Consider the following 72089-nt stretch of genomic DNA (forward strand, 5'->3'; position numbering starts at 1 on the left):
CAGAGTAAAACAAACAGAGCCACTGGGTATAATCCTTAATGATTCTATGTGACTCCTGATAATATTTATCGGGAGTGTTTATGGAAAGGCAACTGAAACTAAAAAGAGAAACACTGTAGCCTGGGGATCATTTCTCTTCTCTGATGTGTAGGGACTCTAGGGAAAACATGAGAAGCCTATTCTTGACTAGCATTATCATCCACTGAGGCAGCTTCCTCCAAGGACAGGGAAAGAAGAAGGCAACCTCTGGCCCTTCCTGCTACTCCATCCCAGAATGCTTTTCCTGAACTCATTTTCTTCATTCAAAATCATCAACATCAGGAAACATTTCACAGATTACCCGAATCTTAGAGTAACAAGGGGCCTCAGAGACCTTGAGTCCAACACGAAATGAAACTGAGTATGAAGAATCCCTTCAACGCTATGCAATCCCAGTGACCATTCAGTCTCCCTGCAGGGAGAGGGAGCTCACTACCTCTCAGGGCAGCTCATTGAACTTCAGGGGAGTTGTAATTGCTACAAAGTTTTTACTGACGTCAAGTCTAAATCTCTCTCTCTCTGCAAATCGATACCACCAGTAAGAATGAGAACAACAACTTTCACCCATTATTTCCAGTTCTGCCCTCTGGGGCCAAGCAGAACAAGTTTAATCCCTCCTCCATGTGACTGCCTCTTAAATATTTGAGCAGCTCTCTCTTCCCCTCCCCTCAGGTTTGCTCTTCTTAAAGCTAAACATCCCCAAAATAACTAAATGCTTCTTTTTAAAATTCAATTTTAGGGGCAGTTAGGTGGCACAGTGGATAAAGTACTGGCCCTGGAGTCAGGAGAACCTGAGTTCAAATTCAGCCTCAGATTTACTAGCTGTGTGACTCTGGGCAAGTCACTTAACCCCAATTGCCTCACCCCCCCAAAAAATTTAGTTTTTATTGTGAACTTTAAATTACCAGCAAATACAAACATTTAAATGTTAAAAAAAATACCCCAGGAAGTCATGAAAAACCTAAGCTTCTATTAGGGATAGTTTGTTTATAAAAAATATGTATGTGTGTGTGTGTGTGTGTGTGTGTAAATGAGTATATACACACATTATACTGTGTGTGTACACACATTTGAAGCATACAAACATATATATATATATAGTGAGTTCAAAAAGCTTTAATTACTTAAAAGTATATTTATAGGTTTGGAACACTCTGAAGTCAGTCAGTTAACAAACATTCATTAAACACATACTATGTGCCAGACACTGTGCTAAATGCTTGGGATACATGGAAAGGCAAAAACATGATCTGTGTCCCCCAGTGAGCTCAGTCTAATGGAGGAGCTCATAACTTGCATTTCTTGCATTTCAAGAAAAGACGGGGATACTCTGCATGTTTAACATTCATGACAATGGATTGGTGGAAAGAATGCTGAGCATACCATGAAGTAAAGGAAATTACTTTAAGAGCTTTAGAGAGGAGAAACACGCACATGATGCCAAGCTCTTTTGGAGACTGACTCCAGACATTTGAGGAAAGAAAAAGATAGAAAGTAAGAGACAGAGAGACAGAGAGAGAAAGGATGGGACTTTAGAAGCTGAAAGCATAGAAGGCAAGTGGGCTTCTGTCCCTGATTTCCAGATTGTCTCCTTTGCTGTTTAGGAGAATTTCCCCTTGGGTGAGATCCAGCCATTCTTTTGAGTTGAGCTGAAGGCCCCTTCTCCCTCCCATGTAAAGAGCTCATTCACTCATGTATTTCCCTAGCATATTCTGATCTACATAACTGCTTAGATCTGTCTGCTGTTTGTATGGATAAATGGATTTTCTTGTTATTTACTACTTTTGATGATCTTTTGTCGAACTAATATTTGGAGGTGGGGGAACATGTCAATCTGGGGAGAATAATGTAGAAATTGCTTCCCCCTTCTCCCCTTTCAAAACTTTAAGGGATAATGACCAGAGAAGCACCTTTTTCATTTGAAGCCACTACATCCCCAGACCAGTAGTACTTAGTGGGAAAGCTGCATCTAATTCTAGTCCAGTAGTGTGTTGGAGACAGGAAGAAATGGTAGCCAGCCTAGTGGTACACCTAGTGGCTTGACTGTCCCTTCTCACTCAACTATTCTCTATTCCTCACAGGAAGTCTAGAGTTCCCATGGGATCCATCTATGTCTCCCAGTGAGCTTTGGATAATCCATATGAACCTACATGTGTTACATGGGTGGGAACATGAACCTTACATATATGTGTATGTATGTATATATGTATATATATAAATCCAACAAAGTAGTAACAAGACCACTTTATTTATATCCCTTTTAACCTTTTTTCTTTTGTGTATTAAACTATATTTTAATGTTCTTTTAATAAATTTAAATATTAAAGGTCATATCATTAAAATATTGAAGGGAAAGCATATTTTTCACAGCTATGACTAGAGAGACAGCTCTGCCCAAAATAAGAAAGAGACATGGTCATAAAAGATAGAGTAGAACTTTTCAAAAACATTAATCAAAATAAATGAAGTTAGAATTAGAAGGGAAGCAAGTAATGGGGAAAAAAACCTTCACAGCAAATGCCTTCGATATCAGTTCAATTTCCAAGATAAGTAAGGTATTGATACAAATGTATAATAACAGAGCCATTCTCCAATAGATATGAGGTTAAAGAATATAACTAGGTATTTCTTTCTCAAAAGATCAAATGCAAATTAACAGCCATATAAAAATGCTTCAAGTCACTAATAAAAAGCGAAATGCAAATTAAAATTTCTCTGAGGTTCCAATTCAAACCCATCAGATTAGCAAAGAAACCCTAAAAGTTAAATGCCAATCACTGGGGGAAGTGAGGCAAAAATAAGTATAGAAGCTCTATTGATGGTGCTGTTAATTGGCCCAACCATTTTGGAGAAGGGTTTGGAGCTTTGCCCAAAGAGTCATTCAACTGGGCATGTGACCTAGAATCAGGGCTCTTAGGTATCTAGCCAGAGCAGATAAAAAATAGAGAGAAAGAATCCATTAGAATAAGGATTTTCATAGCAATCTTTTATCCTGTAACAAAGAATTGGAAACAAACAACAAAATAGCTGACCATCCCAAAGAATTCTTACTGAACTCTTCTATCCTCTCCACCCCTCCCCAAACTGGAATGTTTTCTTTTCTCCTCTCCTGGCTGCCAAGCCATACCTCTTCCCTACAAAGTCAAATTCAACATTTTTCCCTTCCGGTTTCCTTTCTCTGACCAACTCCATTCTATTTGGTCTGCTCAGTTTGAGCAGTGGCAAGAATCCTGGACTTGAAGACACAAGACTTGGGTTTGAATTCTGACTCTGCCATCTCTTGGCCCTTTGACCATTCAGCAAACGCCTCTCAGAGTTTCCTTGTCCACATGTAAAATGAAAATTTAAAACTCTCACCCAACCTCATTCACAAGTTGCTGGGAGATATGGACCAACTGAATATGTACAGAGTGCCGCTTTGTCACTGAAAATGACTTTTTTACAAAGTAAAAAGCTGTTATTGTCCTCTCAACCCATGTCCTGTTTGTCCTATGTCATCATGTATATATATGCATGTTTCTGTTTCCCCAAATCTCGTTTCATTTGTGTGTGTGTGTGTGTGTGTGTGGAGAGCATTGGATTGTAGACTCCTACATGTGAGAATGGGATCTTCTGTGTCTTTTCTTTGTCCCCATTCACTGGACATATGGCCAACATTACTACCAATACTCACATTATTATAGGGCCTCAGTGTTTATAAAGTGCATTTCTTACAACCCGGTGAGATAAGTGATTCATGAATGAATGTGTCCATTTTGTAGATGAGGACACTGAGGCCTGAAGAGGTGAGGTCCTCAAGGTTATAGATATGGTACTCAAACTTGGGTCATCTGAATTTCTTCTCCCTCTCCAAGATAAATCACAATGTTTTAGTTGACTGGGAACTGAAGAATTAGGGAATTTTTGATAGTGTGATTTTCAGATAGATAATCTTTTAGGGGAACTGGAATGAAAGAGCTCTGCTCAGTTATGGGGGAGAATCAGAAGAGAGGGAAGACAAAGTTTTGACATGCCCGTAAATTCTCCTTTGGTAATATGATAACCTATTTCTTCATATTTCTCTATTACTCCAAGGCTGCCAGAGCACATTACTCATAACACCCTGTGAAATAGGTAAAACCAGGATTACCTCCCTTGTACAAATGAGAAAATCAGGACTTATTAAGGGCAACTCACAGTCCTGGGATTCTAAGACCAGAAACCTACCTACCTTTCTTTCTTTCTTTCTTTCTTTCTTTCTTTCTTTCTTTCTTTCTTTCTTTCTTTCTTTCTTTCTTTCTTTCTTTCTTCCTTCCTTCCTTCCTTCCTTCCTTCCTTCCTTCCTTCCTTCCTTCCTTCCTTCCTTCCTTCCTTCCTTCCTTCCTTCCTTCCTTTCTTTCTTTCTTTCTCTCTCTCTCTCTCTCTCTCTCTCTCTCTCTCTCTCTCTCTCTTTCTTTCTTTCTTTCTTTCTTTCATTTTTTTGCAGGGCAATGGGGATTAAGTGATTTGCCCAGGGTCACACAGCTAGTAAGTGTCAAGTGTCTGAGGCCAGATTCGAACTCGGGTCTTCCTGAATCCAAGGCTGGGGCTTTATCCGCTGCACCACCTAGCTGCCCCTCCAGCAACCTTTCTGTTACATGATCAATCAAGAAGCAGTTTTTAAACACCTTCTGTGTCTCTGGCAATATGCTCATGAGAAAATAAACACTGCCTACCCTCAAGGAATGAACATTCGATCAGGAAAAGAGCATGTGTGTACATATACACATGATATACATAGATGCCACCCGCCCAGAGGCTGTTTTTAAATATTGCTTTCATCAAGGGACCTATATGTACAACAATATTTATAGCAGCTCTTTTTTTTCGTGGCAAAGAATTGAAAATTGAGGGGATGCCCATCAGGTGAGAAATGGCTAAACAAATCATGGTATATGATTATGGTGGAATACTTTTGTACTTTTAGAAATGATGGGAGCAGCTAGGTGGTGCAGGGGATAAAGCATCAGTCCTGGATTCAGGAGTACCTGAGTACCTGAGTTCGAATCTGGCCTCAGACACTTGACACTTACTAGGTGTGTGACCTTGGGCAAGTCACTTAACCTCCATTGCCCCACAAAACAAAACAAACAAAGAAATGATGAACATGGTGGTATCAGAAAAATCTGGCAAGACATATGAACTGGTGCGAAGTGAATTGAGCAGAACCAGAAGAACATTGTATACAGTAACAGGAATATTGCAATGATGATCACCTGTGAAAGACTTTGATACTCTGATCAAGACAATGATCCAAAGCAATTCTGAAGGACTAATGAAAAATGCCATCCACCTCCCAAGAGAGAACTGATAAATTCGGAGTACAGATTAAAGTATGATATTTTCACTTTTTTCGTTTTCTTGCTTTTGTTTACGACATGTCCAATACGGAATATATTTTACACAATTTCACATGCATAACAGATATCATATTGCTTAACTTCTCAAAGGGTGGCAGAGAGGTAAAAGGGAGGGAGAGAATGTGGAACTCAAATTTATTTTTAAATGTTAAAAATAAATACACGGGGGCAGCTAGGTGGCACAGTGGATAAAGCACCAGCCCTGAATTCAGGAGTACCTGAATCCGGCCTCAGATACTTGACACTTATTAGTCGTGTGACCCTGGGCAAGTCACTTAAGCCCCATTGCTCTGCAAAAATAAATGAATGAATGAATGAATGAATGAATGAATGAATGAATGAATACATACATACATACATACATACATACATACATACATACATGATGACTTTTTAAAAAGTAGAAAGAAACATCTACCCAAACCATGGCACAGTTTCCCCTAGTGCACACTAAGCTTCTTGGAGAGAGTAGGCTAATAGAATTGCGTTATTTGGGGTTGAGAGGGAAACCTGCCCCCTTACATTCCTTCATGTAGTCATCTAGGAGATATCAGGTTGGTTAGAGGAAAGGTTCTTTAGCAAGGTGGTGGTCCTCAGGATTATCCAATGGGTTAACTTGGTCCACTTCATTTGGAAGATGCCATTCACTCAGCATCAGGGTGGGGTTTGGGACTCGATTCAGATGTTAACAATATACACACATCTATGAAAGAGGATGCAGAACCACCTGCAAAACTTCCTGCTTGTTTTCAAGCTTACACAAAAGGGAATGAGAATGGCAAAAGGCACAAAAGATTTCCCACTGAAAGCACGTGGATGCAGGAGCCTGCAGAGTCTATGGGGTAGAGCTCATGAAGGGCTGAAGCTGGAGTGTCTATATGGGGACCATCTTTTCAAACTCTAAATGAGCTCAGTGTAAGGTCCTTTCGGGCAGGGCCTATTGTCTTTGGATCTCTGCATGCCAGTGCTTAGCATGGTATGCTTCATTTGTCAGGTGATTAAGAGATGGTTTACATGAACTATCCAGGGACATTACTTTTGCAAAAACTTTCTAGAGACTATATTTTCTTCTTGAATTTTCTTCTGAACAATCATTCAATCAGAGCAATAGCCACTGTTTTCACGGAGTTTATATTCTATGGGAAGTGACAAACAACAACGATATATTTAGGTAAATGTAAAATGGAGACAAGGTAATGTGAAGGGGGATCAAAGATTGGGGGACATCAGGAAGGGGTTCATGGAGAAAAGAGGTGCTTCAGCTAAGGTTAAAGGAAATTAGAGGTTTCCTCTAGACATAGATACATGTATCTGTGTGCATCTTTGTACCTTCTGTCAACTGGAGTGATCTAGATTAGAATCACGGACCTAGGGTGGGACTTCTGAATTCGTCCACACCAACCTCCTCATTTTGTGGATGAGTTAGCTGAGACATGTGCTGAGCAGACACGCCCCAAATCCCATAGTAAGTGTCAAAGGGAGGATTTAATCCTAAGCCTACTGCTCCCAGAACCCTTTCCACTGCACAATTTGGTGGAAGGAGGTCTATCATCATAAGGAAAGTGTTGCAGCTGCTGGAGGAAAGCTTCATGCAGGACTGTCTCTGTCATGGAATTGGGCTTTGTTGGGGTGAGGGAAAGTCTACTCCCTTGTCTGAGCTTAAGGTCCTGGAGTTTTGAGCACACAGGTAAGAATAGGGCTCATTTTCTATTCTGGTCACTAGATCCCCAGCATGTTCCCTTCTCAGACTGTAAGCACTTTGAGAGCAGGGTAAAGCCACCTAACTCATGTGGGCTTCTCCATAATATCTCCTGAGATGACCTACACATCGTGGGTGCAAGATATACAATGGAGCCTGACAAAGGGAGAGCATTGGTTTAATGCCTGCTAATACTGTCTGCCAAGTGGGCATCCAACCTCCTGTCCCCAAAGAGGACCACAGGAAGCACAAACATCACCCCAAGCAACCTCAATGCAGAATGGAAAGCATGGGACCTTGACATGAGGCTCTCCCTCCTAAGCACTTGGGGGCTTTGTAACTGAGTATGTGGAAGCTGTAAGACTTCAGGGAGCTCCTGGCTTCAGCTGCTCTTCCTGAAGGCTTTCTTGACTTGCTGGGTGTGCTCACATTTTCTCTGCTGTCTTTTTGCCAGTTGGAAATCGGCAAAGGAAATAGCTCCATCTGCAGCTTCCTCCCTGATTACAAGGAAAGTAAATTATGCCTGAGAGGAAGGTAGGTGGTAAAGAGGTGATTGGTTTTCCATTTGTGCACTTTTCCATTCGGTGGCAAGAATTCAAACTCTGGGCACCTCCAAGAGTGAGTGGAGTGGAAAGAATATTGAATCAGAAGTCAGAAGACCTGAGTTCTTGTCCAGTATTGGCTCTCTAGTATTAGCTTTGGGAAATCCAATGAGGAAGCTACCTAATCTCAATTAAATCAAATCCAATGAGGAAGCTACCTCACCTTAACTAAAGTCACCTCAATTTATTCCATTCCAATTCAATTAAACTCAATTTAACTCAATTAAATTAATTTCAACTCAACTTGGGTGATGAGGAAGTGAAATTTGTAAGAGGAGGCTACCCTTTCCAGAAATTGGAAGGAAGCTCATTATAGTGGAAAGAACTTTGGCCTTCGAGTCAGGAGAGTATTGGATAGTTCTGTGATCTCAGGCAAATCTCTTAACCTCTCTGAGTCTCATCTTCCTCATTTGCTAAATGAGGAAAAAAACGCTCATTTTAGCTGTCTCACTGGGATATGTAATGATTAAATGAGATTATGAGCATAAAGCATTTTAGAAATTTATGGTCTTATGCTCCCTATTAAAGTTGGCCATGAAAGGAAGGAAAGAAATGGGGATATCCCTTAAGGGGAGAGGAAAGTGAATGAATGAATGAAGCACTATTTGTGCACATTTCTGGGGAAATAGAAAAAAGTAAGACCATTCTGCTTAAGGAGCTCACAGTATAATGGAGGAAGCAATTACACACATGTATGTATATACACAAAAATGTATATTTCCACATATACATTCATATATACACTCACATACACATTTTTATTTTTTATTTTTATTTTTGCAAATATCATCTCAGTTGATGAAAGGATCACAAATTGAAAGTCGCAATTGACCTGAAAGGCCATTGAGTTTACCCTTCTCATTTTACAGACAAGGGAACTGAGGCACAAATAGATTAAGTGATTTCTACCATGGAAGAGCTTCATAAGATCCTAAAGTGCTTTTCCCATCATGGTCTCATAAGGTGGAAGACCATAACCTACTGCATAAGGATGGTCATTATCACTATTAATGACTCAATAATGAGAACAAGGTCAATAAAGGACAACAATCCCTTTAAAATATTGCTGCTTATATCCAACTTTTCCAGTCTATTCAGAAATATTTAATTTCCTTGGACATAAATGTATTAAGAATTGATTGTTCATTAGGTGCCAGGTAGTGTAACAAATTCTGGGCATACAAAGGAAAAAAGGTTGATATCCTTAGGAAGCTTACATTCTGATGTGAGAAGATAGTGTGTTCATAAATGGTTATATACAAGATATATGTGGAGATGAAATAATGTAACCTTCTAGGGAAAGACATTCATATTTGGTGTTGGGAGCACTAGGAAATGCTCTCTGGTAGTAGGTAGGATTTGAACTTAGTCTTGAATGAAGTTGGGGATTCTAAGAAGGATGAGTATAAGGAGGTCATTGTATGTGCCAGGAGTAGGCAGTGAAGAGGCACAAGAGAGAAGACAGGGCTTTGTATGAGAGGAGCAGAAAGCAGGTGAGGCTCAGTAGAATGGTGGTGGGGGTGGAGGATGGCAGGGGGTCAGTACTGTTGATGGCCTCTCACAATGCTGACTTACAGGAAAATCTGAGGGCCACTTCAGGGTCTAACAGTCCAATGGAACCTTGCCAAAACAAAATCTCATGTCATTGCAGTAGGATTTCAAAAGGGATCCAGAAGAGAGTTCAGATTCTGTGGCAGAGTGGAAAGGGTGCTAGATGTGGTGTGAAAAGACCTGGGTTCAAACACCTATTTTTGTTCTTTGTCCCCATGGAACCTTGGGCACTTCAGCTTGTGCTCCCTGTCAACTATAAAATCAAGGAGTTAGTCTAGATGGCTTCTAAACGTCCTTCCAGCTCTAAATAGATGTATCCACAATCCTACAGTCCTAGACCTAAAATGGAGAAGGACCTCAGAGGCCATGTAGTCCAACTCCCTCTTTTTACAGGTGAGGAAACTGAGGCTCATGGAGATAAAGAGACTCACAATAGGTCACAGCAAAGGTCCGAGATAACATTGGAGGCCAGATCTTCTGGTTTCAGTCAGTGCTCTTGTGGTCTGTCTCCTTCCACTTCTTCTCTGCCTCCTCTGATGGGGGCTTGAGTCTCAGAGGATTTGCCATTGTGGGATCTGTGGCTTTTTTCTCAGTAGCCCAGCTGTCACTGAGCAGCCACTCCTCCTGGACACAAAACATATCTCGGACATCTGGAGGCCACAGGAAATGGGCAACCCAGCCCCAGACACACTTTCTGCAGAGCTCCTGCTCTGCACCTGGGAGCTTGCAAGTGCTGGAACTGTATTTGCATTTCTCAGGCCCAATTGAACTTGACCTTGATCAAGCAGGGAGTTCATGGAGAGCCTGCATTTCATACTTTTTCCATCATCCAGACGGTGCAAGTGTCGGACACCTCTGCCTACTTAGTGGAGGTGGAAGAAATGTGTCTGGAAGCGAAGTCTAGAAGTAATTCAAAGGCAGGGGAGCCAATGGTGATAGGAGGCTGCTCCGTGGGACCCCTGCCAACTTTCTGTCTTGCAAGTTTCACCATTTCCTTGTTTCCGGCTTCTAGCTAAGCGGGGCAGCCTCCTTGCCAAGAATGGCCAGAACAAGTGGGTTGGGGTTTCCACTGGAGGTTAATTTAAATGTTTCACCTTCTATCAGCTTCTCGTTCCAATGACATCAACTTCCCTAGACAGTCAAAAGCTTTCCCAGACCTCTCCTTAGACTCATACTGCAGAATCACAGAGCTTTGGGACCAGGATCATCAGGAGATGAAGCTGTCCTCTGTCCTTCTGTCTGTTACTACAACGAGTGATACATCAACAAAGTGATGGTCATTTGAGACAAACCAAAATGGATTTTCAGAATGCTAGCCTCAACTCTAAAAATAATAATGAGCCCAGAATAGAAAGCAAGGAGGGATGGCCCAGGACTATTTCTCTGTCTCTCTCTTAGGTTCTAGTGGCCTCCTATCAGTTTATGTTTTCTTAAAAACAAAACAAAACAAAACAAAACAGTGCCCCTCCCAATAAAGTGTTCTTTAAGAGGTGAGCTGATAAGAAGACTAAGGTAGTTCCTGTGTCAGGGACAACCATCTAGTTTTGTTTGCTTTTTAAATCTTTCAATATCTTAACTGGAATGAGACCCAGGGTAGTGATTTCACAAATACCTATTGACTCGGTTTAGGATTACTCCTTGAAGTTACTTTCCCCTCTAGTCTCCTTTCATTCTACTCCAGGGGTGGGGGGGAAATAATGACTCATTGTTTTCTTTAAATGATACCATAAATGCCTTTCTTATAAGCACCTGTATTCTTTATCTCTAGAGAGAAATCAGGAAGAACAACTATTAAGGGAACTTTCTTTCTATTTGGCATATGAGATTGAATTTCTGAATTCACTTCAATTTAATTCAGCAAACATTTATTAATCACCTACTGGATATGAAACACTGTGCTCTGTAAACATCAGTGGGGGCTGGGTCATAGACCCATAGGGCGATGACAGAGCTGGAAGAGACATAGGGGTCATCTCAGCCATCTCAACTCAGGGCCAGAGAAGGGGAGGGGATTTGCTCCAGGACTCTTCAGCAATCAAAGGATTTGCATTCTCCACATTGTTGATGTTTGTTTCAGTAATGCAGATTATAACCTGTCTGTAACTGCCCATCCATGGCAATTCCTAAATAATTCCTATCACTTTGCCCCTGGAAACACCCAAACCAAAGGCCTCCTGCCTTCTACTCAAGGGAAGGGGCAACTGTTATACAGGTAAGTGAGGGAGAGGAACCCTGTCATGGGCAAAGAAACTCACTTTACCAAGTTATCAGGTTCCCCACCTTCTGTGCAAGATAGTTTTCAACTTGAGGAAAGGGGTAGGTGGCAGAGTAGGTAGAGATTCAGCCTTTGAGGCACAAAGATCTGGTTCATGTCCTGTCTCTGGAACAGAATGGCTTTGTTTCCCTGGACAAGTCACTTAGCCAATGAATGTCTCAGACAACAGAAATAAGGATAATAGAAAAACTGAGGGAAGACAGAGCATGTATTAGGGAGAATCGGGAAAGGTTTCATAGAGGAGTTGGCATCTGAGCTGCTCCTCAAAAGAAGACAAGACTTCTGAAGAGCAGAGGTGAGGAGGAAAAGCATCCCAACCATGGAAGCTGGCATATCCGGATAAACAGAGAGGGCAAATGGTGTACAATTAGGTTGGATGATAGCTTTTGGTCCAGTTTGCCTGGAAAGAGTTCGTGAATAGAACTAATGACAACCATCTTGGAAAAATTAGGGAAAGGCCTAGGCTCAGGGGTGTGTGTGTATGTGTGTTTAAATTTTTGTCCTAGAGTACTAGAGAGCCAAAGAAGATTTTTTTTTTTTTGAGTACAGAAGTGACATGGTCAAGACCTGAACTATAGGAAGGATGGGTTGGGTTTAGGGTTTAGGAAGGATGAATGGGGGGACACTGGAAAGAGGGACAACAATTAGGAGATAGTTGTGGTAGTTTAGGTTAAAGGTGATTGGGTCCTGAATTAAGGTAGTAGTTGTATGAGTGGAGCAAGCAGACAGATGAAAGAAAGGGTTGTGAATTTTAAATGAAGATTCGGAACTTACTGAGTATGGAAAGATGAAGGAATGGGGGCAATCCAAAGTCACTTTAACATTATGAAACTTGTTGACAGAGTAAATAGTAGTGTCCTCAACATACATAAGGAAACATCGGGTGAGGGGAATGTTTTGAGGGGAACATTTTCTCTCTCTAGGCTTCTCTGAAAATGACCGATTTTGTCTGTGGGTTGGACCCAAGGATGGGCTGGAAACAGTTAGTCCAGCTTTTGAGAGTCAGTTTTGTTCAATTTTCAGAGTGAGAATTTATTCCTTGATACATACTACAAATCAAGGCTCAGTTTATTGTTTTGTTGATTTTTCTAGACTCAAGAAAGTGATGGAGAAATGTTAATAATACTAATTAAGCTAAAAGTGTGTCCCATACACATTCTTTCTTCTTTTTTTGAAAGCGATTTGTTTTATCAGAAAACCCTGGTTTGGATCCAGGGGCCATAGCAAAGAGACAAATAGGACCAAGGTACTGCTGATCTCTGACAAAGCATGGCAGTTCCCTTCCATGTCCCATCCTACCTCCTTGGCCCTTGGACAACTGTAGCTACATTTCCTGAAGAGGCCACTGGGTGGCACTCCCAGAAGTTGAAAGAGCAGTCAGTCCTCAACTGTTAACCTTTAAACCTTTAAATCAGATCCAGGTGCCAACAGCAAAAAGTTGGTCACCGCAAATGACCTTTGAACCTTGAAGCACAAAGCAAAAGTCATCAGCAAAAAAGCAAGAGTTGAAACTCTATAATAGGCCAGCCAGTGAAACAGAAAGGGTGCGGAAACTGAGAGGTAGGGACCCGCTCCTGATCAAAGACCTCTTTGTTTCATGAAGGGGAGAGAGCAGGAAAGCCAGTGCTCATTTTCAGTGTTTGCAAGCGAAGTAAGATGGAAATCTTGCTGGCTTTCTCAGCATAAGACTCAGCTCTCAAGTGGTGCAGCCTCTGGGCCTAGGCAGAGCTCGGAGAAGGGGGAATATGGCCAGTGCTCTCTACTGAATGCCTCATGCCCTGGAATCCAGGGTGCAGAACTGTAACTCAGTAAGGCTTTCTGCTCCACCTGTGAGATCTATATTGTGATAGCCAGCTCACCTTTTGTCAGCTCCTTCCAAGGTCAACAAATAGAAACACCTAGTGTTCCAAACCAGCACTACCTCATAAGGAGAGTATCCCAGGCACCTCTGCTCAATGCCAAGATGCCAATCAGCATTTGTTTGGTGCCAACTGTAAGCAACCGGAGAAGTTTAGCATGCTACTGTTTCCTTTTTTTCCTTTCCTTTCTTCTTTTCTTTCCCCCCATTTCATTTCCCTTCTTTTTTTAAAAATTTTCTTCCCATTCCTTTCTTTCCCTTTCTTTTCTTTTCCTCTTATCTTCTCTTCTTTCCATAGACCAAGGTACAATGTCAATAAGATATATTAATTCAATAAACTAGCAGCATATCTGTTTCCACAAAGCAGATGAAGATGACAGCAGAGTTTGGGCCTGGAATTGGCCACGAATAACATGTCCAGTATCATTGTATCTATGTGGGAGTCAAAAGAGTCACATGCTGTGACACTCACCACAGTAGGTCTGTCTTCCTGAACTTCCATGGTAGACTTAGAGTCCTTTAAACAAAAAACTTTTTAAAAAACAAACAAAAAAACCCCAACACCCTCATGAGAAATCCAAAGCCCTCCTGGGTCAGAGGCTTTGTCACTGGCTTGACCCATAGCCAGCAACATTCACACCCTCCTACTCTGGGTCATCTTAACCTCCTTCTTTTACTCTGTGTTGGATAACTCCATTAAGGCAGCAGAAGAAGGATAACCATCTGCTTAAGAGGACGTTCCCTATCCTTCCCCACAACTGTAGCACATTATGAAAACTGAACAGAGGGAGGAGAGGCAGAGCATGTTAAGTGTCTCATTAGGACCTCTGTCTGGTTTTCATTATACCCACTGAGTGATTTTCATTAGGCCTGTGGCCTCAGTTTCTCATGAGCTGGGAGTATGTAGGCCAACACCAAGTGTCAGGCTTGACTGAAGATACATTGCATTTGTGACCAAAAGTAACATGACTTCTGAGAGTCCCTGGAAATTTCTTTCAGCACAGACTAAGAAGACATATTGATGTCATTTGCTCTTTCTTGAGCAACTCAAAGTTGGGAGGGAAGAAGAAACTTTTTCTAGCTTCACCAAAGCCCAACTTCCAATGATGTGGTAGAACTAGGAAACCCTGGGGAGCAAATGATGCCAGAAATATTGACCCAGTATACGCAGAAAGGAAAATGGGGTGGCCTATCCTGAGACTTCAAGGAGCCATTTATCCAAAAGACTGGTCACCTAACCCCTCCTGAGTTCTAAGTATAGAAACTGATGAAAGAAACCATTGATATACAACAGAGGTATCAAAATTTGGGCCCACTGGCCTTACAGCAAAACTCTTAGGTACTGCTGAACCAAATTGAAATATAGTTAGGAAATATTTAACAAAATCAATACAATACAAACATAGATAATGATAATTGTTTTTTTAAGTTAATATGCAGATCAGCTAGGTGGTGCAGTGAATAAAGCCCTGGCCCTGGATTCAGGAGGACCTGAGTTCAAATCCAGACTCAGACACTTGACACTTACTAGCTGTGTGACCCTGGGCAAGCCACTTAACCCCAATTGCCTCACCAAAAACCCAAACCCAAAACAAACAAAAAAAGCCCAATAAGTTCGGGGCAGCTAGGTGGCACAGTGGATAGAGCATGGGCCCTGGAGTCAGGAAAACCTGGGTTCAAATCTGGCCTCAGACACTTAACACTTACTAGCTGTGTGACCCTGGGCAAGTCACTTAATCCCAATTGCCTCACCAAAAAAACCCACAAAACAAAACCAATAAAGTCAATACGCAGGCCACTGGGGTCCATTTCTATTTGAGTTTAATGTATAGCAACCATGATATGGAAGGGCCTTCTTTGATAAATATTTGTCTTCTTAGCTGGTTCTCTCCCTTTCTTTCCTCATCCCACCATAAAAATGATCAATGACATCTTATTTGAATGTGAGTCTTTTCCCTTCTACTTCTACAGCATAAGGATTTAGCTTAGAGAAGACTGTCTTGATAGTTCTCTGTGTGTGTATGTGTGTGTGTGTGAGAGAGAGAGAGAGAGAGAGAGAGAGAGAGACAGAGAGAGACAGAGAGAGACAGAGACAGAGACACAAAGACTGAGAAAGAGAGAGAGAAGAGAATGCTGGGGGCAGGGGGGGGGTGTTCTGTTTGCTCCCAGAAGACAGAACTAAAAATTATGGATGGAAGTCTCAAAAAGACTAATTTAGTCTGATGTCAGGAAAGAAAACCAAACCAAAACAAAACTTCTCATGAAATTTAAGAAGACCCAACAAGGAATGGGCAGCCTTGAGGCTAGTGCCCTCTCCTTCTCTGGAGGGCTCCATGCCAAGGCTAGATGACCACTTTACCAGGGAAGACTTGTAGAGAGTTTTCTCCTTCAGTTGTAGATTTGACTGCACAATCACTGAGGTTCCCAACTATTGTTGGGAACTGTTTCCTCTTCAATTTTCTGTTCTCAGGGAGTTACCTTCTTGGAGGTGCTTCACATACATGAAGTGGAAAAATCCTAGGATCTTTACCACAAACTTGGTATGCAAAAGGAAATCATCTATCATTATGTTACAACTTTCTAAATTGGTCGGTTTCATGTGGATAGAAAAGAAAGGCAATGGTGACTCATGAGACTTGAGGGCAGCAAGGAGATGCATCTTGCTGAATTATCAACTTGCTAGTCAGTTAGTTCTTCGGAGGCATGATAAGAATGACCTTTCTTAGACATCTCTAGGCAGTAAAGTCTTAGGGAAGATATTTGGTCATGAAAGCAAAGGAAATGGTTTTTGATGCTGCTTACTCAATCTGTGTTTGATGTGGACCTGAGGAGGGAAGTCAGACAGCCCAAGAGAAACATTTGTTAGATGTCTATATGGGTTTAGAAATATGCTCTCCACCCACTGAGCCCAAAAGAAGAAAAGAAAGCTCTCCATATAAAGACATTCCCTAACCAGCAGAAAGCCCAGTTGGGATTCCCTAGGGGCAACAAGAGAATGCTGATTCACTAGGGAGACAGTGGGGTGTGGTCTCTGCCAGACAAGTCCCAGCTGCTGTTGGGGCTGAGAAAGACTGGGATCTTCTTTCTTGTTAGTGTCTGCACAAGGTTTCCAGAACTTGCTTTGGGATTTGGGGCTGTGATCTGGTTGTGACCCAAGCTTGGGAGAACACAAGTATTTCTCAGATTTCTTTGCGTACATGCCTTGCCATGCAAACTTGGGTTTGCCAGTCTTTGGGGGCTGTTTCTAGTTATGTTGGATCCCAGAGAGGCCCTCCTGGAAAGCCAGGGAAAGTGGCTTCTAAATCGATACCTTAGGGTAATGGACCCACAACTTGTGTCTCAAGTAGCAAGTCTGGGAGGAAGAGAAGAGTGGGGAACGAGGACACAGAAGACCCGAGTTCTAATCCCAGATCTGTCATTTCCTACCTGTGAGACCTTAGGTAACCCCCTCCAATTCTGGGGCTCAGATTCTTTGTCTTTAAATGAAGGGCTAGGATGAGACCATCACTAAGCTCCCTTCCAAGCTTATGTATATAATTAAGAGAAATACATTTTACCCATTTCTCTACAACATTTCCAGCCTCCTAAAAATGTCCTGGCTGCTTCCCTTCATGACGAGACAGCTTCATCCCTTCTCTTGGGTACATCCCCGAAAGCCTTCTGGGGAATATGTGTTCCACAATTCATTCTACAGAACTATAATGTCCATTCTCAGCTATGGCAAATATAATTCATGTATCTTCCCTTGTGTGAAGGGATTCTATCTGGAACTTGGGGCCTGGGACTTTGGCAGTGGAATGGGGAGTCATTGTTAATTAAGTCTAGGACAACAAGAGGACAAATTTGGCCCCCAAGCTTTGAGTGGCAAGCCCAACAGAGAAAGAAGATAGGACAATGTGCTGAAACTGATCTCGGCCTTTCCAGGACTTCATGGACTCCAAAGTTTCATTGTGAGAACCTGATCTCTCAGAAAGTATTCTGTTATTGCCAACCAGGCAGAATCGCTGACAAAACTAATTAAAGGATGTGAACCTTATCCAGGCTTTCATTATCTGACCCGCTAATGTGGGTGGGACCCAAACCAAGGGATTTGGGGGCCAAGGGGAGATAAAACGTGAAGAATCTTAAGACAGTAGCAGGTGACTGGCACAGCCCAACTCGCTTCCCTTGCCCAGCAGCATGGAATCCGCTCAGCGGCTTTGGTATCATCTCAATGGGAAAAATGCTTGGAAAAGGCATTGGGAGTAACCAAGCTTGACTTTTCTTCAAGTTATCCTGTTGAAGAAATATGCATTCAGCTCCTTCCATAGACAAGATTCTCTGCCAGGCCCTGGGGATACAAAATGGAAAAAGAACCAGTCCCTACCCTTGAGAAGTCTGTGTTATTGGAGTCTGACATACATTATCCTTTCTTAGGCTTCCTGGCCTGAGATCAGGTCAGGGAGATAGATCAGTCTCAGTCTGGCACCCTGTGAAGATGCCCCTAGAGATCAGCTATTTTCTTGCTGCAGAGGCCAGGTAAAGGTGGCCGTTGGAAGCATAGGATATATCTTCCTCCCTCCCTCCCCCTCTTTCCCTTGCCCTTGCTCTTTCCCTCCCCTCCCCTACACCCAAGGAATAGAAGAAAAGAATTAGGGTTCTAGACCAGAAGCTGAGCAGGAGCTCTGAAATCTTCTAGTCATCCCTTTCATTAAACAGATAAAGAAACTCGGGCTTAGAGAGGAAGCATGAGGATAGGGTCAAAGCCCCTTCCTCATTTTCCTGCACTGCAATGGCTTAGAGTTGGTACTTAGCTTTTTCTTACCTGATATTTTATTTCCCTACAGGAAATACTTGGTGTCTTATTTATTTTTCTTCATTAAAAAAAAAGTCGGGTGTAAGCATGTGTATTTTGGCATTTGTGGCCATGATTACAGCAGAATGGCATTCATTGACCCGGCTACCCTGGCTGATTGAAGGCTAGCTATGTGAGGGTTGTGTAATGATTTCTGAATGTTACACGATAATCCTCCCGAGTGGAAGTCTATTATTACAATCTACCTTAGTCATCCCAGGGCTTTGTCAATAGGAGCCTGTTTGGATCACAGCTGAGATTTGCCTGTGAACCGGTGTTTTCAGAAAGCATTACATAAGAGAGGCTGTCTTTAATCTAGGTCAGGGCAAGTCCTGCAAGAAGTGGGACTGACCTCTCAGAGGCCTCCATCTGGACCTCTCAGCCTCTTCCCGTGAGCTGTCCTGGAGGCGAGGTGTTTCTGGACGCATCTTTTCTCCCTTCTTTATCTGGGGGCTCCTTGTGGGCAGGGCTGAGGCAGCCTCATGTCCTGGGCCCAGCACTGAGCACAGAAGTCTGCCGGGCCATTGTAGGCTTGACAATCTACAAAAATCAACCCACCGGCAAGCATTTCTGAAGGACTCATTAAGGGCTGCTCAGTAGGTTCTTGGAAAGAGTTGGGTGATTTGAAGTTATTTGTCTGTGTCTCACCAGCAGCAGCAGCAGCAGCAGCAGCCATACTGCTAGGGAATTATCAGGCCCTTCATGAATGCTGTTGTAAATGTTCTTAGAGATGACTGAGAATACGGGAATGTTATGAGATGTGACTGAGAATGTGAACCTGTTATTTCTAACGATATGGAAACCTGGTGTCATGCTTGGAAAGCATCAGAAGCAGCTAGATGGATGCAGGAGTGAAAGGAGAAGAAGGGAAGGCAGAAGGTTTCGATTCCTGATTCTGTCACTTACCAGTTGTGTGACTTGGGCTCATGCTATAGAACCTCTCTGGGCCTCAGTTTCCTCATTTGTAAAGTGGGGATACCAATATCTTCACATCCTACTTTCCATGACTCTTCAGAGGAAACCACCATATAAACCTGGAAGCATTAGAGAAATATATCCAATACTTCGAGTATCCCCCAGGGACCCAGATGAGAATTTTTGGGACTGCTTTTGAACCTCCCCATCTCTGGTGACCTGGTTTAATATAGAATCACTTGCAAATGACAAACTATTTAACTTTCCAACTTTTAGAGAAAGATTTAGTGTTGGGAAAACATTGAGGCTGATTCAGTGATGAAATACAAGAAACATGTAAACAATGCAATTAAAAATTGCCTGGATTCCTCTTTCAGTGTATTTGACCAAAGAAGAAGATGCTGGGATTGGCTTTGAGAATGGACGAGTTTGGGTGATATTGGAAGCTAGGGGTTTCTGGCTGGCTATTTATGTTAAGAATATAACAATGGATTAGAATGTCAATCATGAGCTAACCACCTGCCTTCAGTTAAGAAGACCTTTACATAGGTCTACATGGTGCAGAATTAATTTCTTTTATAATATGATAAGTAGAGTTATTACTCACAGCCCTCTGGGTAACTCCCTTCTCAAAACAAAACAACAAAACAAAACAGATGCAGCAGAAAAGGTCAGGTAATTAGCATTTCTTAAATACTTACAGTGTGCTAGGCATTGTGCTAAGTACTGGGGATTCAAAGAAATGGAAAACACCTGCTCAGATCTCAAGGCACTCACATTCTAATGGGAGAGAGAGACAACGTGCAAGCACCAAGCTCACATAAGGAACAAAAGAGATAGATAGAAGGAAATCGCAGAGAGAAGTGGCCAAGAGTGGAGGGAAGAGAAGAGAGGAGGGTCTCTTGCCCAAGGCAGACTTTGGTCTGAGTCTGGGAGGAAGCTGGTTGATAAAGGTGAGAAGAGAGGTCTTCCAGCTACAGGAGATAGCCAGCTGAAAGACGACAGACACCAACAGGAAAACACACCATTGTCTCCAGAAGTGGAAAAATATGAAAATTTCCCTAAAGCCTAGAGTAAGGAAATGAATTAAACATGGCTCCCCATACCATTTTGGAATTCTGAGAATTGGCAGGTGCCTCCTGAAGCCACCTCTTTTAAATCCTACATAGCCAATCATCCTCTTATGACCCAAACAAGGGGTCAAATGATTTCTTGAAACATTCTAGAACTTCTTGGCTTTCTCCCAGACAAAAAGTCCATGAAGCAGAGTCTTCCCTTTAATTCAAGGAGCACTTTGATGCTGGCAGTGGAAACTACTAGATTTGAAATCAAAGGAAGTGGGTTCAAATCCCACCTCAAATTTTTGGGTAAGTCTTTTCATCACTATTAATCACAGTTTCTTCAACTATAAATAAGGGGGCTGGACTAAATGACAGTAAAAGTCTCTTTCATTTCTAAATGTCTGATTTTATGCATCCAAGGAAGGGAATTCATAATTCAATGTGGACACAGCTCTGTCAGTCCCTTATAGAAAGGGTTTCCAGATGTGTCTCCCCCGGAGAGACTTGCACTGCCACCCTCCTGAACTATTACAGGAGAATTAAAAAGGACCCCAGTGACCATCCAGTCCAGCCCAGACAGAAAAAGAATCCACCTTAATACAGCTAACTAGTGATTCTCTCATTTTCTAACAGTTCCTTCTACCTGTCCTCTCTTCAATCTATTCTTCATAGATCCATAGGGATCTCTTCTCTAGAAATCTCTTCTCTAGAAATCTGATTATGTCACCTTTCACAGTGCACCCATCTTCACCAGCTCTGTATTGCCTCTTGAATTAATTTTTTTTTTTTTTTTAGTGAGGCAATTGGGGTTAAGTGACTTGCCCAGGGTCACACAGCTAGTAAGTGTTAAGTGTCTGAGGCCGGATTTGAACTCAGGTACTCCTGACTCCAGGGCCGGTGCTCTATCCACTGTGCCACCTAGCTGCCCCTTGAATTAAATTTAAACCTGTTAGCTGGATAGTTAAAGGCATCTCTTTCTGCCTCCCCCCCCCCATTTTGTCTTTTTGCTAGTTGTTGTTCATCCTTTGTTTTTGAAGAGGCCCAGTGATCCGGCAGGGTGATGTCTTGCCTTGTGCTTGAATTGGATTTAAGTGAGGCAGAGTTGTTCAAAGTCCTCAGCCTTGCTGTCCCAGGGTCATTGAAATCCGATGGCAGGCTGACTGGGAGTGGCTTGGAATTCAGTGGATGACCTTGGTGTCCGCAGCATTGCTTTAGCTGCCTTCGTGGCTGGTGGAGCAAATTTTCCTCATCTGCCTATTCTGTTGTGTGTGTGGGGGGGGGAGAGGAGGGCACTCCACCTGCTTGGGGCAGACTTCCTCCTAACTAACAGGAGCATTTGAGGCTTTTCGGTTGCCCTCGCTTGGTTTAGCCCACCTGTCTAGATGGTTTGCTGGGGTGTGGCTGTTGCACATGCTCTAGACTTCTTGAATCCACAGGTGAAAGTTGGGAGGTGGATAAACAGCCCTGAAAAGGGCTGGGCAAGCCCTCATACCAGAGGCACTGGGCCTCCCTGAACACCCCATACATACTACTCTTAGCATCATTTGCTGCTATGTATTGGGGTCAAACTCACAATAATCCATCCTATCCATGAGTTGCTAAGGTCTTTGGATCATATCTTTAGTGTCAGGAAGGACTTGTAGGTCAGTGAATTCTATTTTGCATTGGAGAAACAGGCTCTGAGAGATTGTGAGTCTCCCAAGATCACATAGCCACTAAGTGCTAATGCCAGCAATTGAAATCAGCTCCTCTAACTTTGAACCCATAACTCTTTTTAAACTAGACGATAGTGTCATTTTCCCCAGTGTTATTAATATGTTGAATGATCTTTTAATTCTCTTGGAATCTTTCCCTTTTTGGCTTATATTGAAAAATGGCCCCAGGTGTATTCCACCCTGCTCCACCTTTAGCATAGATTTCCTCTGTCTGTATTTGCTCTGATCCTGTCATTCTTTATGACTTCACCTTCTTAAGAGCCATCACTACTTCTTTATATAACATATCCAGTAATGAGGTGACAGAGTCCAGATTTCATATTTCCATGATCTTGATAATGTAAACACATGGAGAAAAATCATTGCACATCTGTTTGTCTTTGTATCTATTTGTTGTGCTCTTTCCAACTTTAGCTGTGAATGCTCTCAGAATGATCTGGTTTAGCTGGGCCTCAAACCAACTTTTCTTCAGGCTCCTTTTTTTCACAATGCAATGGCATTTTGTTGTTTTCATGATACTGCTAACCATAATTACTTATCTTCCTCCTCCCATATACTTTTTCCAATGATCTTGTACTCCCAATAGATGTTGTCCTTGCTTGTCACATCTCTCTGTACTGCAAGGAGATAAAATTTTTGTAGGCTGAGGTGATTTCTTGGAGCATTGTGGCAAATGCTTTCCAAGGGTTAGACTTTCTCATTCTGATGTGTGATGGGGTAATTTTCTTTGGCAGTATCTTATCTGACTATAGAACCATAAGCTTACATGAAGGCAGAAATTTTGTATTATTTAAATTTTGTATCTCTTCAAATGTCTAGAAATGTTCTATATTCAATAGGTAATGAATGTGCTTAATAAATGCATGAATTGGTTAAATGATTGTGTTGATTAAATATGAACAAGTCTTTACCAATGAAACCATTGGTTATTCTGGATGATGGAATAACATTAAGCCCTAATTAGTACCAAGGAGGATCCCCCAATTAATATGAATGCTTGAATAGTATGTTCCAATGTTAGTAAATATGTTTTTTCTTAAATTTTATTTCTACACAGTTGACCTTACCAAGGCTCAAGTTAAATAGTCCATTAAAGTATTTATTGAGTGCCTTTCAGTATGCTGGTGCGCTTGAGAGAGACAAATGGGATAAATTGCAGAAATATGATAATTAGCATGAATTTTGGTACCCACACTAGGTGCTTAATAAATGTTAGAATGGATTAGATTGGGCCAAAGTGAGTCAGATATGGTTTGGATGAAATTGAGATAGGTGTGACAGGTCTCAGGAGGCTGCCCAGGGAGTACTCCATGTAATGAAAAGCCAAGAATTGTCAAAATATAGTAGAGTAGACACAAAGTATTTTGGAATCTGGGAAACTTAGAACATAGCCAGAAGATGGAAAAATGGGTCCCAGAAACCCAAGAAAAAATATCTTGATTGGGAGAGAGGTTTTTGGCTTGTAGGAGCCAAGCCAACTACTGTCTGGGCCCACTCGGCCAAGAGGATGTTTCAACTTGAATCCAAACAATATAATATTTAATTAACATGGTCACATATGATGTTCTTCAGGTGTGTCTGACTCTTTGTGACTGCATTTGGGGTTTTCTTGACAAAGATACTAGAGTGTTTGCTATTGCCTTCTCTAGCTCATTTTACATATTAGGAACTCAGGCAAACAGTGACTTGCTCAGTGTCACACAGCTAGTATCTGAGGCTGGATTTGAACTCAGGTCCTTTTGACTCCAGGACCAGTATTCTATTACATCACCTAGCTGCCCCACATATGATATCTCCAGGTAATGGGATATCTATGTACCAATCTCTCAAAGAGGTAAGATATAGACAGAGATGGGCACAGTAAGAAACAGAATAGTATAAGATACTAAGGAAGGAAATTATCTGGTTGATGGGAGATGAGTACACACACTTAGCTTTGATTGAGACAGGAGAATGCTCCAGAGTGCTCTGTTTGGGCTATATAGCAATAGGGAGCCAGTGGAGATGTATAAACACACATGTTCATAGTCTAATTACATTATCATATGTTTTTTAAGGTCCAGGGACATACTTTGGGCCCATTATGTAAATTATTTGAAAAATGAAACAGACTCAAGCTGTGTGTCAATTGTTGCAATTTAGGAGCCCTTGAACAAGGGGGCCAATGTGTTGTGTGTTGGGCACTGACCCAGAGTGATTCAAATGTGATCACATTTACTGGGGACTGAACTGAAACTGACCCATGGCTAATAATGTTGGGAAGTTAAGGAGAGAGAGAAAAAAACTTGTTAATTTGTGGGAGAAAAGAACCATCCTGGCAGGGGCGTGTGATGAAAAATCAACTGAATTTAAAGCTTTGAGTTTGGAGTTGGAATCCTGGCTCTGATACACACTACCTGTGTGACCTTAGACAAGTCACTAAATTTCTCTGGACCTGGGTTTCCAAGGGATTGGATTAGATGAGATAATGTCCAAGGTCCTTTCTAACACTAAATCTTCTGATCTTCTGATAAGTCCTAAATGGTTTAGATGTTCACTTGCCTAAAGGCAGGGGGCTGGATCAGATGACCTCTTGAGCTTCCTCCCATCTCCAGAATTGGACGATCTCATAAAAACACCAGCTGAACCCCTTTGAGGAGGAAGCAGCTGTTTTCTGTAAAATTCCCTCAGGAGGAGAGGAAGGAAGTCCAATAATCCAGATGTAATCTGGAATAAGGGAGGAGTAAGGGAAAGAAGGAGAGGCCAGCAAGCCAGGCCTGAGAGTGTGGCCACTGGATGGTCCTCAGCCTGGCCATTGTCCTGCTGCCTCCACTGCCCCTGGCTCAAGCTGAGGCAGAAGAGAGCAGGCTGAACAGGTGCAGGGGAAACTGAGGCAGACACTGACTATGGGGAGGAAGAACACTCTTTGTTACAAAGGTACAACTAAGTTATCTGTCCAAGGGGAAGCAGCAGCAGATTCATGCAGGACAAATAGAGGAGAGAAGAGGGGAGTGAAATCAAGAAACCTGCTTCTCTTTGGATAAGCTGCCTTATTGGTACAAGATGTCCCAAGTGTGAACACATGCATCTGGCTATACCACATTTTAAAATGTGCAAAGCACTTTGGAAACATCATCTGCCTCCCCACTTACTTTGGGTTTACTTTGTAGAGATTCTATAGCAGTTTATCTGCATGTGTCATGACATACACATGGATTATAAACAACCCTGTCATCACACTTTGATCTTTGTACCCTCTGCATTGGGCACATCATTTTGCACATAGTAGAACCTCAAAAATATCCACTGATTCAAATGAACCCTCACACAAAGCCTGTGGGCAGGTAATCTAGGCACTATTATCCCCACCTGCTAGAGGAGGAAAGAGCAGGAGAAAAGGGGGAGTGAGACTTGTGGCCTATTCGTGTTCACAAAGCTTGCAGGTGTTGGAGGCAGATCTGGAACTCAGACCACAGGATAGACCCACCCAGTGCCTACAGGTGAACACAGATGTTCTCCTATCCCAACCCAATGACCCAAAGGGCCCCAATTCCTCCCCCCTCCACTTCTTCCAAAGCTTCCTTCACCACCATCATCTCACTCTTAGTGTGCTTCTAACCACTGTCCTAAAGGGCTCAGGGGCTTCTTATCTTTGAACTTGGAACCACAGCCTTTTCCTCCAGACAGATTTGAACACATCCCATATGAACAGCCAGTTGGTTTTACTGTAAGATTGAATTACTTAGGGGTTAAGAGCAGTGGACAGGCTATGGATGGTAGTCCTCATTCTTTAAGGATCCCCTCTCTTCCTGCACACTCTCTCCTGGGCTTTCATGATATTGCTGTTTCTCAGGGCCCTTAATGATATTGTCCTCCCTGCTACATTTGTGACCACTCTTTACCAACCTTCTTTGGCAGATCATCCATACCTCCTTCTGGGTAGGGCTTCACCCCAAGGTCTATTCTGGGGCTCTTCCCTCCTTTAATCCTTCTCCTCACACCATCCTTTGGTGAGCTCATCAGTTCTGATGGGTCTAATTATCATCTCTATGCTGTTGACTCCCAAATTTTCATTTCTAGCCAGTCTTTCTCTGTTTCTTTCTCTGTCTTTCTCTTTTTTCCTAGAGTCCAGTCCAGTATCATCAATTGCCTATCAGAAATCTCCAATTAGGTGCATTTCAGACCTTAACATGAACAAATTAGAGCTCATTATTTCCCCCCTAAACCTCCCCTGCTTCCTAAAAATCACAATTTCTTCTGAAGGCAGCACCTTTTAGCCATCAAAGTCATCCTGGATTCTTCCCTGTATTCTCTCCCAGCCAATTAGTTTCTATATCTTGTCACATCTCTCTCCATAATATATCTGACATCTATCTCCTCTAGGCTCATGTCACCTCCTATGTGAAGTCTTTCTTGATCCCCTCAAATGCTAGTGTCACCTTACCAAAGGATCTAGATTTAATTTTTCTAAGCTTTGAATGTACTTACATATGTGTATATGATGCTTCCCTGATATAATTTCAGCTGATCCAAGGCAGAGATTGGTTTTTTGTCTTTGTATCTCCATCAGGTACCATAGTCCCTTGCACATGGTGCATATTTAATTGATGCTCATTGATTGATTGTTTCACTTCAGAAAACAACCACCTTACTTCAAGCCTGCATCACCTCTTAGATGGACTATTACAACAGTTTCCAAATCCATCTCTTTGGCTCAGATTCCAATTTTCTCTTCTTTTCAATTCATCCTCTCCCACATCTGTTAAGCCAATATTCTTAAATCCCAGTTCTGACCAGGCACTTCTCAGGAACTAGAGTGGCTCACTATTGCCTGTAGGATCTAATATAAAGGCCCCTGGAAGGCTTTGACAGCCTTTCACAGTATAATCCTTGCCCACCTTTCCAGTCTTCTTTGTTCCTCTGCATGCACTCAAGGATCTGGCCACACTAGCTTACTTTGCTGTTCCTTGAACACAACTACATCTCTCATCTCTGTTTTTGCAATAGCTGTCCTCTTTGTCTTGAATATTTTCCCTTTGTATCTCAACCTCCTGACTTTCTTTAAATACTCAGCTCATGGACCTCCAGGTCCACGACGAATAAGATGAAGGACTACACATTTTCTCTGGTCCCCATGACCTCTCACACCTACTTGAAACAGAAGCTGTGTGCCAAAGATAAGAGAACTTCAGCTAGCTCTATGATCTAGAACACCCAGAATCCAAAGAAGGTTTTAAAAAATCCAATCAAATGATGCTCCCTGATGCTGTGCTCACTCAGCACATATCCCTCACCTCCCACTGCTGCCAGCAATGAGGCTGCAACAAAAAGATTCAGGGACTGGACACATGGGCTTCTAACAAAACCCTAGACTCCAGGTTCTCCTCCTTCTTGTTAGTGCCACGGAGATCCCAGCTTTAGGCTGCAGAAGTTAAGCCTAGCTTCAACAGACAGCCAAAGTGGCCATCGTCCTGCAGGAGTAAAATCCTTCTAGGGCTTTAACCCCTCAGCACCAGGTTGCAAAGTTATGAACTGCTTTGTGGCACACAATCTTTTAAAAAATATATTATAATGTTATTATATATATTATAATATGATATGTATATAATATTATACACACACACACACATATATATAACCTATATCAGATTACCTGCTGTCTAGGGGAGGGGGGAGGGGGGAGGGAGAAAAATTTGAAATTAGAAATCTTATAAAAAAGATGTTGAAAACTATCTCTACATGTAACTGGAAAATAATAAAATACTTTTATTAAAATATATTATATCTCCCTAAATTACATGTAAAAATAATTTTTTAACATTTTAAAAAAAGTTTTGAGTTCCAAATTCTTTCCCTCCCTCCCTCCCTTCCCCATCCCCTCCCTGTGGTGGCAATCAGATATAGGTTATACATGTGCAATCATGGAAAACACTTCCATATTAGTCATTTTATATAAGTACACTAAGATAGGAGAAAAAAAATGAAAGAAAGTGAAAAATAGCCTGCCTCAGTCTGTATTTAAACAGTATCCATTTTTTTTTCTGGAGGCAGCTAGTATGCTTCCTCATTAGTCCTTTGGGATAGTTGGATCATTGGGAATAACTAACTCATTCACAATTCTTAATTGTACAATATTGCTGTTACTGTGTGTTCTCCTGGTTCTACTCACTTCACTTTTCATCAGTTCATGTAAGTCTTTCCAAGTTTTTCTGAAATCATCCTGCTTGTCCTTTCTTTTTCTTTTTCTTTTTCTTTTTGTGGGGCAATGAGGGTTAAGTGACTTGCCCACGGTCATACAGCTAGTAAGTGTCAAGTGTCTGAGGCTGAATTTGAACTCAGGTCCTCCTGAATCCAGGGCCAGTGCTTTATCCATGGTGCCACCTAGTTGCTCCCTGCTTGTCATTTCTTATAGCACAATAATTGTCCATCAAAAATCACATTCCACAGCTTGTTTAGGCATTTTCCAAATTTATGGACATCCCTTCAGTTTCTAATTCTTAGTCACCATGAAAAGAACTGCTATAAATATTTTTGTACAAATCAGTCTTTTTCCCATTTTTTATGTCTTTAGGATATATATAGCAGTGGTATTATTAGATCAAAGGGTATGCACAATTTTATAGCCTTTTGGACACAGTTCCAAATTGCTATTCAGAATGGTTGGTTCAGTTCACAACTCCATCAACAATGCATTAGTGTCCCAATTTTTCTATATCTCCTCCAACATTCATAATTTTCATTTTTTTGTCATATTAGTCAATCTGATAGAAGTGAGGCAGTACCTCAGAGTTGTTTTGATTTGCATTTCTCTACTCAATAATGATTTGGGGCATTTTTCATATAACTAAGGATAGCTTTTATTTCTTTGTCTGAAAACTGCCTGTTCATATCCTTTTACCATTTATCAATTGGGGGATGACTTGGATTTTTCATAATTTTACCTCAGTTCTCTATATATTTGAGAAATGAGACCTTTATCTGAGCTGAGATACTCGTCGCAAAAATTTTTTCCTTAGTTTTCTGTTTTCCTTCTAATCTTGTTTGTATTGGTTTTGTTTTTGCAAAAACCTTTAAATTTTATATAATCAAAATTATCTATTTTACATTTAGTAATGCTCTTTATGTTTTCTTTGGTCCTAAATTCTTTTCTTATCCAAACATCTGACAAATGAACCATTTCATACTTTCCTAATTTTCTTATGGCATCATACTTTATGTATTAATCATGTACCTATTTTGACCTTATCTTGGTATATGGTGTGAGATGTTAGTCTATATTTAGTTTCTGCCATAATGTTTTGCAGTTTTCCCAACAGTTTTTGTCAAATAACGAGTTTTTGTTCCATAAGCTTGGACCTTTGGGTTTATCATACACTATCATATTCCATTACTAGGGTCTTTCACTATAATGTAATATGTTCCGATCCATTCCACTGATCCACCATGCTATTTTTTAGTACCAGATTATTTTGATAATTACTGCTTTATAAAATATTTTGAGATGTGGCATTACTAAACCACCTTCCTTCACATTTTTTTCATTGGTTTCCTTGATATCCTTGAGCTTTTTCTTCTTCCAGATGAATTTTGTTATTTTTTCTACCTCTATAAAATACTTTTTTTGATAGTTTGATTGGTATGACAGTGAATAAATAGATAATTTAGGTAGAATTGCCATTTTTGCAGGGCAATGGGGGTTAAGTGACTTGCCCAGGGTCACAGTGTCAAGTGTCTGAGGCCAAATTTGAACTCAGGTCCTCCTGAATCCAGGGCCGGTGCTTTAACCACTGTGCCCCTTAGATGCCCCCAATTGTCATTTTTATTATATTGCTTCACCTTACCCATGAAGAATTAATAATTTTCTAATTGTTTAGATTTGATTTCATTTGTGTGAAAAGTGTTTTGTAATTGTGTTCATATAGTTCCTGGTTTGTCTTGACAGGCAGATTCCCCAAGTATTTTATGTTGTCTATAGTTATTTTAAATGGAATTCCTCTTTCTATTTTTTGCTACTGGACTTTGTTGGTAATATATTAAAATGCTGATAATTTATATGTGTTTATTTTGTGTCCTGCCACTTTGCTAAAGTTGTTTATTGTTGTTTATGTATTATGAATTGAGTTGTTTATTGTTAAAGTTGTTATTTCAAGTAGTTTTTTAGTTGATTCTCTAGGATTCTCTGAGTATACCATTTGTAAAGAATGATAGTTTTGTCTACTTATTGTCTATTTTAAGTCCTTCAATTACTTTTTCTTCTCTTATTGATATAGCTAACATTTCTGGTACAATATTGGATAGTAAATGTGAAAATGGGCATTTCTACTTTACCCTTGATTGTATTGGGAAGGTTTCTAGCTTTTCCCCCTCATAGATAATGCTTGTTGATGGTTTTATTTAAATATACTTAGCATTTTAAAATAAGCTCCATTTATTCCTATGCTCTCTAGTGCTTTTAATAGGAATGGGGGCTATATTTTGTCAAAGGCTTTTTTTGCATCTATTAAGATAATATATGATTTCTGTTAGTTTTGTTATTGATATGGTCAATTATGCTGATAGTTGTCTTAATATTTAACTCACCCTGCATTTCTGGTATAAATCCCACCTGGTTATAGTATATGATCCTTGTGATATATTACTGCAATCTCTTTGATGGCATTTTATTCAAATTTGTATAACAATATTCATTAAAGTATTTGGTATATAATTTTATTTCTCTGTTTTGGCTTTTCCTGGTTTAGGTATCAGCACCATATTTGTGTAATAAAATGAATTCGATAGGACTCTTTCTTCATCTATTCTTCCAAATAGTTTACATAGTATTATGATTCATTCTTCTTTAAATGTTTGGTAGAATTTGCTTATGAATCCCTCTGATCCTGGCGATTGTTTTAGGACGTTCATTGATGGCTTGTTCAATTTCTTTTTCTAAGATTGGATTTTTAAAGTATTTTATTTCTTCTTTTGTTAATCTGGGTAATTCGTATCTTTTGTAGATAATCATCCATTTAATTTAGATTGTCAAATTTATTGGCATATTAGTCAAAATGGCTCCTAATAATTATTTTAATTTCCTCCTCATTGGTGATGAATTCACCTCTTTAATTTTCAATACGAGTAATTTGTTTTTCTTCTTTCCTTTTTTAAGTCAAATTAACCATTGGTTTGTGGTTGTACACAATTTCATACCACAAGAATGGTAGCTCTCTAAACTGCTGGTGCTGGACCATAGAAGTGAAGAACAGAGGGAATAGGACAGAATACCAAGACAGAACACTCTGTGTGTGTGTGTGTGTGTGTGTGTGTGTGTGTGTGTGTGTGTGTGTGTGTGTGTGTGTTTGGGTATAGTGGTGGTGGTGGTCGTGGTGGTGGTCATGGCAGTGGAACTGTGTAGACAGATCTGTATCCTAAATAGATAAAAGAAAAAGGATAAGGACCTATTTGCACAAAAATATTTATCACAGTTCTTTTGTGGTGGCAAATAATTGGAAATTGAGGGTATGTCTGTCATTGGGGAATGGCTGAATAAGCTGTCATATGGTTGTAATGGAATACTATTGTGGCAGAAGAAATCTTAAGTTAGATGGTTTCAGAAAAACCTGGGAAGACATATGAACTTATGCAAAATGAAGTGAACAGAACCAGGAAAAATTTGTATACACTAATAGCAATATTGCAAGGATGACCAGCTGTGATGACTTAGATACTCTGAAAAATATACTAATCCAAGACAATTCCAAAAGATCGCAGATGAAAAACAGGACAGCTAGGTATCCCAGTAGTTAGAGCACTGGCCCTGAAGTGGGGAGGACCTGAGTTCAAATCTCATCTTAGACACTAGCTGTGTGACTCTGGGCAAGTCATTTAACCCCAATTGCCTTAAAATATCTGTGGCCATATCCAGTTGTCCTGATAATATATCTTGCCACTGGACCCAGATAGTTCTGGAGGAGAGAGTGAGTTTGTACAGTATTCCTCATTTAAATCCAATTCATTGCAAGTCATGACATCCATCATGGTCCTCTTAGAGAAAGAAGGACAAACAACAACAACCCTGATGAAAAATTCTATTCGTCTCCAGAGAGAGAACTTACTAAATCTGAATGTCTATTGAAGCATATTTTTAAACTTTATTTTTGGGATTTGGGATTTTTTGTCTGTTTTCTTTTGCAACATGGCCAATATGGAAAGACATTTTGCATGACTTCATATGTGTATAGTCAATATCCAAAAATGAGCTTCTCAAGAAGGGGGGAGGGGCAGGAGGAAAGGAAAGAACTTGGAACTCCAAATTTTTAAAAAATGACATTTTAAAAAGTGTCATTGGAAATTATTTAGTGAAATAAATAAAATATATTAAAAATAATGGTACCTATCTTGTTAAGTGCTATACTAAGTGCTTAGTCTAGTGCCTGGCACAGAGTAGGATGCTTAATTAATATTAATTTACTTTCCTTCCCACTATCAACAAGCATATTCTAGGACTCATAGTTGAAAGGGGGATAAAGATGTATCACATTAGTGAAGTTGCTGCACTTGGAGTGACACAAAACTGTTCCCTGAGAACTCATCTTTTAAACACCAATGTTCTCCCAAGCAATGCTTCATGGTCCTGATCCTTGGGACACAGAATTATAGTTCCAAATAGAAATATAAAGATATACAATGGGTCTAAAGAGTCAATAACTTGTCAGCATTGGTTCTTTCTAGCTAGAAGGTATGAAAATTATGTCATCAGTCAATAAACACTTATTAATCACCAGGCAGCTATTTTGTGCTAAGCACTCGTGATACAAAGAAAGACAAATTACAGTCTCTGTTGAAGGAACTCACAATCACTTGGGGGAAGACAACATCTAAATCAAGCTGAAAAGATGGGAGGAGAGATGGTGAATGAAAACTGCCCATCTGGGAGCATGATGAAGTCCAGAGGAATGTAGCCCAATGGGAAATGATGATATGCTTGGGCTGAATGTCCTCCTTCAATGGAGGCCCTGGGAGGAATTCTACTAATGTCCACATCTCCAATCAGGGGGATGGAGAGGCCCAAGGACAGGGAGTACTGAGGACATATGAGTTTTGGGGTAGATGTGATCTTGCAGATGATGCATTTCTGGAGATTATAATGAAGTCCATGAGAGCAGCCAGGTAGAAATGAGCTTTGTTCCCTTAGCCCTAATCCTGGAGTTACTCAGTCCTTTTCTGGTAGTTCTAATACATCCCCCCTCAGCTCTATATTGAAACTGTAAGCTAGGTTTTCCTCCCAGGATTCCTCTCTTTTCTTTGATAATTCCCCTCTGTTTCTTTCTGTGTCTCTTTCTCTCTATCCTTCCTTCCCTCTGTTCTTCTCTCCCTCTATTTTTTCTCCTTTCTCTTCTCTCCTTGCTTGGGTTACTAATCTGGCCCCAAATATTTTGTCTCCTCTTCCAGAGTCCTGGAGAAACATTCTTTTTCTTTCCTGAAATTCAGATGAGGCAGCATACCATCAGTGCCTATAACATCTTAACTGATATCCATATTCCCTGGAATTGATCTCACTTTTTCCTGAATGCACACTGTACGTCATCAACTCTGCTCATCTGCTCCATACTTGGTTGTATTTTATGGCCCCATCTTGGAGTCATTTAAGAGAGGATACCTAGTGCCATGGATAGAACACTGGACTTGATGTTAGAATGGCCGAGGCTTAAGTCCTGCAGCTAGTGGAAGTGACAGGATTCCAGCTGATTTATTTAATACCTCAAAAGATGATGCTGTTTAAAGTGCTGCCCTCACAATGCCAGCAAATCTGAAAAACTCCACTGTGGCCACTGGATTGGAAAAGATCAGTTTCTGCCCCAATGCTAAAGAAGCACAATGACAAAGAATGTTTGAATTACCAAACAATTACATTCATTTTCTACACAGCAAAGTGATGCTTGAGATTCTGAAAGCTGGGCTTCAGCAATATGTGAACCAAGAACTAGCAGAAGATCAGGCTGTTTTTTGAAGAGGCAGATGAACTAGAGACAAATTACTAACATTTACAGGATTATGGAGAAAGTAAGGGAGTTAATGCCAAAATCTACTCCTGCTTCAGTGACTATACTAAAGCTTTTGACTGTATGGATCTCAGGAAAATGTGGCAAGTCCTCAAAGAAGTGGAAGGACCAAATCATCTTATCTGGTTCCTGAAGAACATGCATGCAAATCAAGAAACAAGAATTAGAACCAAACATGGATCAACTGATTGGTTTAAGATTGGGAGAGGCATATGACTAGGCTGTATATTGTCACCTTATTTATTTAACTTAATGCGGAGTAGAGTACATCATGTGAAATGCCAGGCTGGATGAATCAAAAGCCAGAATTAAGGTTGTCAGGAGAAATATCAACAGTTTCAAATATGTAGACAATAGTTCTCTGATGGCAGAAAGTGAAGAAGAATTAAGACATCTCTTAATGAAGGTGAAAAAGGCAAGCATAAAAGTTGGCTTGAAGCTTAACATTAAAAAAACAAAACACTAAGATCATTTGCAACTGGTCCCATCATTTCTTTGCAAACAGAGGGAGAAGAAATGGAAGCAGTGCCAAATTTGAGATTCTTAGGCTCAAAGATCACTGTAGATATAGATTCAGCCCTCAAATTAAAACCCTTGCTCCTTAGAAGGTAAGCTATGGCAAATTTGGACAGCAAACTAAAAAGCAGAGACATCATCTTGCTGACAAAGGTTCACATAGTCAAAGCAATCATTTTTCTAGTAATAATGGATGGCTGCCAAGAGTTGGATTTTAAGGAAAGTTAAGCACTTTAGAACTGTGATGCTGGAGAAGACTTTTGAGATTCCCTTGGACAGCAAGGAGATCAAATCAATTCAGACTGTTCATTGGAAGGACAAACACTGAAGCTGAAGTGTAAATTCTTTGACCACATAATGAGAAGATGGGAATCATCGCAAAAAACCCCCCTGGTGATGAGAAAGCTTGAAGGCCAAAGGAAAAGGAGATGGCAGAGGATGGGATGGAGAGATAGTATCATGGAAAGAACAAATGAGTGTGGACAGATCTTGGGAGATACTGGAGGATAGAAGGACCTTGTGTGCTGTGGTGCACGGGGTCACAAAGAGTCAGATAGGACTGTAGGACTGAACAGTCACAACAATGAATTCTACATTTGACTTTCACTAACTATGGAACCCTGGAAAAGTCATTTTTCTTTGAATTTCAGTTTGTTTATCTGTAACATCAGAATAATGAGTCCCTACTTTACAAAGTGATTTGCAGGATCAAATCAATCAATAACCAAGCATCTATCAAGCAATTACTATGTTCCAAGACTGCACTAAACACAAGAATGAACCAATAAGTTCCATTTTATGGAAAACATTTTGCAAATCTTAAGGCATTAATTCAAAGCCAGCTGTGGTGAGTGTTACTTCCTTTTCATCAACCTTAGTTGTCCCTCTATTTCCTCACCATCTTAGCCCCCATTACCAGTTTTAGTAATACAGGTTTAAAATGATCTCTCCCAGGTAGGGGAAACAGTGGGTCTAGTACTGGGCCTGGAGTCATAAAGCTCTGAGTTCAAATACAGCCTCACATATTGATTCCCTGTGTGACCCTTCACAGGTCACTTAACCTCTGGGTTCCTGTTTCATTAACAGTAAAATGGGGATCATAACATACTTGTAAGAGTGCTTAGCATAGTGCCTAGCACATAGTATGTGCTTTTCTAATGTTTATTCCCTTACTTCACATCTGTAAAATGAGGCAGCTGGACTAGGTGAACTTCATGATCCCTTCCAGTTCATATATTTTGATTCTATTATTTGGTGATTCCCCTCTTCATATTTCTGCTTTTCTGCCCTTGCAATACTTCAAGAAGTTCCCTTTTCTCCCTGCCCCCCAACTCCTCTTCAGCATAGATTCCTCCCCATGGAAAGGGATTTGTAGTTGTACCTTCAGAAAATGGTCACTTAGTGGAAAAAGCATGTTCCAAACCCACGTTCCATTATGATTCCCTCCTGGTCCATCCAGACAGGAGTAGATGTTATGTTGTTCTGTGTATTTGTGTTTCTCAACAGGGGAGGGAGGTGTTTAATATTCTGCTATTCCATCAGGTAAGAGCAAGAAAAGAGTTAGTTTGTTCATCCTCATTAGCTCAGGAAAAAGCTAAATGACCCAGAAAAGGCCCCTGGTAAAGCCTGGGGTGAATTGAACAGCTCATTGACTCTGAAAAACTAGAATGTGGATCCTAAATACAAATCAAGACATTTTCTTTCCTTCCCATCCCCGCTGCTGCCCAGACTGGGAACTTTTTCCAATCCATGTTCTGTATAATAATAGCATTCCTGGGTAATTGTTGGTATTTCAAGTGAAGGATGTTTTGATACAGTTCTCTGGCTCTCCCCCCTCCTCCTCCTAAGAAGAATGAGCATTTTAGGCATTTGCAGATGTTTTGGGGGCTACCTTGGTTGGGACTATTAGAACAATAATAAACAGGAATAACTTTTCTCCTCCTACTGTAGGAAGGATGAAGACTTGTGCAGCTTTGGCTGACCACTGACTTATCACAGGTCATTGACACAGAGCTGGATGGCTTGGTAAACTAATCACTTACTTCTTTCATGTGGTGCTGTATTATTCTGAGTGCATCAGATGGAATTAGTCTGATTTCAGAGGTGGCCCCTGGGAACCATAACCCAATTCGGAGATGCACCAAAAATGATCTGGCTGAACTCACCAGCCTGGGTCCATGGAGGGGGAAAGTTCAGTCCTGCACTGGCCTGCTATGCACCTTCATAGACAGGGAAGTGAAAAGGAGGACATTGCTTGAGGAGATGGAAATTCATAGTATGTGTGGGGATATGGGGGCACATGGGTGTGTTGGGAGAGAGGGATGGAATAATTCAGTTTTATCCAACAAATATTTATTGACACCTACCAAGTGTCATGCTCAGTGAGATGCAAAGACTAACAAAAATCCCTGCCCTCAAGGAGTTTAAATTCCACTAAGGGAAAACATGTATGGAGAGAAATAAATTCAAGATACCTACAAAGTAAATACAAAGAAATTTCATGGAGACAAGAAGATAATATTAACAATTGAAGGAACAGGAAAAACCTGGTATGGGAAGGGGAAATGGAACTATGCATTGAAGGAAGCCAGGGATTGTACCCGGTGGAAATGGGGAAGGATTTCTTTCCAGGTATGGGGGAAAGCCTATGCATAGATCCAGAGGCTAGACATGAAATGTTGTTTGTGGGGAACCTCAAATAGGTCAGGTTAGCTTGGTAGTAGAGCATGAGATGGGGAGGCTGGCACCAGATTGTGAGGGTCTTTAAGGACCAAGCAGAAAACTTTATAATTTATGACTGATAAAGGAGGGATACTAATCTATCAGAATTACATATGATTATCAAACTATGGACTAACTAACCTAATCAATATGGGGGTGGGGAGAGAAGAAACCTAATTAAAGAATCTATTTGATCCTGAATTCAGCCCACATTGAAATAAACTAATATTTAATTATCATATTCCTATATCTGTACACAGAGACATATACATAAGTGTGTACTTAAATGTGTGTGCATATATATGAATCAGGCAGTATAGCAGCCTTGAAGCCAATAAGATGAGTTCAAGACCCATGTTTGTCACATATTAACTGTTCAATCCTGGGCAACTTATTTCCCCTCTCAGGGATCTAGGCAACTCTTGAAGATTACAGAGAAGGTGCCCACCTGTATTAGGAGAGAGGTTTTCCTCTCCCACCTGAGAGTTTCAAATGGCAATGGAAACTCAGATCCAGTCCCTGGCCCTCTTTATATTTCTACAAGCCACCTCTTGCTATACCCATTGAAAGGGTTCCCTTTCAATGTTTCATTGTCGTATGCCACTCATCCTGGAGTTTTGAAGGATTAAAAGATTAAAGATTATAAGCCCTGGCAGAACTTTCCATGATGGAAAAGCTGTGTATGATGACCTGATAGCATACTACATATCTGTCTTCTCAGGCCTCTCTAGGGTTGGAGAGCTTCATTGTAAGAGAGTTGTGTTAGGCCATGATTTGTGTGTGTGTGTGTGTGTGTGTGTGTGTGTGTGTGTGTGTGTGTGTGTGTGTGTGTCACAACAGTGTATGAAACTGGCTAATTCTTGGCTGGCTAGGATTGTGCACTCCATTGTTTGGAGGCTATACCCACACAGGAAATCACAGGTACCAGAAATGTCTGTCTGTTCATCTGTCTAATGATTATAAAGCAATTATTACAATTAAGGGACCAAGAGATCCCAGATACTGCCCCAGAAAACACTTGATCTCTCTGCAAAGTGTAAAAGTATGGAAGCCAAGGGCAATCCTCCATCCACCATTTTGGAGAGATAAGAAAGCTTAGTGCAAGATCCAATCAAATCAGATTATCTCTGCAGCTTTTATAGGTGTAACCAGGAGGGTGACAAATAGACTTCAAATATGACATATTAGTCAAACTCTGTATAGAAATTGACTCCTAATATTCATGAGGATAGAATCAGCAGATTGGGACTCTGCTACCTTGGGACCAAATATGCCAGATAAGGGAATAGAAAAGGAATTTAACAAGATGAATACTAGAGGAGTTGGTGGGTCTGACCAAGAACACTGAGGAGAAATCCGTGATGGAGGTGTCATCATTTTAGAAGTACAGAGGAAAAAAAAAGAAGTACAGAGGAATCTATTTTCAAAACATCTGAAAGATATTGACAAAATGGGGGAACCACAAGTATGATTATTACCCCAAGATGCTAACTGAGAAGACATCAACAATTATGAATTATCTATCAGACTTCCCACTGTTGCTGCTCCAAATTTTTTCCTAATGTTCCCAGTTCTACTCCATATCACCAAGAAATATCAAGTTAATAGCATTTATTCAGTACCTACTATGTGCTAGCCATTGTGTCAAGTGCTGGGGATACACAAGATCCCTACCAGATGTTCTCATCTCCAGCTTTGCTGAGAAAAATCAAAGCGATCTATTATGTGTGCGTCCTTATTTCTTCTAATACCTCAAAATCTACAGGAATCAGTCATCCTTGTTTAATGTTCTCTGTTCTCAGATGATAAGATGGCCCTTCTCCTTCCCAATAATAACCCTTTCTTTTTGCCCTCAATCTCATCATTTCTTGTATTTTTTCAGGAACTGGCCCCATGCATTTTCCCCTTTCTCTTACATTAAATCTTCATTATTGCAGAGAATATACTCAGGTTTCCCTATTTTTTTTTAAAAAGGGAAAACATAAAACAAAGTAAAGGACTTCCATTTGACTGTACCATCCCTCAAGATTTCTCCTTTATGTCTCTCTTCCCTTTTGCTGATAAAGTCTTAGAAAGAGTAATTCACACAAACCACTCACTTCTCAACTCCTTGTATTTTGGTTCCTAGCACTATCACTCTTCTGAAACTAGCAGACTAGGTACTGTGCAATGCCTGGCATATAGTTGGTGCTTAATAAGTGCTCATTCCCTTCTCTTCTCTTCCCTTCTCCTTAGGGCCTAACATATCATAGGCAATGCCTATGTTTTAATTGATTGCCTGGAATTTTTGTACTGGGTCTTTGCTTTTTTTTCTTCATCAGCTCCCAAAGATTCAAATATCATCTCATATCCAGTTAGAGGATTGCAATATCTCTTTATTCAATTCCAGTCTCTGCCCTGGGCAGAAACCAAAGGAAACTTTTACGTATGAAAAAATAGGAATATGAGGGAGTGACAGGGTCCAGAGGAAAAAAAAGAATAGGTTTTTGAAGATATACCCACATATCTATTGTACGTCTCTGCCTGGAAGTCCTGTAGGCATCTCAGTCTCTACATGTTGAAAACATGACCAGTTATCTTCCCCCCAAAACCGTATTTCTCTGTTAAACATCCTTACTTCTGTCAAGGGTATCCCTGTCCTTTCAGTCACCAAAGTTTACAACCTCAGACACAAGGTCAACTCTTTTCTTATCATTACCCTTCCTTTGGACAGCTAGGTGGCACTACAGTGGACAGAGAGCCAAAGCCTGAAGTCATCAAAACATCTTCCTGAATTCAAATCTGGTCTCAGATACTTACTAGCTGTGTGGCCCTGGACAAGTCATTTAACCCTGTTTGCCTCAGTTTTCTCATCTGCAAAATGTGGATAATAATAGTACCTACTTTGTAGGGTTCTTATGAGGACTGAATGAGATAATATCTGTAAAGCACTTAGTACTATGCCTGGAAAATAACACATACTTAATAAATATCCATGCCCTTTCCTTTCACCTTACATTTCTCTGCCTTAGAGAGGGAGAAGTGGCTATTCCATGCCTAGAATTTTCTCCTTCCTCTTTCCTGTCTCTTAGAATTCTTATCTTTCTTCAAGACTACATTTAAGGGCCAGTTCCTGAAACACAAAAGACTAAAGAATCTTTCTTGGCAAACAGAAATGGTTTTAGGTTTAATATTCACTCAACTGTATCTATGTAGTTTCCTCCCAAGAGGGTGTGAGCTCCTTCAGGTCAGGTGTTGCTTCATCTTGGTTCATGTCCAGAGTCAGGCAATGTTGGGAGTTGGGGTGAGTGTCCCCCCCTGCTCCCAATGAACAGCTACTTTGCCCAGAGATTCACAGCCAAGAATCACCCTTTATACACATTCATCTGCTGATTTTGTGTTACTCATGCATGAAGGACATACCAATTCATGTTGGAAAGGACAAGAACACATTGCTCCTATAGGAGAAAGGGCCAACTGTCTCAATGACCCAAATAATTGATCGTCTTAGAAATTTGTTATTTGATAATAAGTGAAAAAATGCTTTGCAAACCTCCAAGTGCCACATAAATTCTAATTGAGATTATTTTTACTGTTCACTAACCCTAATTCCAATGGAAAGAGAGAAAAAAAAGACCACAAACCCACAAAATTAAAGGAATTGATTGTTGATGATTATTAATGGATTTTTAGAGTAATTTGGAGAAGTTGTGTGGTCATCAATGAAGTATCATAAAGAATTTCAGTTTCTGCTCACCTGCAGTTTGGTATTAGCCATTGGCAACAAAAATGACCTCAAATCTTAACTGTTGAGATGCCTTTGGTTTGGGGGAATGAGGTATTGTTGCAAATGGTCTTCAGAATATGTGGTTCACATTCAGAAATCACATCTGTTTTTACATTTGGAAGTTTTAACTCGCTCTCCTATAGTTTTACCTTTGTAACAAATACTCTCTTCTCTCATGATGCCATTTTGGTACAGGCCCCTATCCTCCCACACCTAGATTATCATAGTAGCTGCTGGTTGGTGTCCCCTCATCACATCTCTCCCTGGCCCAATCCATTCTCCACTCACATTCTCCACTTGCCAAATTAATTTTCCTAAAGCCCAAGTCTGACCATGTCACCCTCCTACTCAGTAACCTCCAGTGGCTCTCTATCACCCCAGGATCAAATATAAAATTTTTTGTTTGGCATTAAAAGTCTTTCATAACCTGCCCCTCCCCACCTGCCCCGGCTTTCCAGTCTTCTTAGACCTTGCATTTCCCATGTATTCTTTGACCTAGGGACACTGGCCTCCTGCTATTCCTTGAAAAAATACTCCATGTCCTAACCCCAGACATTTTCATCATGCCTGGGATGCTTTCCATCTTTGCCTGTACCTCCTGACTTCTCTGGTTTCCTTTAAGTCCCCTAGAAAAGCCCACCTTCTACAAGAAGCCTTTCCTGGTCCCCTTAACCAGGGGCCCACAACCTAGCGGTAGTCTGCACAATTGTTACCTCCTTGCCTTGGGTTCTGCCTTCTCTGGAGCTCCTGGATGCTTGAGAGAAGCCTCTGAGTTGGAAGAAGCCTTTCTCCTAGGGATTCAAGTCTAATATCTAGGGAAATAGAAATTCCCTCTATAACATGAATGAGAAGTAGCCATCTGAACTCCATCTGAAAGTCTTCAGTAATGGGAAAACTCATTCCCTAGTGTGGAAGTCTATTCCATATGAGGCAGATATAAGTCCAAGGCGTCCTTGGTTTTTCCTTTTTCTGGAGCTGAAATATATTTTTCTGCAACATTGTTCATTTCATCTACTTTTACACTCTAGGGCCAAGCAAAACAAACCCAAACTTTTTTTCTTATGCCACCCATTCAAATACTTTCAACACAGCCTTCCTTGAGGTTAAACATCCCCAAATTCTTCAGACAAAATTTGCACAGCACAAGTTTTAGTCCCCTCACTATTTTGGAGACCTTTCTCCAGAAGTGCTATACTTGGCCAAAGATGCTCCTGAAGTGTGCAGACCAGGGCTGACATAGCAAGACTGTCCTTCCTTATATAGCTGCCCAAGATGCTGTTAGTTCTTTTTGACTGTCAGATCACAGTACATATGTGTGTATTGCAATCAGCTAAAAAGATGAATTTTGACAACAAAAAAGTAAAAATAAATTAAATTTCCAATCCTCCCCATCTGCAAAGCATATATGAGCTATGGATTCATCATGTTTCCCCAACTTATATTTGAAAACATGCTTTACATCAACTAAAGGTCTTTACCTTTGCTCCTAAATTTGACCCATTATTCTAGTCTGTTGGGATCTTTCAGATAATCATTCTGTCATCCAGTATCACAGTTCTCCCTCTTAATTTCCATGGACAAATTATATGACTAATGTTGCCTAGCCCTTTATCCAAGCCATTAATAAAATAACTGTCCAGGCACCTGTACCCCAGCGGCAGTCACCAGCTAGTTCCCATCAATTCATCCATGGTTCTACTTTGGGTATGGTCATTTACATGGTGACAAAGCCACCAATGTGTACGATCATCTAGGCTACCTCTAACCATCCTGTCCCAAAGGAATTCGAGAATTTTTTATTTATAGGATTTAGGGATAAAAGTTGTGTAGAGCAAGAAAATCATGTGCCATAGTTGGGAACCCTGCTTCTCCATCTCACCCTGTTGTAACCTGACTCTGTGCATTTGTTGAGTTGTTTCCATCATGTCTGACTCTTCATGACCCCATTTGGGCCTTTCTTAGCAAAGATATTGGTTTGCCCTTTTCTTCTCCAACTCATTTTACAGATGAGAAAGCTGAGGCAAACAGCATAAAGTGACTTGCCTAGGGCCATACATCTAGAAGTGTCTGAGGTCATATTTAAACCAAGGAAGATGAGTCTTCATGTCCCCAGGCACAGCATTGTCTCCTCTATACCACTCAGCTGACCTATATGGCACCTTTCTTTCTGTCATTGATCTCCTTGGGGTATGTTCCTACCAGTGGCATCTCTGGGTCAAGGGGTGTGGACATCCCACTCACTTTTCTCAGATGATTCTAAATTATTTTCTGGAATAATTATACCAACTCACAGCTCTACCAACACATGTGCATGTCTATTTTAAACCTAGCCTCGTTGAGTTCTCTTTGCAACCACATGTATCTTTTTGGATATTACTATATTTTCTTCCTCAATGGAATGATTTGTGACTGAATCATCAGAGTTTGAGTTTCTACAGTAGTGATAGGAAACTCGAATCAAAATGGGGTCACTAAACCGTAATAAAGATTTCTAGGCCCCATAATGACTCCCAAACCCCCATATTAATAGGATCTATGTTCTATTATAGTTTTATTTTGCTATTTCCCAATTATATTTTGATCTGTTTCAGTCCACTGAGTATTTGACACCTCTGCTTTAGAGTATCTTATTTCTCTTAAGAATGTTCCTACCCCCTTCTATCTTCTAAAATGCTTTATTGTTGGATGTCTGAGGGTTAAGGAATTTAACATGTGAGAGAATGAGGGTAGAGAGTGAAATCCTGTAAATTCATTATATTAATATATATCTGAGTGAGACCTAGGTTCAAGTACCACCCCTGAAACTTATTAGCTGTGTAACCATAGACAAATCACTTCATGTTTCTGAGTCTCAGTTTCATGATCTGTAAAATGGGCGAATAATACTTTTATTACTTATATGAAATTGTTGGATTATTTCAAATGAGACAATAAATGTAAAGCCACATATAAATGTCATTTATTGTCATTCTTATTTCTGTTATAAATAGATTTCCTCCTAGATCATTGCCTTCTTGTGGAAGAGGAGCTTGCATAGCTCAAGGAAACCATGAGCTATCTGTACAGGGTTACCAAAGGTGGACAGGTCATACTGGAGAGTTCTGATAAAAGGTTATCCCCTGGAGGAGGAAATGGCAAACCATTCCAGTGTTTTTGCCAAGAAAACCTCATGGACAGTACTGAAATAATAAAATAGATGACATTTGAAGATGAGCCCCTCAGGTCAAAAGGTATTCAACAAGTTAATGGGGAAGAACAGAGAACAGTTACAAGTAGTTTCAGTACTCATGGAACAGCTGAAGCAAAGCCAAAAGGAAGTTTGGCTTCCAATGTATCTGATGATGAAAGGAAAGTCCAATGTTGTGAAGGTCAATATAGCATAGAAACTTGGAAGGTAAGATCTAAGATCCAAGGTAAGCTGGATGTCGACAAACATGAGATGGAAAGATTACACATTGATACCTTGGGCATCAGTGAACTGAAATGGATAGGAATGTGTGAATTTAATTCAGGTGATTGTTACCTTTCCTCCTGTGGGCAAGAATACCTTAAGAAGAAATGGAAAAGGCCCCATATGTTACTAATCAATAAAAGGGTGAGAAAAGTAGTACTAAAATAATCTCCAAAATGACAGAAGGATATCTGTTTGAATTCAAAGCAAACCATTTGACATCATAGGAATACAAGCATTCCAACCACTCTAACCACTGATGCTGACAAGGCCAAAGTTGATCCGTTCTATGAAGATCTATAACAACTTCTAGAAACAACACAAAAAAAGATGTCACATTTATTGTGGGAATTTAGAATGCTAAAGTAGGAAATTAAAAAAAATGATTAAAATAACAGGGAATTGGGGGCAGCTCAGTGGTGCAATGGATAAAGCACCAGTCCTGGATTTAGGAGGACCTGAGTTCAAATCCGGCTTCAGACACTTGACACTTACCAGCTGTGTGACTCTGGGCAAGTCACTTAACCCTCATTGCTCTGTAATAACAACAACAACAACAACAAACAACAACAAACAACCACCACCACCACTACCACCCCAACAACAAAAAACAAGGAATTTTGCCCTTGGAGTACAAAATGAAGCAGAGAAGAGACTAATAGAATTTTGTCAAGATGACTTGCTGGTCACAGCAAACTCTTTTTCAACAACCCAAAAGGTGACTCTACACATAGACATCACCAGCTGGTCAATATAGAAATCAGATCAATTACATACTTTGTATCCAAAGGTGGAGAAGCTCTATATAGTCAGTTAAGACAAGACATGGAGCTGATTATGGTTCAGATCATGTGCTTCTTATTGCAAAATTTAGACCTAAATTCAAGAAAGTATGGAAAAAACCCTTAGACTGTATAGGTATGACTAACATAATATCCCTTATAAATATGAAGTAGAAGTAATGAAGAGATTTAAGGGATTACATTTGGTAGAGTGCCTGAGGAACTTTGGACAGAAGTTTGCAATTTGTACAGGAGGCAACAACAACAACAAAACATTCCAAAAGGGGGAAAAAGAGCAAGAAAGCAAAATGACTGTTGATGAGGCTTTACAAATAACCCAGGAAAGAAAAAAAAAGTCAAAGGTAAAGGAGAAGGGGAAATAAATATGCAACTGAATGTAGAATTCCAGAAAATAGCAAGAAGAGGTAAGGTTTATAAATACTCATTCCTAAATGAGCAATGCAAAGAAATAAAAGAAAACAATAGGATGGAAAAGACAAGATATCTTTTCAAGAAAATTAGCAACATCAAGGGAATATTGTATGCTAAAATGGGTACGATTAAAGACAAAAATCTTAGGGACTTAGAAGTGGAAGAGATCAAGAAGACGTGGCAAGAATATATAGAAGAGTATACTAGAAAGATTTTAACATCATCAAAAAAACCATGATGGGGGAGTTACTGATCTAGAGCCAGACATCCTGGAGAATGAAGTTAAAGTGGGGCTTAGGAAGCCTTGCTAATGATAAAACTGGTTCAGGTGACAAAATTCCAGCTGAACCACTTAAAATCCCCAAAATATCTAATTTAAGTGCTTCACTCTATATGCCAGCAAATTTGGAAAACTTAACAGTGGCCACTGGATTAGAAAAGACACTTTTGAATTGTGGTGCTGGAGAAGGCTTTTGAGAGTCTCTTGAACAGCAAGGAGATCAAATGAGTCAGCACTTAAAGAAATGAATTCAGACTATACTTTGGAAGGAAAATACTGAAGCTTAAATTGGTTACATAATGAGAAAACAGGACTCATTAGAAAAGACCCTGATGTTGGGAAAGATCGAAGGCAAGAGGAGAATGGGATAGCAGAGAATGAGATGGATAGATGGCGTCATTGCAGCAATCAACATAAGCTTGGAGAGACTTTGGGAGATAGTGGTAGATAGAAGGGCCTGATGTGCTATGTATGATCCATGGGGTCACAAAGAGTTGGACATGACTGAATGACTGAGCAACAACTACAATTATATGTAGAAGTGGCAGCTGTAATAGTTCTTTTTCTAGACATGATTCATCAGTCTTGGGGTTTCCCAATGAGGAAACTCCCTCTACTAATGCATAGGGACACTAAGAGGTTACTTAGCTTTCTCAGGGTCAGACTCTAGTATATGCCATACGTAAGATGCAAACCCAGTTCATCTTGATTCCCAAACTAATTTGCTATCCACTATCCCAAATTGCCTCTCAAAACATTTTTAAAATTCAGTACATATTAATATTATTATTTTAAAAAAATATTCAGAGATAGGAGCCATTCTTTGTTTAACAGTGAACAATGCCAACAATGACAGTCAAAAGGTGATAAGAATTCTGATCTGTCAAAAGAGAATGAAGCTCAACGTGTTAAGTCTCTCTAGACCTCTCTTGGGGGAAGGAGGGATGAGAAGGAATACACAAGTCTTCCCTAATTTCATTTTGCAATGCCATCATCTTCAGGAAGGTTATCATAGCAAGCACTTGAAAACAACGGCCAAAGAGTTCTACCCTCCTAGATTTAGAACTGGAAGAAATCTAATAAATCATTTTGACCAGTCCTACCATTTTACAGTTAAGGAACCTGAGGCCTAGAGAAGTGATTCACCTAAGATGACACAGTTACTAACTGGAAGATCTAGGATTTGAACTCAAAATACAGAATTATTTCCATTGCACTACTATTCCTTAGGGGCAGTTAGGAAGTGCAGTGTATAATGTGCTGGGCTTGGAGTCAAGAAGTCTCATCTTCCTGGGTTTAAATCTGGCCTCAGACACTTCCTAGATGTGTGACCCTGGGCAATTCACTTAACCCTGTTTGTCTCAGTTTCCTCATATATAAAATGAGCTGGAAATGGCAAACTGATATCTTTGCAAAAAAAGAAAAACCCAAATGACATCATGAAGAGTCAGACATGACTGAAAAAACAACTGAACAACAACAAAAACATCTTCTTCCAGACAAATTGCTTGCATATCCCTATTTGAGGCTTTAAGATCTACCTTCCCTCTACTGACATTACGGAATCCATGGTCAGGGAAGAGAACCAGATTGTTGAATAACTTTAACAGCATTTCATGTTGTTATGCTTCACATCTTATCTAGCCATCCACCTTGGCCATCTTGACATCTGCCTTGCTGCTGCACTAATTCTCCTTACCTACACCTATATTCTGGACCAGCTGGGCAGGAAAAAAGATGTACCAAACTCTATGGTCTACTCTAGATTGGAACTGCTCTCTTAAGCTTGAATGGTGAGTGAGTGTAAACTTAAGTAGCTGTAATCCACCATGTCTAGATGGCGCCGTAACTTTGGACAGTGCCATGCTTCACCTCCCATTTTACAATCAATACATTCTGGTTTTCTTGCCACATGCTCTGACACCATGCAGTGCACACACACACATACATGCAGTACTCACTCTTACACACATGTAGCACATACATGTATATACTCACAAACATGTAATTAATGCCCACACACTCATATATAATCATGCACATGCGTGACCACACCTGTGTGTGCATACACACATGTACACATATGCAAACACACACTCACACACATATACACACAAACACAGAGAGACACATTCTACTTTTTGCTCTAGGCTTGGTAATACCACTAGCACTACTGAGTAGCAATTGTTCCTGGAAAGAATGTAGCAAACAACGACTCCATGACTTCACTCATCATCTCTGTAACTCATCAGACCCTCCCTTGGCTGCCACTTTCCCATATGTGTTTTGTCCCCCATTGGAATGTAAGGTCCTTGAGAAGAGGGACTATCTCATTTTTGTCTTTGTATTCAGGAGCTGGGCACAGTGCCTGACACATAGTAATTACTTATTCATAGCTTTTTCATTCATTCATTCCCCAATGAATCATAGAACTTTAGAGATGGAATGGACTTGAGATATCATGTATTCTAGCCATTCATCATATCAATAAGGAAACTGGAGCTTAGAGTAACATTCCAAATAAAAGTTCCATATGAATAACTCACAATGTATATATCCTTATCTCTGGATAGAGTGCTGGACCTGGACACAGAAAGATCCAATTAAAATTCAGCTTCAGATACTTACTAGCTATGTGACACTAGGCAAATCATTTAGCCATGCTCAGCCTCAGTTTCTTTATCTGTAAAATGGTGATAATAAGAGTACTTAACTACCAGAAATTTTGTGAATGAGATAACATGTGTAAGGTATTATACAAACTTTTATCAATATTAGCTATTATTATTAGAAAGTGCTATATACAACCAGCTTGGAAGAGGAAACAGAAACTGATCTTGTTGAATGACTTGTGCAAGGTCATGCAGCTAATATTAGTTTATCGTTAGGAGACTCCAAGCTAGAATTCAAGTCTCCTGACAGTTCCTGAATCTTTATCTTATGTGATGAGTTTTCTCTGGTCCTAGAGTATAAGACTGAAGAATGTTTAGAGTTGTTGATTTTGTTGTTGCTGTTGGTGTTTTCATTATAGGACAGAAGAATAATGCATATGAAACATTTCATAATTTCAATGAGCAGTGCCTTCACCTCATTCCTGCCATGTCTGTGTCCATCTCCGAATCCCTGCCCAGGACAGGCAGCTTGAAGCTTCTGCTACTTGCTGCTTGGGGATGCTGGGGCTCCACCCAAACTCAAAGGTCCTGCATTGCCAATTCTCTGTTCTTCATTCTCTTTTCTGTCTCTGTATGTGTGTCTCCATCCCCATCTTCTCTCTCCTTCGAGTGTTTCTTTAGCTTTTTTTTTTTTTTGCAGGGCAATGAGGGTTAGGTGGCTTGACCAGGGTCACACAGCTAGTAAGTATCAAGTGTCTGAGGCTGGATTTGAATTCAGGTCCTCCTGAATCCCGGACTGGTGATTTATCTACTGTGTCACCTAGCTGCACCCCGAGTATTTCTTTAAAAGTTTAACAACACTATACTGTTGGGGAAGTATATAATGTGTATATAGCCTGGTCTCACCCCCTAGACCTCATCTGACAATGCATCATGGGTTTACCAGCTCCCTACAAAATCTCTAAGAAATACATGAATTAGAAGAGGGAAAAAGGTGAGAAACACTTGTGTGCTCTCTGAAGCTCCAAAAGTCCAGATGGGAAAATAGATGGTTAATGCATGGTGCTGTGCATGTATATGTGTGTATGTGTGCAGACATTTACGCTCAGGAATTGTTTCTATTTCATATTTCTTTGGCTCCCTCAGAGAACATATTTTTTGTAAAGAGTAGTAGCAGAGGAGATGAGTTCATATGGACCTAAACCTAAATGTAATATTTGAGAAGTACATGGTTTGGCAAATGTTGTTCTTCCTTATGTGAATTTCCAGAAGAAAAAAAAAAAGTTTCCTTATTGAAGCCACACAGTGTAAAATAATGTGGCTGCAAACTGGACATAGCAAAGTTAGCTCTTCAGCTTATAGACTTTCAGAGCAGTAGGGAATCTTCAGGGGTCTCTCTTTTAACTCCTTCATTTTCCAGATGAGGAAATTGAGGCTTAGGGAGATATTAAGCATCCTGCTGGAAGAGGGGGAACCCCTGATTTTCACCAGATTTTCATCTGAAGAAACCCCTAATCTATCAGAGGTCAGTTCTTCTGGGATCTTTCAGGCCTTTGCAGAGTAAACCTCCAAGTGAGAAACTGACAAAACAACAACATTACCCGTTTTCTCTGGAAGGGGATGCTTAATGAGTCACCTGGAGTACCTTAACTGTCTGGGAATTCCTAAAGTCATAGAAACCTATTATCAATCATAGAAACTGAACTATAATTATGAAAATAGTAACTAGCAAACACATTTACCAAAAAAGAGATATAATGTATCCTGATCATTCTCTATAACTTCCTGTCTAAAGGACATTCTAGTCAGTCCCTACCCTGGACCTAGCAGTCTTGCCTGCCCATGAAGCTACACGGTCTTTCTAACACCTAGCAGAGAGAGACAGAGACAGAGGTGGGGGTAGAGAGAGACTGAAAAATAAAGACCACATAGGCAGGCCTCCATTCCATGCCTCAGTTTTCAGCTCCAGGTCAGAGGAGACCCAAGGGAGGAGGAGGAGGAGGAGAGCATTAATTTCTATCTTTTGCATTGTCATTCTCCTATAGGGCTGGAGGTCTTCGTCAAGAAAGCCGTAACCTACTAAACAATGGAAAGTCACTCTCCAAATCCTGTAACACTTTGGGGGATAATCTCTACTGATGGGAGTTAGGTGGAGAAGGGGTAGATGTTATGCCACTCTTTCCTATTAATTGGAAAGTAAGATCCTAAAAATAAATATAAGAATAATTATAGAATAAAAATGTATTATCTTTGAGCAATGATTTTTCCCTAGAAAATGACCTATGAAACAAATGTACATACACTGTGTCAAGGTTGCAAGATGCTAAAACTTTTTAAAATGGCAACTTCGTGCAGCTAGGTGGTGCAATGGATAAAGCTGTAACGATTGGAATAACGCCACCTGCTGGATACTTACTGTAGAGGAGTTCTGCCCATGAAGGGAAGGTCTTTGAGGGCAAGACCAGGAGTCAGGAAGTGACGCGGGCTAGTGGGAGGAGGAAGGAAGAGACTGGCGCTCAGTCTCGCTCTCTCTTTCCTGAGGACGCTGGCGGAGAAGGGAGCTAGAAATGTGCTCTCCCTTTAATAGATAGGAATCTAGGCCTTTCTCTCTCTCTTTACCAAATTCTTATTCTCCTTAATAAATGCTTAAAAGTCTAACTCTTGCTAAAGCTTATAATTTATTGGCGACCACTCATTAGATATTTTAGACAGACTAGCTAGAATTTTAGCCCTTAACAGATGGCTGACCACGAAGAGGAAAGCTAAACTTCAGTCTTCTGATCTTCTGGTTGGGTAAGAAATTTCCCCTCCCTCTCCCTTTAACTGCTAAGTACTGGCATACTGGCTGTGTTTTCCTTTAAATTTTTTCGAATGGACCTTTTAAACTCCCTAATTACCCTATTTTTTATTTTAGTCTGTTTAACCAGACAAATGGGAGATAAGATCATGTTAATGCTTTGTTTTTGTGGATTTTCTATTTTTCTTTTTATTTTTGTTAAAAGAGCCAGCAACTTACTCACACAAGGAAATATCTCTCCCTCTCCCAACCGTGCTTTTTCAGAGAAACCTGAAGAGATTCCCGCAGCTTTTCCCAGTTCTAACACTAATTGTTGCTCTAATTTTGCATGCCTGGAGGCAATGACCCACCCTCTAGAAGCTTTTAATCCCCTAGCACCTGGAGGCAAAGTGGGGGAAGAGGAATCCAGGCCTGAGTTCAAAATCAAGTCTGATTCAAATTGCTCTGGTCCCTCCCCTCCTCTCCAGACCCCACCCTCTACTCCTCCTATGGCCAAGCCCATTGCTTCCCCTGCCTGGGAAGTCCCGAGATCTGATGCGCATGCTCAACTTTTTCTACCTGCATTTGCAGCTTCAGGCTCAGCCCTTCCCCGGCCTGGCTGTGCTTTTGAGACAATCTTAGAAAACTCTTTAAATTCCAGATATGCTCGTTTTGTTCATAATTTTGCTAACCTGCTTTTGTCTTTAATTAGTAATCTTATAAAGCATTTGTATGGTGAAAAGACTGACAGACAATATAGAGGGGTTAAAGAAGAAAAACTTAAGCTGAATAAGAATGACAATCATCACCATAGTTCAAGACTCTGCTTCTTTTGCCATGGAAGGGTACATATTTTACAGAAATGTAGAAGTAAGCAGCAAGGTATTGATATGAGTATTGGGGATTTTAGATATCGGAATCAAAAGTGTTCTGAATTCACTCAGAGTAATAATGTCAGTTCAGAGGTTACATAGGATTTCTATGCCATTACATATACATTTTGAAATTAATGGTATGGGTTTATTTTCATAGAGATTTTCATGCTTTTGAGATTGGGTCTTATACTTAGTTTCTAAAACAAGGAGAATATCTGTAAAAGTTTTTTATAGTCATGTGATCAAGTTTATATTTTATAATACTCTTATTAATATTAAGTTCATATTCATTTAGATTTCCCTAGTTTGAATTTCATTGTCTTTTATTGTTCCATGTGTATTTTTTTTCTATTTATTCATTTCTAATTTTGAAACATTGCAAGATGGTTTTGATTTCATAATACAATGTTAATTCTAGGAGTATTGTGCTCCCATATTCTGAGTTATTTGTTTTTGTTATTTTTCTCAACTGATTATTTGATCAAACTCTTTAAAGCATTTCCCTGGCAAATTGGTTGCCATGGCAAGTGTAAATTGATTCTAGAAGTATTATTTTTGATAAGCATATTCCAAAAAAAAAAAAAAAAGAGGGGAACATTTGTAAAAGTTTTCTTTGGGATTGTGTTGTGCTTTAACTTGTATTTAAATATGTTCAGATTTTTCAAAAAGTAATTGTATACTAAGTTTAAAAAAAAGGGGTATTATTTGAAATTGTTGCATAATTATATATTGTGTTCTGAGTCAAGATGTATTCACATTTTTTGCAATCATTTATTATCCTCAATTTTAAATCCCTATGAGACTTGGATTATGGGAACTTATCATTTAAGACATTAATTGCCTTTATTCTGAGTTATCAGATGCCAGTTGGCCAAGATGCCATCCAATCACAAGAGGAATACATGCAAGAGCAGACACTGAACTGTCACATGAGGGGAGACATGCATGAAGTCAAGGTATGGTCAAGGGAACGGCTTTTGACAAATGTTGAGGTTGGATTCTCTTGGTTTAATATTTTATTTTATTTTTCCCCACAATATTGTACAGATGGCTGGAAGTATTGATCCCACCCATCTCACTTCTACACCTGGCTTCTATGCTCCCTCCTATATGCCTGATGCCATGGACCATCTTAATCCCATGGATCTGATTAAGTCTGACTCAGTTTCCTCCAATATGTTCGGTGGCATGGACGTATATTCCATCCACCTATTTTAAGCCTGGCATACTGTATGAGCAGTACATATTGCTCAAGTGTGGGAATGCTCATATCCCATCATTTCTCTGTTCTTTTATGGTAACCCCCATAATTATCTCAGGTGTCATGATAAATACAGTGTTGAATTTGGCCTTGACACCTGTTACCAATTATATTAGATTTTTTAATTTCTCATAATGGCATGAGGATAATTAGGCAGATGATGCAAAAAGTGATGAAACAAAGATAAAAAAATTATTTTTAAAAATTAATATCGCAGCAATTGTCTTCTCAATTACTCTCCATAAGGGGGGACTATAATAATAATGTAATTTTAAAGAATGGTTCAATTTTTGTTTTATTGTATGTTTCACATGTTAACAACTAAGATTCTGTATTCCCTTAGACATGTTTTTGAGAACTTTCATTGTTTGATTTGATTATTGACAAAGCTATTTTAAAGTTGTATTAAGCTCAATTTTGTAGGAAATTTCCTGGCTGATTACCAGTATCCACACATCAACCCCTGAAAAGACTTCCATTCCACGACTACACCTAGAGGATATCTGAGAAAAGACTTTCAGAGACTTTAAATGAACAGTTTTGATTTGTTGTTTTTGTTGTTTTTTTTCTCTTTCTGTTATAATATACACCATCTGTAACATGTATTCTCTGCAGAGGCCCTCCCTTTGCAAGACTAATGTCAAAGCGTCGGTTCATGAGGACAAAAAAAAACGCCCCTCTGGACAAAACTTTCCTCTCTTCCTTTTCTATATTGTTGTTCACATATTATTAGTTAGCAATAGTTATCATATTGTTTTTACTGTTCCGTCAAGGAAACATTTTGTTTCTTGAGGAACAACAGGGGGGACTGTAACGATTGGAATAACGCCACCTGCTGGATACTTACTGTAGAGGAGTTCTGCCCATGAAGGGAAGGTCTTTGAGGGCAAGACCAGGAGTCAGGAAGTGACGCGGGCTAGTGGGAGGAGGAAGGAAGAGACTGGCGCTCAGTCTCGCTCTCTCTTTCCTGAGGACGCTGGCGGAGAAGGGAGCTAGAAATGTGCTCTCCCTTTAATAGATAGGAATCTAGGCCTTTCTCTCTCTCTTTACCAAATTCTTATTCTCCTTAATAAATGCTTAAAAGTCTAACTCTTGCTAAAGCTTATAATTTATTGGCGACCACTCATTAGATATTTTAGACAGACTAGCTAGAATTTTAGCCGTTAACAAAGCACTGGCCCTGGAATCAGGAGAACCTACTCAAACACTTATTAGCGTGTGACCCTGGGGAAAGTCCCTTAATCCTGATTGCCTCAAAGAAATGGTGTCTAAAATCTTTACTCATGAGAACTCTCGTAAGTACCTTGTGAGACAGAATATTCTTTTAAAAATACAAACTGAAAACCATGGTCATTTAATAAATACTAAAATACTGAAGACAATTGATGATATTCATAAACACTGAAGATAGATTGTTCTATATGAGAAATATCTAGTTATAAAGATATTAGTTTAATTATAGAGAGCACTTTAAGGTTTGTAGAGCAGTGTGTGTGTGTGTGTGTGTGTGTGTGTGTGTGTGTGTGTGTGTGTGTGTACATGCGCACACAGGCAATCTCATTGGTTTAATCTTCCCAAGGACCCTCGGAGGTCAGTTGTCTGATTATTTCCATTGTCCAGATGAGAAAGCTCAGGCTTGAGAGATTGAATGACTTGCTGTAAGTCATGTAGTGAAGGGTGTGAGGATTCCCGAGTCTGAATCCTCAGGTGTGAGGATTCATTCCCAAGCCATCACTCTTTCCACTCTGTTCCTTAGGAGAAGGGATGTCCTGAATATAGGAGATCCCCAGAGGTCATGGGGTCATTCATTTAGAACTTCAAGGTCATCTACTTTAAACTTCTTGTTTTACAAATGGGCAACTGAGGTCTAGAGAGACTGACGGACTCAGCCAAAGTGAGAAATCTGGGATGGCAACCTCTCTGGGGCTCAGTTTTCTCATCTGTAAATGGGGGTTGGTTTTGGTGTTCTCTGAAGTTCCGTCCAGCTCTGGATCTTTGGTCTTATAAGTCTGTGTCCCTCTGATTCCAAACCTAGGTTTTTCTGCCACGTTGGTCCCAAAGTCAATCTTACAAAGCAAGGATGGCAGTCAGGGAGGAGGAATATGGATGATGTGCCTATTGAAGCTACCTCTCATTTCTGGGGTCAATGACCAGAGAGAGGCTATCTCGCCAGCCTCATGGGGGTACTCTGAAGTCTACATTACAATGTGGTATAAAGGAGTGTTTTGTGAAGAGGGTAGGCAGGAAAACTCCAAACATAATTCATCGAATGTCCAAAAAGCAGAACAAAATCATGACTGGAATGGAATTGGGGGGGGGGCATAAGAGAAAGTGAGGAGCTTTTGCTGCTACTACTGACTTTATGCACACACCCCATAATCTGTTGTTAGAAAAGAATTAGAGGCATTTGCAGCCATGACATTTTCATAAATGTATTTCCACTTTCCTCATAAGGGAATATAAACCAGTCATCCTATTGGGAAAGCATTTCACCTCGTGGTTAGGACAACATCAGAAGCCAACAGACATTACAGGGATGTATTGAATTCTAAAAATGTCATCTCCAGACCACAAAGATTCCCTGATAGATAAGGCTATCTCAGGAATATGGTGGGAAGATTCCTTGTGGTCTAGGGACCTGGAGAAACAGCCCATGTCTTTGAGACTTGGTGACCTCAAGAGAATCCACTGAGGCTGCTGCACTAACAAGGGCATGACAGAAGTCCCTGGGATCCAGATCCTCACTGAGAGGCATGTGCAGCTGTGCAGTGTACATGTATGCATGCTTATGGATGACATGCTGACGTTCCTTGAGCACAGCAGGTTTCTGGGACCTTTCCCAGCTGTGATCACTCACTTCAATGCTTGTTCACTATCTGACTTGAGCTATGTATGCCTATTGGAGACACCAGCTGGAGATCAGGCAATGAAGTAAGAGAAACAGGGCAGCTCTAGTGCAGGAAAGATTCCCTTTTGTCTTTGTAACACCAGTGGCCTACCCAGTGCTTGCTCTATAGCTTCATTCCTCTCCTGGCTGAACCCAAGCTGTCCTCTACCATGGCCTCTTTGTCTCCATTCTCCCCTATTCTTCTCAGCTGTCTTTTTGCTTTGTCTTCCCCCGTTAGAATATAAGCTCCCTGAGGACAGGGAGCAGCTTTCTTTCTACTGACTGTTGAAGTAAATATTAAAAATGGATCTCTATTCACCCTTAAAAATGTTACCTCCAGCACAGATTTTTTTTTTCTTTTCTGCATAGAGGTATCATTAGGTCTAGCTCTTTTATAGATGGCTCTTCACTAGTCTTTGTCACAGCCCCAGGATGCCACAATGGGGAAGTGGGAAAAGTTCAGAATCTGAAGTGAGGATAGAAGAGGGTTTGAACCCTGCCATTGATACCTGTTATATGTTTGATAACACATTGGAAAAATCACTTAACCTCTCTGGGTTTGTTTACTCATCTGTCAAATGGTAACCCTAGTTATCTCATATTGTTATTATAAGAGAAAAACAAAACAAAACACTTCATTAATCCTAAAAATGCCTTGTCAATGTGATTTCTTACCATTTTACCCATATTGCTGAGCTGCCTTTGAAGTGCACTCACTCCATTCTTGGTGCCAGGATAGTAAATGATCAGAGGAATGATGGCAGCTCTGTTCTCTTTTTGCATTTATGTGTTCATATCCTTCCTTCCTCATTTGTAACTTAGAATAGTCTCACCTAGCTGGGCTTCTCAGAAAGCTTTGTTTAGATTTGCTGTCCCCATACATGGTTCCTCCTATTTTGTAAGGTAATATGTGAAGTAATCTTTCCATGTACTCTTCTTCTTTTTCTGGCCTTGTTTGAAAATGGGCTTCTAACCATCATTGTCTTTGGCTGTGTTGCCTTGTCCCTTGTCACAGAGAAGAAAGGTGATGTGGCATCTTTAAATAAGAGAAGGATGCTATCTTCACCTTTAGCCAAATCAGTGATAAAAATGCTTAAAGGTACCAGTCCATGAACAGATCCTGGGGTGAGGTGGGGGGAGGGGCTTGCCTCTACATGCTTTCTTTCAGGTTGCCATAGAATTCTTACTAACTAGTCTTTGGCACCTAGCTGGCAACCAGTTACAAATCCATCTAATTGTACTACTGTTCAGCTCACATTCCTCTAACACTGTTCATAAAACTAGCATACATAGACTTTTGCTCTAACCAGATAATAATCTAATTGCACATAGAGAGCTAATTCAGAAATATCTTCCACATTAAAAACTAGTTCAGACCTAGTTTATTTCATTTCAAGAATGTATTGTCTCAAGTGCAATGAGACATTGTGAGGTACAGGAACAATAATAGTAGACCTGGAGCCAGGAAGACCTGAGTTAAAATCCTGCCTTTGCTAGCTAATAGCAATTAGCTCTATGACATGTGTTGAATCACATTTCTTGTCAAGCTCAGTTTCCTCAACTCTAAAATGGAGAGAATAACACTAAAACTTCACAAATAAGGGGTTTGTTGTAGCCAATTGATTTATGGATGTTAACGTGATATGTAACATAAGCTATTGTTCAGGGCTCAGTATAACCCTCTTGAAGAAAGTATTCTTTTGAATGATGATGTGTACCTAAAATACTGAAACTCCAGCAAAGATACCCAATATTACTATAAGGAGCTAGAAATCATATGTGCATCAATATGATACAAAGCCCAGCTAGAGGACACCACTTTAAATTAGATGGCTCTAATCAGGGAGCATTAATTCTATAGTTAATGCTATAATTCTTAGTCAACAAACAGTTATTAAGCAGTTACTGTGTGTTGGGCTAAGATATGTGCTAAATTTGGGGGATAAAAAGAAAGGCAAAAAACCCCACTCCTTACCCTTGTCCAGAGAAGCAACACAAAATGACTTTAAACAATCAAACTCTATATGGGAAAAATTGGAAATAATTGACAGAGGGAAGGCACTAGAATGAAGAAGGCCTGTGAAAGGCTTCTTAAAAAGGTGTGATTTTAGTTGAGATTTGAAGGAACCCAAGAAAGCCAGGAGGTGAAGATAAGAAGAGAGAACATTCCAGGAATGGAGACTTCTAAGTGAAAAGGAGATGTGTCTTCTTTGAGGTAAAGCAAAAAGTCCGATGTCACTGAATTGAAGAGTAGATAGGATGGGAGGATGTAAGGTGGAAAAAGACTGGACAAGTAGGAGATAGCTTAAAAGGGGTATTGGACATCAAACAGAGGATTTAATATATGATCCTGGAGGTGACATGGAGCCTCTTTGGTCTATAGAATAGAGGGGAGTATAGTGAGATCTGTACTTTAGGCAGATCACTTTGAATGGGGAATGGACTGGAGTGGGGAGAGACTTGTGGCATGAGGATAGCCCGATAGACTCTATTACGAGAATTCAGGCATAAAGTGATGAGAGCCTGCATCTGAGTGTTAGCAATGTCAGAGGACAGAGGGGGTGTTTGGGAGAGAAGTCCCAAAGATGATAGCTACAAGCCTTGGCAGCTGATTGGATATGGGGTTTCAAGGAAGATGCCAGGTTTATGAATGGGAAAGGATGGCCATATGTTCAACAGTATTAGGGAAGTTCGAAAGAGAGTAGTTTTAAAGGAAAGAGAATGATTCCATTTTAGACATGGGAGTTTAAGACATCTATAGGACATCCAGTTCTAAATGTCTAATAAGCAGTTGGAGATGCAAGGTTGAAGATTAGCAGAGGTTGGGGTTGCATATGGAGGTTTGGAAGCACATTTTACTATTTGAAACTTGGGGCTTCAAGCAGAATATGCAGGAACTACTACATCGAAGTCAACCTCAGAAGCTCCAATATGTGTTAATTTGTTCAGAGAGCTAAAATCCTAGAAAGCTACGTGGAAAAAAATTACCACCATAAATATGGAACTCAGCATAGAAAACTCATATACAACTTCATAGCAACAAGTCCACATATAAGGATATGAGTTGTATTGGGTTTCTCCATCATGTTCAGATACTTTAAAGCTACAGGAAGGAATCAAGTTGTAGCCCAGACAACCCAAGGGTTTGAATAGAACTACTTATTCAAATTAAAAGGCAACGACATCCATCTAGGAAGCTTTGATTTGTGTTGTACTGCTCTAAATAGGTCATGGGATATCTAGGTGGTGCAGTGGATAGAACATTGGGATTGGAAAAAGAAAGATTCATCTTCATGAGTTCAAATCTGGCCTCAGACATGAACTAGCTTCCTAGAGAGTCAGACATGTCTGAAAACTACTGAAGAACAACTAGATAGAATTATTTGCATCTAACTAAAAGGATTATTTGTTACTACTAGGAGGCTAGGAGTTTACATAGAAATCACTTCTCAAATAACATTGCAAAGGCCCACCTAGGGACCTTTCAATTATTTTGGACTGTTACCCCCAAATACAAGCATTTTCATGACATTCAGACATAAAGCTTCTGGGTACTTTATGTCTGGCATATTTTGTTTCTTGGTCAAATTTTCTCCCATAGTTTTCACTGCACTGCCCTGTCCCTGCTTTAGCCATGGACATTCAGTATCACTATAGATATTGGTAGCATTTGGATGATCTTCACATGATGTCAATTTTTAAATAGAATCTCTTGGCTCTTTCAAACTTGGCAATATCTCCTGGCCTATAATCCATGGTGGTCCATCCCCTTGACATTTGCTTAGTAGGAGCACTATTTGGCAAGACACTGAAGTATATCATGTAATAATGATTCTTCTTGTCTTCAGGTGCACAATAAAACCAGCTCTTCTAACTTTTTCATTTACTTTCCAAGGAGAACCTATGGGCAAGCTTTCTATTTAGCTGCTCATAATTTATGTCTTCTGGTTTCCTTTACACTGACGTTGTTGTTATTAATGTTACCCCATTTCTCTAGTACTGTTTTCACTCATTGGTCAACATTGGACAAATATCTCACAGTTAGGCTACCAATATTAAATTAATGTTTCAATAGTTTATGGTTAATAATCATAATATTGTCTTTAGTGATCTACAATTGCTGTTCATCTTAATACCTTTTGCCATCTGTTTGCCCATTCCATCTCCATCACAGGGTAAGAGTGGGATGGGGCACAATAGAATTGGAAATCCATTCAATATTTATATCTGTTACATGGATTGCCATGGCCAAAAAAAATAAATTGACCCTCAATTTCCTCCTTCCTTGGCCAGAATGGTCTCCAGATGGCAGGCACAACATGTTCCTGGAGATATTTGCTGCTGCCTCAGTTTGGCAGGACTAGCTTGAGCTTCTACTCTTTAGGCATAGCCTTCAATAACTCAGGGTTAACTGCAGCTTGTGTGGAGAGTCAGACTTTTGGGGAAGAGTTGTGCAGTTGTTGAGTGTGACATTGATAGGGTTTCTTCTTGACCATTAATTGGCTGAGGTTTCTGCCAACTCTAAACATCTCTGATTTAGAGTCTTTAATGCCCCCCACCAACTCTTACCCAGATTTTTCTGTTTTGGGGGAAATCTAGCCCCACACGGTTGTAGCTCCTTTTCAGCCTCACTGATAAAAAAAACACCTCCTCATCACTGATCTTTCCAAACTGAAGTTTCTTCAACTTTCCTCACCTCCTACACCTGGGCACCTTATCAGTGCCTGCTGGAGCCAGAGATGGGACTTTTTTGGGAGGAAGCCTACACACAGTGAGGCGACCTGAAAACCATGGAATCCAACAGCCCTGGTGACGTGCAGATTAGTCACTTGACTCTCTAAAGGTTCTACTGTCAGTGCACAAGTTGTTTCCAGAGACAATACTTGCTATCCTTTGCTACTTAAAAATTCTTAGTCATCAATTAGTCAGACCATTCCAAAATCAGAAAGGAGAGATTGCCTCTAGGTTTCTTACATATTTTGTACAGTCTCCCAAGTAAACCTTTTGAGATCATATACCTTTTGGCTCCTGTGGCTGAGTCTACACCCACAACTGGATGGGCCAAACAAGCTTTAGCTAATCATTGGAACTGAATGTGTCTTTGTGAAGGGCTGATGTGGTTGTGTGGAGACATTCAGCCCATGCCAGGCTAAGGCTTTCATGTATGATGCCATTGGCTTTTCCCTAGGAAGAGCATATGCCAGGTACATGTCCTCTCACCATTTAGATTTCTAAAATTTATTCCATTCCTCTGCCCCAACTTGATTTTTCTTAGAGAAGCTCCCAAGTCTTCTGTTTCTCTGACTCTCAGCTGAGACATTGTCTTATATTTTTACAGAAGAAATGGGGGCCTTTCATGATGATCTCCTCTTCCCCACTTCCACATCTCATGCCACATCTCCTCCTTTACCCTTCTCTCACCAAAGAGGTTGCCCTTTTCCTTACCAAGGCTGCCCCCCTCTATCTGCCCAAGGGATCCTTTTCCATCCCATCTCCTCTAACAGATCGACTCCCCCTCTCATTCCTACTCTCTCACTTATCTTCAATCTCTCCCTGTGTACTAGCTAATTTCCCTACAAATATATTTGTTTTCTCATCCTCAAAAAAAAAAATACCTTCACTTAATCCTTCCATCCCCACTAACAATCATTCTATATCTCTTCTTCCCTTTGTGGCCAAACTCCTTGAGAAAGCCGTCTACACTCAGTGCCTCCACTTCCTCTCCTCTCACTCTCTTCTTAAGCCCTTATAATCTAACTCCTGATCTCATCGTTACATGCAAACTGCCCTCTCCAAGTGACCAGTGATTTCCTCATTGCCCACATTTACAGCCTTTTCTCATTCCTCATTCTTCTTGACTTCTTTGTAGCCCTTGACGCTGCCAATCATTCTCTCTTGCTTGATACTCCTCTCTCTGGGCTTTTGGGAAATCAGTTTCTTCTGGTTCTTCTCCAACCTATGTGACTATTCCTCTCCTGTCTCCCTTACCGAGTCCTCATTCAGATCACTCCCCCAACCATAGGGGTCCCACATGCCTCTGTACTGGGCCGTCATCTCTTCTCCCTCTATACTAGTTCACTTAATGATCTCAACAGTTCCCATGTATTTCATTAGCATGTCTATATGCTCATGATTCTCAAGTCTAGCTATCCCACCTAACCTCTTTGCTGATCTCCAATCTCACCTCTCCAACTACTTCTGAGACATCTTCAGCTGAATCTGCAGTAGACATCTTAAATTCAATGTGTCCAAAACCAAACATATTATCTTTCTTGTTAAACCCTCCCCTCCCCTCCCCTCCACCTTCCTTATCACTGGAGATGGCAACACCATCCTCCTAATCTCTCAGTCTACCAACCAAGATGTCATACTCACCTTCTCACTCTTTCCTACCACCCACTCCATATCCAATCTCTTTCCAATGTGTGTTGATTTTACCTTTGCAATATCTATTGAACACACCACCTTCTCTCCTCTGACCCTGCCCCCACCCTGAGGCAGGCCTTCATCACCTCACACCTGGACTCCTGCAATGGGCTGCTGGGAGGTCTGCTGCCTGTCTGCTGGTCTAATCATGTCACCCCCATACTCAAGAAACTCAGGAGGCTCTTTTTTTGTCCCAGAATCCGCTGGGATTTCTAGCTCTTCAGAACCTGACCCCCTTCTCCCTTTTCAGTCTTCTTCTACCTTAATCCCCAGCACACACTCTTCACTCAGTGACACTGTTTTCCTGGCTATTCCTTGAACAAGATACTTCATCTCTCAACTCTGGGTATTGTTTTCTGTCTTACCCTCATGCCTGATTCTCTTTTTCCTCATCTCTGCCTCTTGGCTTCTCTGGCTTCCTTCAAGTTCCAACTAAAATCCTCCCTTCAACAGGAAGGCCTTCCCAACCCCCACTAAGGCTGGTTTCTCTCCTCTGTTGATTATTTCCTATTGAATTTTGCATATAGTTGGTGTGGAACATAGCTTTCCAAAACCCCTTTGAATTCTAGTGCCCTCCCTCTGGTACTTATTTCCTTTTTATCCTGTATGTAGCTGTTTTGTATATATTTGTTTTCTTGTTGTCTTTCCCATTAGACTGTAAGCTCCTGGAGGGCATGGATTGTCTTTTGCCTCACGTTGCATCCTCTGCTCTTAGCATCATGCCTGGTAGATAGTAGGCACTTCATAAATGGCTATAGTCTGACTGAGATCACTCAGAAGGAATCAGGATTTTCAGATGTTCTTTCTATTCTGGAAAAGACAAGAGGTAATTGTCCTTTTTTCCAGCCTGGTTGGGCTTTCAATTGATCAACAAGCATTTGTTAAGTACTTACTATGTGCCTGACCCTGTAGATCATTTGAACACGTTGATGGGTTTAGTATTGTAAAAGGTAGACTTAAAAGGAACCTGAGAGTCCAGTTTGAAACCCTCATTTTACAGAAGAGAAAAGATGCTATTTGCTGTAGTTCAGAATTGGACCCAGCTCATCTGACACCAGTTCCAGCGCACACTCTTTCTCCCACACCACACTGGCTCCCTAGACACACACAGCTCAACTTAGAGCAAGGAATATTCGGGCTCCAGTGCTTGCAGTCACTCTGCTCTCTCACTTCTAAGGGCTAGAGGATCTAAGTTTAAATAAACCACAGAAACCCCATTTCAGGTGAGCTTTGCTCCTAACCTCATTGGCTGGGAGAGCTGTTGTTACCTTGCTGAACTGTGGGAGAGGTGAGGGGGTGGCTGGGGGGAGGGAGGGAGGGAGATGCTGAATGCCAGTGACAGTTAGAAAGGGATCAAGGAAAATTGTGGATAGAGTAGCTCCTTATAGATCCTGTATCCTGTGATAGAGCTGGCATCCTTCTCAGTTCAAGAGAGCATATTTCATCATTGTGAGTGCTCCTCTCAGAGGTGCTGAACTTAGCCAATGCTCTGCAAGAAATCCCTGCCCCCACTCTGCTCTCTTATCCCACTCCCCCCCCCAAAAAAACCCCAAGAAATTAGAAAAAATGAAAATCCTTTCCTTGGTGGTATGTTGTCTAAAATCTAATGTGGGTCCTAATCTGCCCCCCCCCGTTTTTTTTTTGGGGGGGAAACTGGCTAAGATTTACTGATAAATTCAGCAAGGGTTTAGGCTTTTAAGGATTTATTAAAGTGTATTATAATTTAGTGAAGAGAGAGAGAATGTAAAACCCTAGTTTAGATCTATTTGGTATAGCCAGAGAGAAACCCTTGCTTTTCCTAGCAGTCCGCGTGAAGTCTGCTACCACGCCAAAGTCCTGGATGAAAAGAGGGACCCTTCTTTTCTCTGTCTGCCACCACCAAGCCAGTTCTGGATGAAAAGAGAGCAATCCAGTGAGCCAGCCTGAACTTCCTACTTCCTGTCTCCCTTCCCAAAAGGGAAGGTCCTTCAAGCTGATTGGTTGAGAGTGGTCTCCTGTGGATGGCATCATCCACAGCCTCTGAGAACAAGAGGTCACTCAGGGCCAGCCAGGCATGGTCTTGATTTAATCATTCTTAAGTAGATTCTCCGTCAGTTTCTCAGCTTCACCCAATTCAATCAATTCCAAATCAGTCTTTAGGTGGGGACCCTGGGCATCTGCCAAATCCATTATTTTATCACATTCCCCCATGTGCTTCACTAAGAAACAATTGTTTCTTTAATGAAGCAATAATATTAGATACTTATGACTAACAAAGTAAAGGGAATGAAAAGAGAAAATAAATTGACTGACATTAACAAAGGCTAAAAGGGGTTAGGGTATGGATATAGCTCAGTTCTTTCTCTGGGACATGTTCTGTCTGTCTGTCTGTAGGTCAAGCTTTTCCGCCTTGGTAATACCTGCCCACATTGGCTCTGTTAGCCCAGACTTGGAGAACTTGAAAATGCCACATAATGACTAGAAAGGATAAAGTAAAAAAGAAAACAACCTTATAAGTATTCAGAATTGAGGTCAATGCCATGGCCAAACTTGACTTGTGAGGACTTATGATGAAATTCTCCTTTTGTTCATCAGTGAGATGGTTGACTAAGGCTATGGAATAAGGCACAAATTTAACATAAAGTGTGTGTGTGTGTGTGTGTGTGTGTGTGTGTGTGTGTGTGTGTGTAGGAGACATTACTGGGGGACATTATTGGTCAGCGATATAAAAATAATAAAAATTTTAAAAGAACACAAAGTCAACTTTATACTATGTTGAGACAGCAGAATGTGGTGTTGGTACATGAAATCATGAATTGGGATCAATGAATCAATCAAAAAGCCTTTTAGGGGACAGATAAGTGGCTTAATGGATAGACTGCTAGGTCTGGAGACAGGAAGACCTGAGTTCAAATCTAGCTTTAGACACTTACTAGGTGTGTGATCCTGGGCAAGTCACTTAACCTCTACATGCCTCAATTTCCTCATTTGTAAAATGAGGATAATAATAGCACCTACCCATCAGAGTTCTGAGGATCAAATGAGATAATTGTAAAGTTTTTAACATGGTGCCTTACACATACTAAATACAATTGAAATATTAGCTGTTACTACTACTACTACTACTACTACTACTACTACTACTACTACTACTACTACTACTACTACTACTACTACTACTACTACTACTGCCACCACCACTGCTGCTGCTGCTACTACTACTACTACTACTAAATTATTACAATGTACCAGGCCCTGTTAAGGGTCAAGGTTGAAATGGATTTACGACTTAGACATAAAAGGTAATATCCTAAGTAAATTAAGGGAGCATGAAAAAATGTACCTGTAAGATCTATGGATCAAGGAATAGTTTTTGACCAAACAAGAGGTAGAGGTGATTATGGGAAATAAAATAGATAATTTTGAGTACATGAAATAAAAAAAAAAACAAACTTTTACTCAAATAAAACCAAGGTAGCCAAAATTAGATGGAAAACAGGAAACTGGGGGGAAATTTTGCAGCAACTTTCTCTGGCAGAGGACTCATTTCTAAAATATATAGGGAACTGAGTCAAAATTATACATGAAAGAGCCATTCCCCAGTTGATAGATGGTCAAAAGATATGAACAGGAAATTTTCAAAAGAAGAAATCAAAGTTGTCAATAGTCACATGGGAAAATTCTCTAAATCACTACAGATTAGAGAAATTCAAATTAAAACAACTCTGATGTACCACCTCACACCTATCAGATTGGTACATATGACAGAAAAGGAAAATGACAAATGCTGGAGGAGATATGGAAAAATTGGAACATTAGTGCATTGCTGATGGAGTTGTGAACTAGTCCAACCATTCTGAAGAACAATTTGAAACTATGCTCAATGAGCAATAAAACTGTGTGTACCCTTTGATTCGGCAATGCCACTATTAGGCCTGTATCCCAAAGAGTTAAAAAAAAAAAAGGGGAAAGGACCTATTTATACAAAAATATTTATAGCAGCTCTTTTTGTTGTAGCAAAGAATTGGAAATTGAGGGGATGCCCATCAATTGAAGAATGGCTGCCTAAGTTGTGGCATGCAATTGTGATGGAATACTATTGCGCTGTAAGAAATGATGAGCAGGATGCCCCCCCCCCCCGAGGAATTTGCATTATGGATCTTGACTCTAATTGGGAAATAAGACACTATGAAGCTAAGGCCCCCTCCTCCCCACCCCCCCAATCTCTGGAATTTGGCCAAGAAAGCCCATGGCATAGCATAGGTAGTGTTCTTCTCCTTCTCCCTGTCCTCAGAAGGAGAGAGCAAGCTGCCTCATAAACAGAATGTTGGATTGAGTTTGAAAATCTGTGTTGGAGGCCCAGCTCCCTCGTTCTCTTATAGTATGTCCCTAGGCAAGTCTCCTTGCCTCTCTTTTCCTATATATAAAAGGAAATGGTTGGACTAGTATCGTATGTTCTTCAAGGTCTCTGCCAGCTCAGAGACAGAATGCAGTGGGAATCAGGATGCTAGAGCTCAATTCCTAGTGACTGACAAATGGTCTTTCTTTTGGATGAGTGAATTCTCAGCATGCAGGAGGGATAATTTTGGAACATAGGGCACTTGTGATAACAGACCTGGATGGACGCAACAAAGATCCTTGGATCTCTGGGTCTGGCAAGCATCCACATGAGAGGTCTAGCTCCTGGGCAGAAGATGGCTAAATGAGCCAACCAACCAATAAGCATTTATTAAGCACCTAGTATGTGCCAGACACTGCGGTTGATGCTAGAGACAAGATGAGAGAGGGCCAGACTCGGACTTTCACCATCAAAGTGTCTGCCTTTGGTCAGTCATGCTGGGAATTCCACAGAAGACAAAGGGGCAAGCCATAGTAATGAGAGCCCTGAGCTGGGAGATATGGAGTCTGCCTTGCAGTCCCACCAATTTTCATAGGCACAACCCAGAACCCTCACCCCCAGGAGAGCCAGCAATCCCCAGGCAATGCTAGTGGAGGTCATGGGCCATAACAGAAATTGGCAGGGCACTAGTTGACTCCACACCCTAGTGGAAATGGAGGGCACAAAACCTTTCCGTAGCAAGTACGAAACTAAGCCATGAAGCTCTATCACTGAAGGCAAGAGTTAATGATAAACACATCAGGAGAGTGCCCAGAGATGACAAGACTGTTCCAAAACATGGGCTTGCAGGCCATCACCTTCCAATCCGGCAGTGCTGGGGTGGCATGCCTCCACACCTAACTCTGTTTGCACAGAGAGAAGAGAAATAGCTTGGGAGAGCCCCAGGGAGTATTATGTCTTTTTACCGGTGTCCTTGGGCCACATTCACCTCCTTCTTTCAGCAGCCATATTGATTCTCATTTGGGTCTTCCTGCCAATGCTGGTAAAGCTAGCAGAAGGAAGGGAAGCCTTGTCATGGTTTTACTGGAAAGGCACCTGGATAGATACAGAAACCCAAGGGGAGGTGAGGAAGGAGGAGAGAGGAGAAATGGAGTGAGGGCAGAGCTGTGTGTGTGTGTGTGTGTGTGTGTGTGTGTGTTCATGTCAGGGGCAGGCTGGTCACAGCAGGGGCACAATAGGTAAGTCTGAATGACCACTTGTTAGGATCTTTGTGGAGGGACAGATTGGACTGGTTCAGAGCATCATAGTTTGGGAGATGGCTAGAACCTTGGGAGTAAGGGTGCAAACCTCCTATTTTGCAGATGAAGAAACTAAGCCTCAGAGATGTTCAAGCTCACATAGGTTGTTAGTGAAAGAGGTGGGTGTTCTTTCCCCCATACTATACTACTTCTCAAATTGGCCACTGAGGTTTCTTCCAACCCTGAGATTCTCTGAAAACTTCCAGTGGTCTGGAAGTAGGAGTCAGAGGACCCAGTTTCAAATACTACTTTTGCCCCTCAATGCCTTGGGCAAGTCAGTTGATAGCTCTGGATCTCAGTTTCCTTAGAGGTCAAAGGAGAGGCCTGGCCTAGTCAGTCTCTACTGTCCCATTCATTTATGATCCCAATGACCTCATTTGTAGTTTGCATTATTCATTCCTTGGGTTGGCTGACTGTAGAGTCCTCAAGTGTCCATTCCCCTCCTCCTTCCCCCTTCCACCATGGTTTCTTGCCCCCATCTACACCCAGCAGGATCTCTTATTCTCAGGGTACTTGATAAGATCTGAGGTGGAGTCCCATTGAAATCTAATCCAGATTGACCTGAACCAGAATTCGAGGCTGGAGATAAAGGGCAGCTGTAGGCTGATAACCTGAAGTGCATTCAGGACATCTAGTTTCCTTTCCAGTCATTGATTTTGTAGCTGACCATTGGAGTCTATCTGCAAGACAAAGAACATTCCAAAGAAAATATCTTCCCAAAGGATGAACCTAGATTGGCCTGATTGCGCGCGTGTGTGTGTGTGTGTGTGTGTGTGTGTGTGTGTGTCCTTTCCTGGGCAGTGACAGTTGCCAAACATTCAGAGAAGAGGCAGAGTGCTGGTCAAACAGGGTGGGGAGCAGATATGTGCCCTCAGGGGAATGGTTCTGAGGCTGGTCACCAGTTTCAACCTAGGGAAGACATACAAAAATATGATATGATGGAAATCAAAGGAGGAAAAGAAAAATGCCCTGGGATAGCAGGGATAGACACCTTGAAGCTACCCAGTGTCTCTCCTGTCCCAACATGTGGCCATAGAGCAAAATGCAAGTGACCTTAGAGATCATTTGCACCTACCCCTGCCGATTGTACAGATGAACAAACTGAGGCTCACAGAGGGTGGGATCATCAGACATGCAGGCATCAGAGCTTCAAGTACAATGTGTATCACATACTAGCTGAGTGATTTTGTTTGAGATAAAACTTCCCATAAGCCTCAGTTTCTTTATCTGAAAAATGGGGCAATACTATTTCTACATTTAGGATTATAGATTTACAAGTAGAATTCCTCAAAGGCCATTTAGCCCAAACCTCTCAGTTTACAGAAAGGGAAAATGAGGCTGGAGCTAATTGAGTTACTTGCCCAAGATCATGTAGATGGTGCACATAGGAAGTAGCATTTGAATCCGGGTCTTCTGACTCTACAAGCAGGTTTTTCCCCCACTTTACTGATGCCTCCTTTACTGTGCTGGTGGAGGACTGAAGGGGACGCCTTGTAAGTAAAATGCTTTGTAATTAGCCATCAGGGAAACTCTAACATTTCCCACCCAAAGTCCAACTCCCAGAGCTGGAGGATAGCGTTTGGGGCTGTGGATCTGCTCAGTGGCATTCTGGAGCATAAGACTGACCCCGGGGATGTTGTCAGAAAGAAAAGACAATGACAGCAGGGGATATGGCCTGTTTCTGTTGAGGACACCACCTTGCAGTCACCTGGGTTCACAAAGAATTCTCTTAGCCTCTTCCTTTTGCCTCATCCCACCCCAAGGCTGGGCACTTGTCAGGGATCATTGATTCTAGCCCTCTGTATTTCCTGTATCCAACCTCTTCTCTACTTACTCAGGTCTCCTCCACTGGACTACTGAAATAGCTTCTTAATTGTTCTTGCAATAGAATTCCTTAGGTGTTGCTGAGAATAGAGTTAGGGAGGCCTGAGTTCAAATCCTGCCTCAGACACCAGCTTTATGACTCTTGGCAAGTCCCTCTGTTTGCCTTCTAAAAGGAAGGATAATAATAGTGCCTTCCTCCCAGGATTGTTGTGAGGATCACATGGGATACTATTTGTGAAGCATTTAGCTCAGTGTCTGGCATATAGTAGGTGCATAATAAATGCATCTTTCCTTCCTTTACCTCCTTCCAGCTTTATCTCTGCCTCCCCTCCTACACTCTGTAATCCAGCCTTCTCTTGCACATGAGGCTGCATCTCCCAGGAAGCCTTTGCCCTGGCTATCCCACATGCTTGGAAGACTCCCCCTCCTTGTTTCTGATGTGAAAGTCAGTCTCTTTCTTTGAGATGACATCCAGGCTCTACCTTCTCCATGAAGCCATTTTTGATCCCCCCACCCCCAACATAGAGTGCAGGCTCTTCCTACCTCACAACCTTCCATTAATCTACTTTATAGTTGTTTCTACTTATTCTCTTGCTGTGTATTTTATACACACCTGGACAAGTACTTGCCTTCTCCATTAAAATATGAGTACTTTAAAGGCAGGTTCTGTTTCACTTTTGTCTTTGTATCCCTAGTACTTAGCATGATGACTGGCACACAGGAGGTGATTAATAAGTGCTTATTAATAAAATAATTATTATTTTAGCCTTTCTGATCCACCTTTCCCACCATGCCCAGACTAATTTTTCCACAGAGGGCTGGAATGTGTTCCTCCATTCAGTTTCCTGCCCTAACCCCCTATTGAGTCTGTCAGTCAGTCAGTCAATGAACAATTAGTCAACCCCTACTACATGCCAGACACTTTGAGAAGGACTGGGGATACAAATACAAACATAAAAAGATAGCCCCTGCCCTCAAAGAACTTTCATTCTGTGGGGAAGACCACTCATGAAAGGGAGCTAGAGAGGAGGCTGTGGAGGGATGGCGGTAAAGTCCAGGTAGTTACAAACAGGGAGAGGAGAGGAATGAAGAATAGTTACATTCTCTGCTGAGGATTCCCAAAAGCCAAGAGTCATTGCTCTCAAGGACTCAGTCTAATTGGAAAGACAACATACAACTCTGTACAAACAAACACTCGGCAGAATATATTGGACTTCATTAATAGAAAGGAGGCATTAACATTAAGGGGAATTGGTGAGATTCTTTCTGGGACTTGAAGAAAGCCAGAGAAAGCAGGGGGCAGAGACGAGAGAAAGAGCATGCCTGACATGGGGCACAACCAGAAAAAATGGCCAGTCTGGAGGTGGAGGGTGTTGTTCAAGGAGCAGCCAGGAGGCTGAGGTCACTGGATCTCAGTGTGCATGCAAAAGCATCAGGTTTGAGAAGGCTGGAAAGGGGAGCAGGTTATGAAAGGCTTTGAAGACCAAACATAATTTAAAATGTGATCCTGGAAGTGTTAGGCAGTCACTAGAGTGTATTAAATAGGCATGACATGGTCAGACCCAGAAGAATGATTGGACAACTGGGTGGAAGGCAGACTGGAGACTAGATGGGGAGAGATATGAGGCAGGGAAGCCACTCAGAGGGTGAAAAAATTATTAATGAGCTAAGCTAAATCTGAAAAAATTTATAACTGTACTTACATGGAAAATTATAATTATATGAAAAATTATAACTTTAGAAAAATTATAATTGGTCCAAAAGTCCTGCTGTGGTCGCCATTCAAATGTAAAAATATTTTAGCTAACTTGGGCCTAATTTGGCTGGGGGGCCTAATCTAACTCCAGGGACTAATCTGGGGACTTTTGACTGGCTGGCTATCTGACTGCTATTAATTTAATACGGGCGTGCTTGACT

This window comes from Dromiciops gliroides, chromosome 1, assembly GCF_019393635.1.
Source record: "Dromiciops gliroides isolate mDroGli1 chromosome 1, mDroGli1.pri, whole genome shotgun sequence".
NCBI lineage: Eukaryota > Metazoa > Chordata > Mammalia > Microbiotheria > Microbiotheriidae > Dromiciops > Dromiciops gliroides.